Source organism: Numida meleagris, chromosome 2, assembly GCF_002078875.1.
Source record: "Numida meleagris isolate 19003 breed g44 Domestic line chromosome 2, NumMel1.0, whole genome shotgun sequence".
Classification (NCBI taxonomy): domain Eukaryota; kingdom Metazoa; phylum Chordata; class Aves; order Galliformes; family Numididae; genus Numida; species Numida meleagris.
The window spans coordinates 107,127,242-107,199,330 of record NC_034410.1 but is presented as its reverse complement, the minus strand read 5'-3'; the positions used below and the strand labels follow the sequence as shown (position 1 = coordinate 107,199,330).

At 36.5% G+C, this 72,089-nt stretch overlaps 3 long non-coding RNA genes across 5 annotated transcripts in view; all 3 read right to left on the bottom strand.

Annotated features, from left to right (window-relative positions):
- The window catches only part of LOC110394972, a 12,313-nt gene extending 9,758 nt beyond the window's left edge, over positions 1 to 2,555 (bottom strand). For both annotated transcript variants that reach the window (XR_002436072.1, XR_002436073.1), the window contains exon 1: positions 2,229 to 2,555. This is a non-coding gene — a long non-coding RNA (uncharacterized LOC110394972). The remainder of the gene's footprint in view (positions 1 to 2,228) is intronic.
- On the bottom strand, positions 37,389 to 60,627 carry LOC110394331. Of its 2 annotated transcripts, none has more exons than XR_002435555.1 (4): positions 57,177 to 57,333; positions 41,102 to 41,186; positions 40,332 to 40,387; positions 37,389 to 38,296 (listed from the first exon to the last, which is right to left on the bottom strand). It is a non-coding gene; the product is annotated as an uncharacterized LOC110394331 (long non-coding RNA). The 2 variants fall into 2 exon arrangements; XR_002435554.1 differs by lacking the exon at positions 57,177 to 57,333 and adding an exon at positions 60,561 to 60,627 and having other exon boundaries at positions 37,390 to 38,296.
- On the bottom strand, positions 66,521 to 68,228 carry LOC110394330. Its single transcript, XR_002435553.1, has 4 exons — positions 68,091 to 68,228; positions 67,943 to 67,999; positions 67,400 to 67,560; positions 66,521 to 66,796 (listed from the first exon to the last, which is right to left on the bottom strand). It is a non-coding gene; the product is annotated as an uncharacterized LOC110394330 (long non-coding RNA).

Sequence of the window (72,089 nt, the reverse complement as noted above, 5' to 3'; positions counted from 1 at the left end):
TCAAAGCTGAATTTTATGTTCACATTGCCACATTCTAAAGTATATTGCAAAAGAAATAACTATTTTTCTCAGGAGAAGATTTCAGCTAATGTAGGAATTCTTCCATCTAGTATAGGCTATGGGTCATTTTTTTCTCTTTAAATTCTGTGCTTATTTTTTTTTTAATCATAGGATCCTTAGAGTTGGAAGAGACCCTTAAGGGTCATCTAGTCCAATTCCTTTACAGTGAACAGGAACATTCACAGCCATATTAGGTTGCTCAGAGCCTGGTTCAGCCTCACCGTGAAAGCTTCCAGGGACAGGGTATTCACCACAACTCTGTGCAACCTGTTCCAGTACCTCACCACCCTCACTGTAATAGACTTTTTCTTTATATCCAACCTAAATCTCTCCTCCTTAAGTTTGAAAGCATTTCCCCTTCTCCCATCACTACAGATCCTGTTAAAGAGTTTGTCCTCTGTACATGTAAGATTGACTGTCTGTCTAGTCACAGTAAAGTTTTCTGTGAAGTATAAAAACCAAAATAAAACCTTATCCATAAGAAACTTGTGAAACACGTAAGCCTCTCAAGTGTGCAGAAATCATCTCTGTGATACTATTCATTTCTTTCTAATCCATTGCTGTCTGTGCAATAAAGTACCTTCCATTACGTCTTTGCGGGAGTTTTGCAATAAAATACCTTCTATTATGCCTTTGCAGGAGTTTTGTTTTGATAATGCAAAGGAAAAAAATCAACAAAAAGATTGTCACTGTTTAGGGATGTGTATCTCTGCCAACAGTTTGATGTTTTGAATTTCAAAACCTAAATTTGTTTCTTTACAGCAAGAGGGACTCCTGTAGTATAGGTTATCAAGCCTCAATAAGTAGGAGAATCTTAGCTTTCACCAAATCCTGCACACATAGTGAAAATGAGTGCTCAGGCTTTGTGCCCTCCACATAAACTTATTCTCTTTGTATTTGACATAATCAAATCTTTTGTTGTCAAAATAAGTCATCAGCATCTCTTTCAAGCATGGTAAGTTCCAGGCACAAAGAATAATTAAAAAAAAAAAAAGCATAGTCATTTGGAAAAAAACATGTCTAAAGAAAGAAAAAAAATGTTTACATTCTCAAAAAAATCTGATTATTTTAATCTGAGTGATAAGAAAAATATATTGAGCAAAACTGCATTTCCTTCCTCCTTCCTGGAATTCCTGGACTTAAATTACCAAGGAAATGTAAGAGACAGTTTAATAGTTGCAGGATCAGAAAATCCATTCCCATCTCATAGACTAGTTCTAGAGAAGTCAATCTTTAAATCTTGCTTTAAAATTTTAAAATTAGAAGACCATTGAAGAACTCTCCTTCTTTATCTCCAGCAAGGACAAACAATTTTCTGCCTTCCTTTGTATTTCTCATGTTTATGCTACCATGTGTTAATTGAATAAGATGGAAATGGCATCTTTAGATTATCTGTCAATTAGTTTGAGAAAATCATCTTTCAGTTTATTTCTTGACTACTCTTTTCAGCCAGCCTTTCCATTTCTCTTTCCATTGCCCCTCTGCAGTAGCTCCTAGAGAATTTGATCATAATGAGAGTTTCCATCTGCTGGTTGTTTGATTGAGATACAATTGATCTACAGAAACCATCAGAAGTTTTCACTGCTTTCTATTCTGACTAGGAGAAGCTGGGAGCCATTTCATTATTGATGGACACCAAGTTTTGTGTATGGTAGGATTCTCACAAAGTCCTTTAAATCCAATTAAAAAGGTTTCAGTAGAGACACAATGTACTCAAACACAAAACAAAATTCAATAGTGTAAGACACACACAAACAAAGCTATTTCTGACATATCACTGGCCTTATTTGGCTTACCACAGAGAGGAAATTTTAAATGTACAGTTCTTTCCACTAAGGTCTCAAAAATTATCACCAGGTTTTTGGAGTGTTAGAATAGCTTAGTTTAGAACAGCAAGTAATTGACCACAGGGCCATGCAACAAGGTAAGAAATCAGGTCATGTTGTACACCTTCTGATTTTTGTGGTATAGCAGAAGTACATGCCTGAGTCATAGATGTTCAAAAACATGTAGCACATCTCTCTGACCAGCTCACACAGAATTGATACACTGCACATTCTGAGACAAGATTAATTTAATAATCTCTCTGAGAAATTTATTTTGTAGCAAAAAAAGGATCAGCAAAACTACAGACTCATAGGTAAAGCAGATGTGTCTGAAGGACTCACCTCATTTGTTTCATATCTGCAGGACATTCTAAATGCTTGAAAAAGATGTTGAAAAGGTCTTCATGCCCACTTTGCTGAAAGAGAGAGTGGAATCCAGTCTAATACCTGGGTCAGGCTGCAGAACGCAGATTCAATTTCACTGATAATGTAGCAGCAGAGTCTATATCCCTGAGGATTTTTTTCTCTTTTCTTACAGCTTTATGACTCATCACCTTCCTTGATCCATTCCCTCTTTGAAAAGGTTTGCAGCTGCAGGGCTGTGACTGCAGCTGACCTTGGCTTACCCTCTGTCTGGACCACTGTCTTCCTAATCCTAACATTACTGTTATTTAATTTCACAGTCCAGTTAAGAACTACATTACATATAGCTACAGTCACTGAAAAAAAAAAAAACCCCAAAACATTAGCATCTATGTATCAGAGCTAATTTAAGACAAAAAGAGGATTATACAACTTTACATCAGCCAGCCAATTCACAGAACAGTTCACATGGCAAATGATTTAGCAGTTCCTCTGCTCAGAGCTTTGATCTCTCTAGTTGCACTTAAAATCGCACACTGTCAGGCGATAGGCATCTAACCCAAATGTGCGTTTCTCTTTGAAGTACTTCACAGTTGTATTTGTTTGACTGTTACTGCGTCAGTACCACTGACAAGTTTAATGAATCATCTAAGGAGAAGTACCTTGTTTGCTCACACTCTATCCACATGCAGCTTGGCTTGTATGTGATCACTGTATTAGCAAGTTTTACATCATACACTTGCCAGAGGTTTATTTTGTCACTATTCCAACCGATAATACTAATCTCTGTTTATCAAATAAAGAGGCTCACAAAGCTTCTCTTATTTCATAGAAACATACACCTCCCTAAAACACCCTTCAATTCTTAAATTGATAAATTATTTACTATTAATTGCACAACAGTAAGAAAGGAAAATAATACAAGCTTGATATCCACTCATACGAAGCTCTCTCTCTTTATGTAAAAACTTAATTTATCTAAAAAGTTAATTCTGCATCCATTAGTAATGGTAATGCCATAGCCCTACTTACCTGCAAGTTTCAGCTGTACAGTATGCCTTTGCAGAACAGTTAACTTATAACCAGGTGTGTAAATGGACTTCTGAACTTATCTCAAGAGGTCTTTAAGTCTCTATTAGCTAATCCAGTAAGAGGCATGAGTTATATATAGTTCACCCTTCACTTTAATGGGGTCTTAACCTTCCTTTTGCAGTGGGGATGCCAAGTATTTAATTTATAGCTTGATAGTTCTTTGGGGCTATGTTTATATGGTCATCTACACACACCCTTTTGCTGCACTGGCTGCTACAAATTACCATATATGCTAAGTTATTGGAAGGACAAACAAAACAATGAGAAATCATTGTATTTCTGGTGTGTCCACAGCACTTGAACTCTGCAATCGTGCAGGTTTGAATGTGGTAAGTGATGATGATTTCCACATTCTTAGGGTACCTCTTTTCATACCTTTTTTCCATACCGTTCTTTCACTTTTAGGAGTCAGGTCAAGAGCAGTAGCACAAATATGATGGCCACTAGTTAGTATTATTTTTAATTAATTACATTGTTACTGAGAATCTATAAAAATACTCAGTCTCATAAGCTCCTCAGGATAAACAGACTGTTGATGATTCCCGTGAATAAAGCTCATGAAGGCAAGATACTGATCATAAAAATGAGTTTTAAAAGTATTCTTAGAAAATTTAGAAAAACTGATGTACTCACAGAAAACTCCAATCCACTTCCCATTTTACAAATTTGGGCTGAAGTTTAAAAAAAAGAAGAAGAAGTGAATAAAAAAGAGAGTCCAATACGCAGCTGGAAGTTTTACCTCCCAAGAGGAAAAAACCTAAAACTTCATCAATAGCACTATATGCATTCTGTTTTAAGATTAATCAGATTAATTTGGCAACCTGTTATATATGGTCATTCATGCTGGGCAGAATTATAGTACTACTTAAGGTCTAAATACTGCAAGCAAAACCCTGCAAAGTTGTTCACGTTGAACAACTTTGTTCAGACAATCCATAACTTCTGGACAGGCATATCTGGAAGAAGAAATGTTGTTACATGGATCAGCTGAAACTGTCTTCACTGTAAGACAAAGGAATGGTGGAAGAAAGCTTTCCATGAATATTCTCTACTTTTCTAAACATTTTTTCTTCTTCCACCAATCATAATGCTCCATTTCATGACTGAATTTCAGACATCCTCACTGCATCCAAATAGTGGAGGCAATAAACTCATGAGGCCTCACTAGTATGTGTGAGGTCTGTTCTGATTTGATAAAAATGTATGAGATCTGTTCTACTTATTTAATGCCTAATTTTAAATGATGATTTAAAAAAATCTTCCTACAACAATTTAACATAACTTTTAAATGAATGAGAAAATCCGAATATATGAACTATGTAAAATAAATTATAGAAAGAGAAAAGCAATTTATTGTCTCTACTTGCTTCTTCCTATTTACCAAAATTCTTCCAAATACTCCTGCTTAATTTCAAAGGGAAAATAATAAAAGTTTGTAACTGAAATGAGATCATAACTGGTATAAAAGTTCTATACTTAGAATTATAAAAGTTCTACCTAGAATTTTACTAAGTTTTTGCAGAAAAAGCTTTAAAGATTGTAATGCAATCATATTCAGACTGCAAAGTAGCACTGCTCTCTGCTGGTTGTTATAAAATTAAATTGCTACTCTGTAGTTGCATAAAATTTCCTCAATTCATTTCCTCAATTCATCTTTGAATTATGCTTTTATTTAAATTAGGAGAGATAAATACATGTTTAGTTAGCTGTAAAGCTAAGATATAGCTGCTCATTTCCCTGGTCAATGGGCAATTCTCACTTAAGGCATTCTCAGCAAGACATCGTCTTTGTGGAATTTTATATCAAAAGATCCACCAGCCTTTGCCCTTTCTGACATAACTTGTACCTGTATTCTCATTTCTAATAACTTGCCTGATTCTTCTACATCTTTCTTTAACTTGGTCTTCACTTTTCTCAGAATTTAATTCCTTGCTGATGATGCAGCCTATTTTAATTGGGAAAGCCAAGATGGCAGGAGCTCCACTGAAGACTGCATTGACATACAGCTTTAATCAGCTGCATCTCCACACAAAGAAATTTCCTGAGCTCCCTCTGCTCCTTAGGAAAGAAAAAACACAGTGTCTCTTGCTGTGAGAAGCATGCATCAGGCTCCAACTTTTCAAATTACAGATCCTCCTGACAAATGAGGATCTCCTCTGTGCTCATGCAATAACAGGAGATGACGGTCCTCGTCAGTCATTTGCTTCCCCTTTCCCTGCCTCTTTCAGCAGACATCAGGGAGCTCTGAGATCAATAACCACTGCAGAAACATCAATGCTAGGCATTTGAGGGTGATGAGTTAGGCTCCTGAGATGTGAAATTTGAAGAAATAACAAGGGGAGGGTTTCCTGAATTTCAAATTTATGATTACACACTTTTAGGCTCTGTAAACACGACTGGTAACATAATTATTCACTGATTTGATTTTCTTCCATTGATTTTTTTTTTTCTAGAAATATATCAGATCTTATTTTATTAAAATATATGCAGTACCATGAATCATGAGAGTTGGCCAGGTTTGGACACTTTCTCAATCTAAACAAAGAGGACTTTGAAACTGCGATGTGTAGAAAGAGAAGAAGCTAACCTCCTCTAGTAAGTAACAATGATGGAAGCCTAAACTCCATTTGTTACCAGTTCTGAATGCAGTCTGCAGGTTAATATGACCATTGAGGTCATACTAACCTTACATCTCCCAGCTCTGGAAAACAAAATCTAATGCAGAATGCAATGTTATTTCTATATTAATACAGTACTATTTGCCACAGGACTGAAATAAAAATTGTATTTATCTACTCCAAGGAAAGGAACTTAGGATTTTAATCTCCGACAAGAGGGGAGAAGAATCCCCAAACTAACAGCCATTTCTTCCTTTCACAAATTTATTTCAATATCTCCAAACTAAACTGAGAAAAATTAATTGATATGCATAAAATTATGTACGGAGGTTGAGATTTTCAAAGGCACCAAGGACAGTCAGATGTGTCATTCCATTTAAGCCTTTATAAATAATTACCACCAACACTGAAAGTTAAGCTGTGATATGTTATGGACATAATTCCAAGTCTTTCTCTTCTTTCAAGCAAGTAAAACTCGGCCACCTTTCATGCATGAGAAGAATTCCCTAAGAAAGCAAAGCAAGCAAAGGACACAACACCTTTTCTTCCTCCCCTGACTCTGAGACCCCAGGAAATATAAGGAGTGGCTTTTTAAAAATCCTTTCTCAAACCTTATTTGTTGCCAAAATTAAAATCAGCAATTGACAATAGCTTTAAAACAGGTATGCTGAGACTCGTGATGCTTCCCATAACAAACCTGATAGCTTACTGCCCCTGCCAGGTTACCACATAATTCCATGTCTTTAGCTCTGCCTTCAGTTCTTTGGCTGAAATCTAGCTGTAGGCTCTTTGCTTTACTTTCAGAGATCAAAATAAGTTTAACGCTTTTTTTGTTTTTCTTTTTTTCCCCCAGGGTTCTTTTAATCAAAGAAACATCATGCTCATTAGGAACAACAACAACAACAACAACAAAAAATAATCCTATCTTGTGTATAGGTGTCCTATTCTCAGATTTATCTTCCTACATGATATTAGGCTACAAACAAACATTTAAAGGTGTTAAGCAGTCTCTGACAAACCAGAAAATTACTTGGACATCCATTCAATGTAAAATTTATTTTCTTTTCATTTTAATTAATTTGTAATCTTAAGGATAACCAATTAAAAGAACATTTTCTTACATCAAAAAGAAGAAAAAGTTTTGGCATGCCAAATTTTTATTCCAGTACTTGGGAAATCAACTACTTCTCTTCAGAGAATTTAGAACAATGGAGTCCTGAATCCTTTCTAGGTTTTTTTTTTTTTTAATAAAAGTAGGAAAAGGCTGATAGTGCAACCTGAATACAAGCAGAAGTTCAATTTTCATTGTAAGTTCCCACATTCCCTTCCTCTTCATTTTCTCACCCACCTGCTTTTCATTTCTCTTTTCCCTCCAGATCAGTTCAACTGTTAACCTGCCTCAGAGGAAAAAGTCTTGCATAAAAATATGCTTTACCTTAGGAGATCAAAGCTGTTTTAAAGCTTTTTTCAAATTATTTTTATTTTTTCATAAGCTTCTTTTAATCTTAGAGGCATCAAACTCATTAAGAACAAAAACAAACAAAAGAAAAGAAAAGACGTTTAAGGTAGGCTCAATAAATGAAAAAGTGGCTTTAATATCTAATAGCAATTAGCGCTACCAAAAATATTCAAGTTAAAAAATAGTATCTGCAGAGCTGATTATTTCTAGAAGAATAGAAAGCCAATTTTTAGTGCTTCACTTTATCAGAATGAAAAAGTTACAGGGTGGATTCTATCTCTTATAGGGAAACAGGGGGAGGGAACTCATAGTGTAAGAAGCAATTCAAATGGAGCAAGAATACAGCCCTAGTAAAGCAATTCTAATTAAACGTTTGTAGAAATGGAAAATACTTAACTACAGATTTGTCCACTTGTTATGTATGATAAAAAAGAGTACCACATAAATAGTACGCCATTAACTAGTGCAAAACAGCATGCCATAAATGTCACATTGCTCCTGAAAACAAAGCGTGAAGCATATAAACAAAAGCATAATCACCTTACTTCCCTTTTCTGTTCAATTTGTTTGACTAAAAGCTTCAGCACATTGAAATTAATAAACTGATTACAATCTTCATTTCACAAGAAGAATGGGTTAAGTTAATTTCCTTTCCCATTTCCATTAAAACCGTTGTCATGAGAACAAATCAATTCTGGACCATTTTCAGTTTGCTTCATTCTCTCTCGAAAGATTGGGTCTTCTGAATTTTAAAGCCCTAGAGTATCTCTGAAAGACAACTGTTTGCTGGACAGCCTTTAAAATAATCTCTATTTTTGCTACTTGTCCCTTCTAATCTTTGTCACTGGCTGTAGGAACTAGGTAACTGTCAGTCAGCTCTACAACTCTATTTCATTGGAAAAGACAGTGAACACTGCCAGCTCGCCAGCACCCAGCAAAGACCACAACAAACGTCACTGCCTAAGAGTGCCCCGAATGCCAGGGCTGAGAACTGGTACTGGTCAGAAAGGCACCAGAGGAGCCTGGCAACTGCCTCGAGAGTTGGATATCTCATCTAATGCTCTAACCCCAGATTGTTGCTTGCCTGTTTGTTTTTAGGAGTTCTTGTAAAGCTGCAAAGTGGGATACTGTTTCTGAATTAACTCAAAAGTTGAAGGGGCCAGTCTTTCATTTACACTGTAATTTTTTGAATTACGATTTCTCTCAGTATCCTTCAGTAAGGCATAATTTCTGTTTAGCAAAGAAGCCACAGTCGTTCTTTTCAGCACCAATTCCTTCTGCATTAATCTTTTTCCCCTTTCCAACACAAATTTGTAAGAACTGCTTACGGAGCCTGTAGCACTAGACTTCTGCCACCTGCTTTACCAGGTATGAAAAATGCCTGTCCATTTGCAGAGCAAGGAGAGCATTCCAGTATAGGGCCTACAGTTTTACTGCTGGTTGGTTTCTAGATGCCTTTCGAGTTGTTGTTTTTAGCCTGGAAAGTACCAAATGTGTAAGGCCTTTATTGCTGTTTCCCTTCCATGTAACACTGATCAGTTGTGACTATCTGAAGGCGGTGATGCAAAATGAAAACATTTCATTTCAAACCCATGACCTCCCTGCTCAAACACATGCAATTACATAAGAGCTTGAACAGGAGATGGCAGTCAACTAATCTTTCTCTATGTGAGGAATGCAATCTACAATTAACTTTTTTACTTCTATCATTAGTGTGTGGATATGTTGAATGTCAAAGAACGTAAAAGATTTTTAAGATCAGATCTTATTATTCTGATTATAAGAAGCCTACCCTGAAAGTAACACCTCCTATTTTATTATATGAGCCAATGACGTCAGAGGCAGATGTTAGTGGTATGGCAGTAGAGACTGAACCTTCCTGCCAATATCCCATTATATTTTGTTGCCATGTGACACATGGCAGCAGAGGGTCATTCTGACAAAATGGAGTCTGACGAAGGAGTGCATATGAAGCAAAGGTGTGTCACTGAATTCCTTCTTGCAGAAAAAAAAGGGCACCCATTAACATTAATTGACACTTGCTGAACATTTATGGAGAACAAACTGTGGATGTGAGCACTGTGTGTGTGTGTGGGGGGGGGGGGTGCTGCATTTCAGCTGAATGGTCACACATAGCTGTCACACCATGAAATGAAGAGTCTCGATCAGTTCACCTGCACAAATTGGCAGGTTATGACTAAGGAACTATGTATGGAGCTGAATATTGGCTTGAATGGATTGGAAATGGTGGTGGCAACTGTGGACTGTTGCAAAGTTTGAGCCAGGGGGTCCCACGAATGCTAGTACAGGAACAGAAGGAACACTATCTGCAAGTTTGTCAGGACCTATTGAACCAATACAAGGTTGAAGGTGACAGTTTTCTGAATTGCATTATTATTGGTGATGAGAAGTGGTGTCACCACTGTGAACTGGAGTCAAGATGGCACTCCAAGGAGTGACAATGTGAATTCTCCATCAAAGAAAAGTTCAAGATGCAGCCCTCTCTGGGTAAAGTGATGTGCACAGTCTTTTGGGATAGGAAAGGGGGTGATCCTTCTGGATTTCCTGGAACATGGACAGTCATTGCATCTGACTGCTAAATCGCGATGCTGACTAAGCTGATGGCTCAAACTTCCAAAGTCAGGCCAGAGAAGAAGACAATCTTTCTCTTGCAACACAGTAACACCAGGCCTGATACTAGTTTGAAGACTGTGGAGCATTTAGCGAACCCTGGCTGAACTGTCCTACAACAGCCACCATATAGTCCAAATGTGGCACCATCTGACTTCCATCTGTTCTGGCCAATGAAAGATGAACTGTGTGGGTAACCTTTTCCTAACAACACCATCATAGCAGCTGTGAATCAGAGGACCACCTCCACTGCTGCAGATTTTTACGAATGCAGCATTCAGGCTCTTGTTCATCACTGGTGAAAATTCATAGCTAATGATGGTAGCTATATTGAACAATATAGCTATATTATTATACAATAATATATTATACAACAATTGAGCTATATTATTATTATTATTATTATTATTATTAGTTGAGAATTTGCTCTTTTAAACAGAGCTATTTTGCTCTTTGTATCTGTTGTAGCTTCCACGGAAATAAATAGGAGGCATTACTTTTGGAGCAACCTATGGACACAGTATGACCTCCCTCACTGGGTAGAAAGATAAATTTGTTTATGTGGGCTAAATCCTTATTTTTCAGTCATTTACTATTATGAAATGATAGTTTATGCCAGTGGAGTAGCCCAAGCAACTCAAGATTCTGTGTTTTTCCTTTTTTGAGCTTATGACAGCTGAATTTAGAACTGCTGAATTTGCATTTAATGTATTCTGTAGCTATACACCCTACAGCAATCACTGATGTAAAGCCACTGCAAAGTAGTGATTCAGGCTGAGTCTCCAGTCTCAGAAAAAATAACCCCGAACAAAACCTCCTTAACAGTAATTTTGCTTGGATAAAGACTGGCTAAAGTTAGAATATGACTTTAAATGAAATGTTCTCACTGAGTCCTTTTTCCACCACGAAGGAATGAAAATTAGAAAACAACACACAAATTGTTGTGCATAGGGAATTCTTCCTAGGATAAATTTTTGAAATTTTCTCACTTGTAGATATATTTATCTTGATTTTTGATCCACATAGAGAGAAATCCTGATCATAAGCAAACAGCAAAATACCACTGCTTTTTAGATGTTTTCTGGGTGACTTTTCATTCAAACATAGAACCCTCCTACTTACTTCTTTCATTTCATTTAGTCCAGTCTCTGGGCACTTGCATCTTAATGAGATTTGCTTTAGTCTTGAAATAAATGTGCAACTTATTTTTATATTCTGAATGTCCTTCTGTTGCTGTAGAAACCAGATGTTTGGTAATTAAACTTGCACTGTCAGCGGTTGTGCACTGTCGTGAAAGACTACTCTTTACAAGTTGCTATCCAGCCAAAGAGCATGAGTTCTTGCCTATTGAGAAGTTAGAAGTTAACTGGGAAAAAAGGCTGCCTTGGAAGTTAACTTTAAAAAGTAATCACTTTCTAGAGCATTTTATATAATATTATTAAAATAATATTCTCAGATTTTGTGGAAATTCTGCATGCCAAAACCTACCGCTACCTGCCTTCTTCCCATTTTATTTGTCTATTATTTTTCACTCACAGAGAAATGAACAATAAACAATGAAACTTAAAAGTCTCATGTAGATAGCAAAATGTTTATCAGTTTCAACCTAACCAGTGTAGGCCTGATACAAAGTTCAAGACGTATTTTTTACTTAGGCTGGTATATGTGGAACAAAAATTCTGTGGTGACTATCCCTAGAGAATTTTTCTTTTTACTTCCATTGACTAATCTTTTGTGTATTTCAGGGCATGAGATTTCTAACGGCTCATAAGTCAGTCATTAAAATCAGTACAGGCTGCTGGGAGACTGGCAAAGGTGTGAGACCTGACGTGAAATGTGGAGAAGTGGAAAGAAAGACTGCAGCAGTGAGTGAACTAGTAGGTCTCCATGGAGGGAAAACAACCAGCACACTCGTCCTGAGGGGGGTGTGGAAAAATGCCTGAATAGGACATAGAAAAAGAACAGGTGGAGTATTGCTAGCCATACATTTTTTGTATCTAAAAAGAATAACTAATATAACAACATAAGGACTTGGAAGTTGGGTTTACTTCTAGTCTCAGCAAGGAAAAAAAACAGTTTAAGAAAGCCATCTATAAATAAGAATATTAATACAGACCTACGCCTCAAAATGATTTATTACTATGGATTGCCCAATGTAGTATGATATTAAAATAAGATTTGATTATATTGTTTTTCTATTGAAAACAAGCAAGATCAAATGCAGCTTCAGCTTTTCAGTGATCACTGAAATTCTAATCAATATTTCTTCTCTAACACTGTTCATAAAAATAGTTGTTTCCTAGAGTAATAGCCTTGCTTCAGCCATACAATCACAACTTTCATGGTCACCCAAAGGAGCTACCAACTTACTGATAGGAAAAATGTTTCTGGGTTTGGATTTTATGCCTTAAATCAATTCTGAAGGTACACAAAACAATGGAGTCACTGTCCAATAAAAATATCTTATTTCAGACTTTTACTGCTAGTTTAATTTGGTGCGGTGGGAAAGCAGCTCTTCTATTACCACACATGACATGAAACTTGTGCAGCAATAAAACTTCCTACTGAGGAGCTGAGATGTACATTGTCTTGTAAGCTGTAATTACAGAAAGTGTTTTACTTACACTATGACCTGTTTTTCTTTTCCAAATAGTAGAAGGGGCATTTCTTGAAGGAAAGCACTTCTTTGTAAATTTATATATAGTTTATGACTTGCTTTAGCCTTTCTCCAGTCTCACCTCCACTGCCTTACTTTCTTCTCTTTCCCTCAGAGATATTTATTATTTTTTGATTTAGAAACATTTTAAAGATAATGGACAATATGGACAGGAAAATGATAAATATTGTATGAAATCCCAGAAGTGCTAAAGTTTATCGATTGAATATAAAATCAGAATTTTGGGAAGATATGTTTGGAGATAAAATTTCTGCCTGTTTTCTGTTTGTTTTCCTTCTTTTCATATATGTTGCCTTTGACACAACAATACTTTTTTGAGAGAGTTCAATTATTGTTTCAGCAGGCAACTACTGTTACGTGGAACATTTGGCTGGGAATAGGAGGCATACAGCATAACTTGGACTTCAGCTTCATTATTAACTTCCTAAGTATTCCACCTTGAGGAGTTATTTATTATAAAAGTAATAGGACTGCATAGGGAATTATACCTTTTAACACATGGGTGTTAGATTTTGCAGCAGGCACCACACAGGGCATCAGAAAGTATGAATCAAAGCGTGTGCATTCAGACTGAAAAGACTGTTTGAATTTCTCCATAGGAATCCTGCATACACTATTTCACAAGCCTCTGAAGCCTACAGTTCCTTTATGCGTAGCCACAAGTTTACTAGTTAACAGTAGAGGTTTGTGGCATTCACTACACGAGGACATTTTTCTATGACACGAGTACATATTTTCTAACCTCAAAGCAAACTTGCTTTCTCCAGGATTGTCTCTAGGTTTAGCAAATGACTGTACTTTGTTCAGAATACTCACCTTTCAAGAGGACATTGTTTGGACAATATTCTGTTCAGGCACTGAATTGCCACAGTGTACAAGACAACAAATACAAGGCCATTTATACTTGTAACGCCCTGAAAGCATTATAAGTCTATATCACTAGACACTTTTGAAATTTGAAATAAATACAAGCCATTCCCCAGAGCTACTTTCAAAACAGCGTAAAGCCTGACAGTGGATACAAAGGAAAACTGAGAATTGTGCTTTTCCAGTGAATACAATAGAGGTCAGAACCTGACTAGTGACCTCACAGAAGTTTAGAAAACATAAAAAAGTAATTTCTGAACATAAAGCAAACTTGAACTCTTCACAAAGAAGCCAAATAGAAGGGGATGTAATATGAGAAAATGGCAAATCAGGACAAAAAGCAGATCAATGAATTTCATCTGCTCAATAAAGAAAGGAAAGCACTAGCTGCTGTTTAATGCTATGTCCAGTAAAGAACAGCAATTATAGCGTCCTCCTCTCCACTCAATCACACAGATCTTACTGTAGGAAAGTAATTTATTCCCCATCCTACTACCACCATACAGCCAACGAAGAAAAAAAGGCTCACCATTTTCAACAGAAACTATACATAATGTTTAACCAACTGAACAAAACAATCACTTTTACGCTAAGAACAAAAATGAAAAATGAGAGTTTCAGATAAAAAAAAATCACAGGCACCTGTAAAAGGTGCTGTAGAATAGCAATACGTTAATAACAATACATTAGAAAGTTTAATTTAGTTACTTTCCATTCGTAGTAAAGTATTAGTCTTTCATGCAAGGACTATCCATATAAATTGCACAAATATAATACTGGTTGCAGCTTGGCTTCAAGCCTAGTTACACACGAAAGGTGCCTAACTGGAAAACCAGGTGAGAAAACAGCAGTTCTCTCACAGGATGCAGCACCTTCCAGCACTAGGAGATTTCTGAATAATACCGTAGTTTTTTACCTCTGGCTCTTTGGCAGATTTGGCTTCTTGGATACCTCAGATCTCAGCATCTCTCTGGCAATGTCACAGAAGGCACCTATGGTTTTCATGTACCTTGTCAGTCCACGTCTCTTCTCTGTCCATGCGCTCTTTGAACTCCCACCTTCTCAGATTCTGTCATGCTATCCTAAAGGGTCAGCATACCATGCCTCCCCTGCCACAGTCTACCAGATGAATGTTTACAGTGAATGACTAGGTCTTGGGAGGAGCTTCAGAAATGTCTGAAAGCCACATCACTTGTGCCTACCATCTACACACAGGACTGACAACAACACTTGTTTATTACATTCAATATGAGCATGTTTCTGAGACAATGGTCCAAGCCTTGGACCGTCTTCAAAGGTAACTCCAGTAACAGTAAGACATGTGAAAGTACAGAAGTTCAAGAGTTGGAAATTGTTCCTGGCAACATCGATAAAGATATTCTCAAACCCTTTTGCAGTGCACCACAAGCTAGAGTGTATTTCATAAGATCAGTGGGAGGTACTGTTATTCAGCCAAGTAACGGAGGTCCCCAAACTATCCAGTTGGGAGAGTTGTCAGCAAATACAAAGAACCAAGAAAAAACACTGTATTTCTAATAAGAAACAAACCTCTTGCATTTAATATAGCTCAGCAATAATAAAGTATATACTGATACAATCTGAAGGTCATAACAAGTCAGAGGTGTCAGGGTGCAGCAGCTCCAAGAGTTCTGCCGGGAAGGCTGCCAAAGTCAAGGATGGTATGACCTCTCTGATATGGGTGCAGTCCCACAGTGCCCAAACACAAAGAGCTCACTGTTACCTGCTCCTGTGGTCATGCAGCCTCGGAGGTGGCCTGCAGAACTGGCAACTGAGTCCCTAGGGGCAAAAGAAAGGTACAAAGAAGGAAACAAAGCAATAAGGCTCCAGGCTCCCTATGGAAGCACAAGAGGGCTGATCAAATCTCATTTGACCATAGCTTTTCTTACTTCTTTGTGGAGCCATCGTGAGCCAGATCTGTTGTGGATATTCACTATGGGGACCCATGCCCTGTGTCTTCAGAGCAAGTGGGGAAGCAGGCTAACAGCTTTCCCTTGGACAGACCACTGGAGGGGAAGACAGCAGCCCTCAGTGGTTTTGCAAGGTTGGAAAGAAGAGTGACATGTCATGGGAATGGTTAAACCTTCGTGACTCTTATTTATTTGCTTCCTGAGAAGCAGTAAATCTGTCCTACCAGCAGAGGATTGATGTGCTGAGCAGCCCAAGGCAGAGGTTTTATAAGCACTCTAAAGGAGGGTTAGATGACAGTCTGCTTCTCATTTACTATCCTAGAATTCTCTAAGACTCATATTTTTAAGTTTCAGGAATTTTATTTATTTATTTTTTGAAGCTGTATATTAAGGTCTTTTTTTTCCATGCAGCCTCTAGATAAGAAAATTCCAGTTTTACCTCCTTCTTACCACACAAGGATTCTCCATCTCCATATCTCAATAAATAAGAGCCCTGGAAGCTCTCACACTGTCTCAGGCCTGAAATATCATCCTGTCTTTATGTCCTTCTTGTTGCAAATCATACCTTCTCTCTGGAAAACCTCTTCCATGGTTCCAATATTGCATCAGTTATTGACCACACACCAATCTCAGAATATCTCTTTTTAAATAAAGAAATATTTCAATATATAATATAAAAATAAATTAACATTAGAATTTGATCCTGTGTGGGTGGACATTATTTCTAACCAAAGTGCAATTTAAATTCTCTTTTAACGGTCATTAAATACACTGGTTTCTAACTCCTTCTGTAAGCCAGTAATGTTGTACCCTACTATGTCAGACCTGAACTTCAATAAGAACTGTGAGAAAGTAATTCCTGATACATGAAGGTACAGACTTCAAACTGGAAAAAATCCAGTGTCAGAGTAAAGAATAAAAAAGCCAGAATGAAAGCACCTATGTAAGTGCCATAATTCGTTCCTGAAATTTTAGAAGATTGGAGTGATGAAGACAAACACAAATGTTTGGATGACTCAAAGAAAATAAAAGAAAAGAAGAATCTATGTGGTAGAAAGTTTGCCTGAGGGACTTCACAGAATCATAGCATCACAGAATAGCAAGGGTTGGAAAAGACTTCTGGAGATCACCTAGTCAACCCCCTGCTAGAGCAGGTTCCCTAGAGTAGGTTGCACAGAAAAGCATTCAGATGGGTTTTGAGTAACTCCATAGAAGGAGACTTCACTGTCTCTCTGGGCAGCCTGTTCCAGAGACCCGTCATCCTCAAAATAAAGACTTTCCTCATGTTCACATGGACTTTGTTTGTTCCAGTTTGTGTTCATTGCTCCTTATTCTGTCACTGGACACTACTGAAAAGAGAGCAGCTCCATCCACTTCACTCCCATGCACTAGATATATATAAACATTAAGATCCCATCTCATTCTTCTCCAGGATGAACAGTTCCAAGTCTCTCAGCCTTTCTTCATAAGGAAGATGCTCCAGGCCCCTCATCATCTTTGTGGCCCTCCTCTGGACTCTTTCTAGAAGATCCCTGTCTTTTTTGACCCGAGGAGTCCAGAAAAAGGCACAGTATTCCAGATGTGGCCTCACCAGGGCAGAGTAAAGGGAGGGATTACCTCCCTCTATCTGCTGGCTGCATTCTTTTTTAATGTACCCAAAGATCCCATTGGCCTTCTTGGCCACAAGGGCACACCACTGTCTTGTGGTCCTGTTGGAGTTCTGCTCTTCTAGAGCAGACAGAAGACTAGAACAAGATGACTGTATACCAGTCAGAATTCTGTTCCTCAAAAATGTTATTTAGTGCCTGAAACTTTAAAGAAGAGATCAGCTCTGTATTACTGTTGTCTGGCTGTGTCCTTGAGATGTACCATCTAAATAACCTCCTATTTGTTATACTAAGCAGTGGTGAAGTATTAGGCATTTTATGCTGGAGAATTTTTCACATACATACTTTAAACTAACAAAATAAGTGGTATATGAACTGTTGATAATACCACACTTTTCACCCACCCTTTATCTAAACAAGGGTAAAATGTTTAAAGCCTGACATTCATCACTATAAATCAAAGCATTTCACAGTATTAATGGATTTTCCTCAAAAAAAAGTCACAGGAAAAAAAATAATCTGAAGACTGAATTCAGAGGTAAATAAAGAAAAAAAGATCAGAAGGCAGTTACTTTTCTAGTCCACACTGTCCAAATTCATGCAACTCACTTTGCACAGATGATAAAATCAGAAATCAAATTTCATTACTATTATAACTGAATGAGGAATATGCACAAAATAGCAGCCGTCATAACACCAAGTTCTGTGAGTTGCCAGGTTGTTCTAGAGTGTGCTAAATATTGCAGGTACTCTCAGAAATGAAAACAAATACACAAGATTAAGCAAGAAAACAAAATGATAATAAGAAGCCATCTGATTTGTAACCGTAATCTTTTATAAAATATGCTGGTTAACTTCAGTTCTAACATTTCAGAAAACACTGAATAATACTTTGAAAGAGAACATCAAATTACTTCAAATTTGGCTATTGAGTAGAGGTATTGTGCAATGCAAGCCGCTGCCTCCATAACTGCTGTACAAGTAACTGGTGAGAGAATATAAATCACACCAAGTAATTTGCTTGCATCTTTTCACATAAAAGTGCTGCTTTGATGATGAAAAACGTGTTTGTGAATACATACAGTCACCATCTGTATGTACAGTTCTTCAAGGCTGGCTGTTTTCCCTTGGATTACTTAATTTTAATAGTTTACTGCTCCGTATAGTTCTGTTTTTGTTTCTATTTTGAACATGAGAATCAACGTAGCATGCAAACAAACAGATTGTCATATGAAAATAATACCGTATATTTCTAAAAAATGCTATTCACCTTAATTCTTTAATTTTCTTTTTTCTTTTTTTCTTTTTTTTTTTTGTAAGTAGATATAAAATTTAATGAAAAATTCTGAGAGGTTATTTATTTATTTATTTACTGCCAACAACAGAAAGTTAATACACAATGTTTAGTACGCTCCTAGTTTTATATCCTCACCCATTATTTTATTACTGTTTTGCTAGGTAGTGACTTTTTATTATCATGCTACTTAGAGAACATAAATTTTCATCTATAATTGCAGAAGTGCATCAGCATGGTTTAGAATTGCAATTATTGTTGATATGACCTTCTGGAAGGAGGTCCTGAATTTTACTAACCAAGAGTGATAATGTCATACAAAACAAAGTTGTTCTTGGCAGTTACAGAACTTATTATTTTGATCTCTAGACAACTAGGTTATCACTTGATTTCATAAACAAATACTGCTGATATTGATAACACTTTGTATACGCTTCATGTTCTGACTGCGCCTTTCATATTTGTGGGAAAGAAAAGCAGAATGAGAGCAAACACATTCTTATCAATATGATCACACTTCCTGAAGTGCATGCCTTGCCACTCACACAATAGCTTCCATTTACATTTCTTTGTCTCCTCTCTTTGAGAATAAACCCCAAACTATGACTGCTTTTACAAATGCACAACAGCAAACTTTTTTTTTCAGGTGAATATTCATAACAAATTAAAAAAAAAAATGTTGTTTTACTAGAAGGCACTGAAAAACAGAAACAAAATACTAGTTATAGCAAGTCAGAAGATGCGGGAAGACAGAGCTGTGAAAAGTGAAGTCTGGAAATGGTCTCAGCATCCTAGTTGCAGCACTGGTCGAGAATGGACAGCGAGGGAAAAGCACAAGAACAACAAAGGAATGATGTGACACATCCCTTAAATGATCATTGAGCTATCAGCAACTGTCAGCTCAGAGACCTTTTTTCCTTAAGATGCATGTTACTGACTCCATTTTGATCCTTCCCTTCTGGAGTTAGAGGGAGTTTCCCTCTTAGAGAGAAAACACAGAGATACAAGATTCTTTTCTAAAGTAACTAGTTCTAATCACATAATAATTGTATAATAGCAAGTTGCCTAGCCCTTCTTAGCTAGATTTTGTCAACATCTACGGCTCAGTGATTCAAGTTATATATCATGTGACTATTCAGCTACTGAAATCTTAGAATTAATAAGTGATAATGTTGATGCAGTTTCACTAATTTTATGCATGTGCATCGTACATGTAAATACATGCCTAATTATTTAATTAAACATTAACAGCTTTGAACTGTCAATAATCCAACAAATTCACAATTCCCTAACTTACCATACTCCATACTATACTTAACAAAAGTACTGAGGAATATACCATTGGTGTTGTATTTTCCCTTATGTTTTCAAACAAGCTTTGCTAAATGCAATCATTGCACAATTGCCATTTATTTAACTACTGGGGACCCTACAAAACCGTTGAAACTGGAATGCATTTTCCTAGGTATTTGCAGTTGTTTTAGTTTTTTTGTTTTTACTATATGATGGCTTTGATGAGTAGATAATGTTAAAATAGAGAACATTACATGACAAGTAGTAACACTTTAAAAACATTTCTGTGAATTAGATAGCATATAGAGACAGAAGAAGATAATTTCTACACAAAAAAAAACCCTCTAATGCTTCTTATTTGTCTTTTTTTCTAAACCAAATGGTATGAAATCAAAGCATTTAATTATTAAAATGTTATATAATTAGCATTTAAGTTATAAATGGTTGCTTTTATTCCACAATAATAAATTTGCTATATATCATAAATATTTGTTAAGTGTCTTCTCAGAAGAATAAACATAATTAAAGAGCAGACTTTATTTTATCAAATGTAGCCATATTAAAAAAACAACAATTTGATAGATTTCTATTAGTTTTGTATCTTTTGAAAGATTTTCCAGTCTAATATCTTATTTAGAAAAATATAAAACTATATTTAAAGCTTTTCTGTTTAATATTTATATTATTCTTGTTGTACAAAATTTTTCAAATTAATATTCTTTTGATACGTGAGGTACTGGAGACATACTGGCTTATAAAAATCCTGCAGTGTATCTATGCAGTCTTACAGAAGCAGACCTATGCAAAATTTGCCTGCATTCTTAGTTAATCAGAAACCACATCATTAACAGTGCTTTAACTTTGATATTATACATTCAGTTCATTAGCAATGTTTGCTGTGATGATTTACCACCACAGTTATCTTGAACATATCAAAATTGAAAATACATATATTTATATATCCATATCTACCTGTAGTTATGTAAATATATACAGCTAGCTATGATAGTAGTGTTTAAAAGACTGACAAATTTGGCCAGTTTCAATCTTAGAAACACCACTAGATTAATTGGCAATACACATTGTACATGGTTAGTTCTTGCTTGTTACAGCTTCTTTCTTTATATATTCAAACAATTAGTCATAAACAAGTTTATTCTAAGTTAGTGTGAGTATAAAATATCATAGAGCTGATGCTGATGATGGCTTTTTAGCTTGATGGCCTCAGTTCTTAAGAGGTGGCCAGTGCTCATAGGAGGAAAGATGGAACTAAGGAAGATGACTTCTTTCTTTGCAACCTTCTCCTTAGTCATAACTACTATTTTATGTTTTCTGCTCCCCTAAAGAAAAAGGGGCATTTTCATATACTCGTAATATAGCTCTGCCATTTTTTTTTAATTGAAGACATGTCTTGTTTTTATCGGGGATGTTTTCACTTATTCTCCAAGACTGTTTTGATTCCATCAAACTGATTTTCTGCCTACTTCAGTATCTTATTTGTGCAATTATACTACATCTCCATTTGCCCTCCTGCCCTTATGACTATTATGATCTATACATTTACACCTAACTGCTGCATTATAACGATGTTATAATGTTACTTGCACACTTATTCTGATTATACTGCTTAAGAATGCTTAAGTCTGGGTATTCTGAAATAGGCAAGGCAAATATATATAATAATTACATCTTAGTCTGCTTCTGTTTTATGGATGCAACAGACATATGCTTTGACCACAAACACAAAGTCTTACAATTTGGGGTTATCTTATTACAAACTGTACATGAAAGTAGGATTTCCAATATTTTCTTTTACTGAAATAGGAAAAGAGAAAAGAAAGTAAAAAGAGAGAGGAGGGCTATGTCTCCTTTCTGAAGATCTGTACTAGGCAGATGAAAAAGATCAGGAAGTTATCTGGCAGAAAAAAAACAGTGAGATGGTTTGGGGGACTGTAACTAGAAAGAAGGTACTAACTACCCCTTCCTTTGTAGTTTATGGGTTTGCTGCTTCTTCTGTCTCCTTATACAGCATAGTTTCCTTTCCTAGATCACCATCTCTAGCCCTGAAGTGACATGAACTTAACCCACCTAATCTCTAGAAAGGAAGGTGTCTATTCATGTATGAAATGAGGTTCAGCTGGTTTTAAATTAAATTGACGTTCTCATCCATGTAGGTGAAATTCTATTGTACAGCATCTATTTAGGGACAGGAAAACCAACCAAACCAACAAAAAATCATCTGAAATAAAAACAGATTTATGATTATTACATACCTCCGTAGCACATATCATGAAAGTGAACCATATTATTTGACTGAACTACGAATAATATATATTAATTATACGCATATTTGGATATACAACATGAACTGTATGTAGCTTATGTGTACATACACACATACATAAAAATATAAGTGAAATCTCTAGCTAAGAAACACCTCGTATTATACTCCTATTTATAACACACCTGTTATACCAATTTGTCATGGTCAGCTACGATTTTCCTCAGAGGAAAAGGAAATGGCTGTAGAATTTGTGCATTCTTGGCACAAGAATGCCAAATGCCAATAGTTGCATTGTTAGAAGTTGCTTAGTTTGCTGTAGAAAACAGTTTTGATTCAGAGCTACTTGAAAATCACTCTCACAGAGCTTGCCATTTCATTCCCACAACAACAGGAAAACAAGGAGTAGATGGAAGGACCAGCAAGTGATGAATACACATATTCATCAGCATTAATTCCTTGTTTCAGCCATTTGCACAGCAGCCGGAGCAAGGGGACTTTGTAGACTTCTTACAGCGTAACAAAGCTCTAGCCTTGACTATCATATTTTTTGTAGCTTTAACTTAGCAGCTTTCAGTATTCTCAGTGGGAGTCCTCTGCTTGTTCTCCAGTTAAATTTCTTCCATACATTTTTTTTAATGTCATATAACAAAGTTGTTTTTTTTTTTTTCCGAAGAAATAAAAATAAAATAGAACAGACAGAGATTGGACAACTTCAGTAAAAAAAGAATACAGCCTGGGGAATGTCCATAAGTCTGCCACCTTGCTGTGTGTAAAATTGCTTTGGTAGCTCTGCATCTGGAAATACAGGAAGTTTGATCAGTATGTTTTGAAGGAGTGCCATAGGCTAAGTAAGATAATCCTGCACCTTAATTACCACGTCATACTTCCTTTCTCCAGGCAATCTCATTGTGACCTTTCTAAAATTATATAACATCACTAGTGAGTTTGCAAATAAGCAATCTGATAAAACGAAGTCTTATTTCTCCCTCAAGAAAATGTAGGAAACATAACAGTTTTGCAAACTTATCTAGTGAATCATCCCCATAGGCCTACACAGGCCACCTTCTGGTTCAGTAGGAATCTTAATGCCATAAATGTTTAATCCATATGCTTCCTTCATGACTCATCCCCAGGCAGCTCCCACCGGTCAGAAAAGCCTTTTGAAATGCACATGAGCAGAGCAAGTGACTATCAGACAAATGCCGTCAAGCCCACACATTGTTATTTTCTGTTTATAAACTGGACTACAGAACAGCTGGGGAGACTACTGCTGAAGAGATCATCAGTGACATTACACTGGGTAATTTAATCTGGAACTGTAGTTAAGTCCTGGTGCTTCTGTTGCAGGACTGGGTACAAGGTAGTCCTTTTCTTTCTGGAATTTTTTGGCTATGACTAACCCACAGGAAGAGTAGCTGGGTGGTGAATCCAGCCCTGCTTGCCTACCCTCAGTGTCTAACTAAGAAAAAATCAGGTCAAGAGTGATGATTAGCATGCTTTCCTTGAGTGGATGGTTAATAACCTGGGATTTTAAGGTTTTCTGGAGCATGTACCTCCATGCAACATATATATGCGCTATGATTCTGGTATTGGTAATCTCTTGTAGAGAAAAGCATCCAAGTACATGGAGCATCTGGCATAGTATAGTACTGCATGCACTCAGTTCTCTGAAAATCTTAGGAAGAGTAAGGTAGAAAATCATTACTTTCACTTTATAAGAGAATCAGTGAAACACACAGTTTCATGGTTCCTCCTGGTCTTATTAGTCAGGAATCACCTATTTTTATAGAAATTTGAATATTTTTGATCCTACTTTCTCCACAAACTCCATTTTTAAGTCTACGTTTGTGCACGAGTGAAATAAAACATTTAGTATAGTCACGCATGGTAGCATATACGTACAATACTTCAAAATAAAATTGAAACTTAATGTTATGATCAAAACAAGTGCCCTTGTCTTAACAGTCAGGTATAAACGCGTGAGCACAGGGTTCACAAAAATATATACACGCTTAACAGACATGAAGGAACCCAATACTGGTACGTGTGATGCTAAGCTAAACCTGGATCAAGTAGCAACTACAGTTATCTGACTAAAGGAAATCTAGGTCTTGATACTATTGCTGATGCACTGGGTCTTTTTCCAACCTAAGTAAATACCCATAGGACATGAAGATTCAGCTGGCTCTAACAAATACCCATTAACATCCATATACAATAGAAATCTGATCAAAAATGCACAGGGATTTTCCTGCCTGACCCCAAATTCCCTAAACATGAAATCTCAAATAACAGATTCGTGGGCGGGGAACAAATGTCTCCTCTTACATTATCTATAAAGCCACTGTGAATTTCTATTTATTGCACCAAGAATTCTTCAGTCCTTACTCCAAAACATATATATATAGCACTTTTCAACTTACAAAGAACTCTAATGAGTTACTGTCTGAAAACTTGGATGAACATTTACAGCATAGTTTTTACCAGTTACATTCGAGGAGCTCTGCGGAAAGGGACCTGGGGGTCCTGGTGGAAAACAGGTTGGCCATGAGCCAGCAGTGTGCCCTGGTGGCCAAGAAGGCCAATGGCATCTTGTGGTGCAGTAAAAAGAGCGTGGCCAGAAGACAGAGGGAGGTGATCCTCCCCCTCTACTCTGCCCTGGTCAGGCCTCACCTGGAGTACTGTGTCCAGTTCTGGGCTCCCCAGTACAAAAAAGACAAGGATCTCCTGGAGAGAGTCCAGCAGAGGGCCACAAAGATGATAAAGGGCCTGGAGCACCTCTCTTATGAGGAAAGGCTGAGGAACCTGCGTCTGTTCAGCCCTAAGAAAACAAGACTCAGAGGGGATCTGATTAATGTTTATAAATATCTAAAGTGCAGGAAGCAAAGGGATGGGGCCAGATGCTTTTCAGTGGTGCATGGCGATAGGACAAGGGGAAATGGCCACAAACTGAAGCATAGGAAGTTCTGCACAAATGTGTGTGAAAACTTCTTCACAGTAAGGGTGATGGAGCACTGGAACATGCTGCCCAGGGAGGTTGTGGAGTCTCCTTCTCTGGAGATGTTCAAGACCTGCCTGGACGCCTACCTGTGCTAACTCGTCTAGGGAGCCTGATTTGTCAGGGGGGTTGAACTCGATGATTTCTAGAGGTCCCTTCCAGCCCCTACAACTCTGTGATTCTGTGAAATGCAATTCTGCAGGTTGCCAGGTTTTAATTTGAGTTCTCCTTTAACAGAACCAATTATTCTCATTCAAATTGATTACATTTGAATAGATAAATATTAGTAATCAGAGCCACTTTGAGGTTATAAGCAACTGTTCAATTTTCAAGCACACATAAGCTTTTTTAAATGTATTGAAAACTCCTCTCAACTGCAGAACAATACACTTAAAATAGAAGACAAGACTTGCATGCTACTTACTATTAGGATAAACATACTTTACTGTTGATTAATTTGACAAATATTTTGTTGTTTGATTAATTTTATGGCTGGTTGAATACTATTCACCAAATTATTCAACATACAACAGTGAATTTTGTTCAATGACTCAATAATTCATTGTAAGTCAACATTCAATCAAATATTAAAAATAAGTAGAAAAAAAGAGAGGCACCTCATAAATAAGGTCTTGTCTGTTTCAAAGTTCTGTTGTCATTCTATTACTACAAAAGTAGCCACGGATCATCTTTTATAAGCAACAAGATAAAAAAAAGACAAGATTTTTACACCACATACAGTTATTTAGGAACACTTATGAATACTGATTATCAATTATATATACTAATTTTTTAAAACTGTCTTAGATTTCCTTTCCTCCCCCCCCCCATTTTTTAATGAAAACATTCAAGATCTACAATGAGTAAGGAAAAGAGTATTTCTAAGATTGACATCTTAGAAGTTATAGCTCCCAGCACTGCCTAAAGCAAAAGCAATTAAAGATCCTCAAGTGGGAGATATCTTTTCAGTTGCATCTAAACGAAACATTGCTGAGATTACTGGCAGATAGTAACACCTGTTGATACAAAGTACTCTTTTAATAATAATGAATAGTTTGCATAAACATCCATCCTCTGATCTCTTGCGTGTATGGAATGGGATATCTTCACACTCTAATTTGTAAGAGATGTGTAGAGGGAAGAAAATAAGAGTATGTTAAACAAAAACTCAGTCACTAATTTATAAAGACTTACACTAAGTATTTCTATATATGCTTATCTTTGCATGATCTGATTAATCCCTTTGATTTCACTATTACTGATTAAATTCTATACGGAAAATGCACATACTGCTGGGATGTACAGGGCTGGATGCTCTAAAATGAAATCACCTTAATATCATCTTCAACGAAGACCTCAGGATAAAGTTGTCATCTAAGATTGGTCAAACATATAATCATATATAGATATGAGTTAAGATGCTGACTTATTAAAAATGTCACAGAAGATGACAGATGGTCGAAGTACAAAACTGAAATTTTTGATACAAAGAAAGGATTTTTGATACAAATAATTTTTTCATAAACTGATTTCTTCTGTAAAAATCTATGCCAACTCAATACTAACTTTAAAATAATTTTGAGAAACATTACGTATACTTAAAAAATTGACTAGCACTACCTACCAAGTATACTAAAAGTAACTTTTTGGTGTTCTTAGGTCCTTTGTTGATATTTTATTCAAAAAGAAATGTGTCCCCTAAATTATATTAGATTGTCACACCACAGGAAATATTACCTAGCAGCTGGTTTTATAGAAGGCAATAGAATTGTTTTATGCTTGGGTCTAATGCAATTTGTGCATACTTTGCATTTTATCACTGTGACAAGGTAGATGTGGGATTCTATATTTGAAGATGAACCTAAAAGAGAACAGATTGCTGTTTAAAGGCAAAGGAATCACCATGAACTTACATTAAGTGCTTCAAAAAATCATTTCAAAGTCACTAAAACACACAGCAGAAGGATGTCCTAAATTTTCAAAATGTATACTTTTTATTTAGTAAGCTCTGATTGTTGTCTGAGGTCTTTATCTTTCCACAGCAATAAAAATAGATATAACATATATAGTGCTATTTAATATGCTTAAATGAAAAATTTAAAAAATAGAAGTTTGACCCTTCTGATTAACATGCAGTTAAGTTTCTTAAAGTAAATATTAGTCATCAATTCAGTGTAATTTCAGTGCTTTATCTCATTTAGACAGGCTTTCAAGCTAAGACACAGAACAACTATTTCTGCATTCTGCCATCATTTAATACAAGAGTCTAGTAAAGTTCTGATAAGGCACTGAGACTCCTGCTGGCAGGTGCTCTACTAGGATTCACCTTGTTCTCTTAGTCAGTAGAGTCTGAGTAGAGTGCAGTATTTTATTGCACAGGCTGTTTGTATAGTATCCTGCTCCAGTGAGCTGAAATCTTTTACTTCCCTTAGCACGTCCAGAAAGCATGGTTGTCCACCTTTTTTTCTTTGCAAAGAAGTAAAAATGTCTGGGCAAATAGATTTCAAAAAGTATTTTTGAATACAATGTTATTCTTTGTTTGGAAGACAAAAAGTGAGTAAATGGACCACTGTGGAAGCAAATGAATAAAGCATTTTTTCCTTAGCTCATGTTTAGGATTTGGCTCCATGCACTTTGGTAGGAAATTTTTCTCTAAGCTTCTGATGTATCTTCCCTTACGATGGGCAAAAAGATGCTCTGCTCAATAATTATAGTAAACTTCATTGTGCATTATAATATTATTTGTCAAATGAGGCTTAGATCAACTTATTCAGATGCATGTAGATGATCTGATTGCTAAGAACACTACCAGTAAGCTACGTTCTGTCCTGAATCCTTACATGTGAAAAAAAAAAAAAAAAATTTAATAATGCCCCAAGACATTCCTAAGATAACTCTCACTTTGAGAAAAAGTGTAATTTAAGTTGATAAAGGAAGGCATATTTCTAAGGGAGATGAAAACTGAAACTGGAAGATGAAGCATTCATGGTATCTCATTGAGAATTCCAAGTCTGTACAGACAAAATCACTACCGTCCACAACACATACACTGATTAAGGAAACAGCTCTCACGTCTTCCTGTTATTTGTGAAAAAGGATTGGATCTGAGACAAAGTAAAATCATTTTCTGAAGTTCATGGAGGGACTCATAAAAATATAGGATGTAGAGGCAAGCGTAGAATGAATAAAATAGGAGGGCTGCCCTGAACATAATACTTCTTGTTACATTATGTTGTCCCACTATGTCAGAGGTGGATGTTGGTGGTACGGCAGCAGAGGTTGAACCTTCCCACCAATATTCCATTACATTTTGTTGCCATGTGACAGATGGCAGCAGAGGGGCAGTCTGACAGAATGGCATCTGACACGGAAGCATATATGAAGCAAGGGTATGTAAACGAATTCCTCCACGAGAAAAAAATAGAACCCATTGATGTTAATCAATGCTTGTTAAATGTTTATTGAGACCAAACCATGGATGACAGCAGAGTGAGGCGCTGGGTAGTGCATTTCAGCAGTGGTAACAGCAACATGAAAGACAAGCCATGTGTCTGGATGGACGTGCGCAGCTGTCACACCACAAAATGAAGAGATCTCTATCAGCTCATCCATGCAAATCAGCAGATTATGACCAGAGAACTGTGTATGGAGCTGAATATTGGCTTCAGTGCATTGGAAACAATCGTAGTAACTGCGGAGTATTGCAAAGTTTGCTCCAGGTGGATCCCATGAATGCTCACACAGGATCAGAAAGAACACCATATGCAAGTTTGTCAGTACCTATTGAAACAATGCAAGGTTGAAGGTGACAGTTTCCTGGATCACTTCATTTCTGGTGATGAAAAGTATTGTCACCAATATGAGCTGGAGTCAAAACAGCACTCCATGGAGTGGTGACATGAGCTCTCCATCAAAGGAAAGTTCAAGATGCAGCCCTCACTGGGTTAAATGATGTGCACTGTCTTTTGGGTTAGGAAAGGGGGTGATCCTTCTGGATTTCCTGGAGACTGGACAAACCATTACCTCTGACCTCTATACTGAGAAACTAAGCTGAAAGCTTATAAGAGAATAATGAACTGGATTGACCTGATTCAGACAAAATGAATATAATATTTACAGAATGAAAATATATGTACTGGCAAATAGAGTTAACAATTGGTAAAATTAAAACAATAGCATAAGTAAAGAACATGCACAGTGTATAGGCTATTTGACACAAACTCTAAATGCAGTTCTGCAAGAAAACATGATAACATGATATGTGGTTGTATATAGAAGGAGATAATGGATAGATGTGTGCGATATTGGTCAAAAATATCAGAAGAATATATGACGTTCTGTCTTCCATATTTTTAAAATAGAGATTGAAAAACAAGGGAAAAGTAGAAGAGTGTCACAAATATTACTTGAGAGGTAGAGAAATGCATTTTTGCAGAAGACTGCTACAACTCAATCCACCTGAGTTATCAAAAAGGACATTAAGAAGTGGCGTGACTGCAATGTATAAATACTTCAGACATAAGGTACTAAAACCATCAGGTACTAAAAGGCTTTTTAACCTAGTAGAATAAGTCATGACAAGACTGAATGTTTAGAAGCTGATGGCAAATTCAAATGGCAAATGACACACATATTTGTGATAGGGAATATGGCCAGCAATCAAAACAAAGAACAAGTGATATCAGAATTCTGAATATTGATGCCTCTAGCCAACACAGGATATATTCACATAATAAATACCCCAGACAAACACATATTGTTTAACTTAGTATAGCAAAAAGAGTAGCTATGTAAATACAGAGAAAACCCTTTGAAAAATATGGGATACTCTCTGAAAGTCCTGGGGATATCATTCTCTGAGATTCTCTACAATAGGTAGCATTTTCAGAGCCCAAGTTTATTGTGAACTGGGACTGTAAGTCATCTTTCTCTCATTCTACAAATTTTAAGAGCACTATCAAATTTTTAGGAATAAAGATAACATTTTGAATAGTCTGTTATTTACATACAGAACTGGTTAGAAAAATATTCTCATGTTTCATGAAATTTCTGACAGCTTAAAGAAAAAACAGTGTGTAAAAACCATTGCAAATCATTGTATGTCAGTTCATTGATTTTGAAATAATCATTGCATAATGATTAATTCAAATAGTTCAATTTTGAATCAACAGATTGAAAAACTATTTTGTTTTGATAGCATAGATATAAAGCAAGGACAAGATACAACATAAAAGCATCCGATAGCACACAGTTTTAAATCTTATTCGTTAATGTCAAGCAGAAAAACAAACATTAAAAAAAGACAGTGAGCATTGATTTCTGAAATTTTGATGAAATCAGCATGTTCCCATAAGATGCTTCAATCTTAATGAAAATGTTTTGCAACAGTGATTTTTCACTAAATGAGTGCGCTCTTACCCTCCCCAGTGTAAAAGGACACTTCAGAAAAGTATTAAAAATGATTGACACTATAATTCTTAGAGCATTCATTGAACATGATTGTTTCTATTGTTCAAATAAGGTTATGACCATCCTAAATCTTCATTTCCAGATATTCACTGATGTAGAATCATAGAATTATTTGAGTTGAAAGGGACCTTTAAAGGTCTTCCAGTTCAAGTCCCCCGCCTGCAATGAACAGGGACATCCACAGCTAGATCAGGTTTCTCAAAGCCTCGTCCTACCTAGCCTTGAATGTCTCAAGAGATGGGGCATCCACTGCCTCTTCAGGCAACCTGTTCCAGTGCTTCACTACTCTACGTTCTACTTGCAAACAGAAAAGGTTTACAAGAAAAAGATAACATAAGGGTTTGGGTATTTGCCAAATTCAGCTAATTTATTACGTATATTTTAAGATAGCATTCAGAATCAAACTGTAATGTAACAGTCTAATCTGGTGCAGTCAATAGTGCCAAGTACTGCACTCAAACCCAGATGTATAAGTGCTAAAAAAAAAATTACAGAATATGAATCATCTGTCGTACAGAAATATAGTCCTGGTCCTGAGCCGTGATCCAAATTCTAACTGAAATTGTCATTATAAGCCCTGTTCCATACTTTTGCCTACAGGAAAAAAAAGTCAAACTAAGTATTTCTAAAAAAGAACTTTCAGATATTCTTTTGTCACACATCTTTTTAATAACTCCATATTTGAGCACTTGCCAGATTTCCAGAATCCCATATATTTTAAATTCCTTGTGTCTTACCATCCTACAGCACTTCTTCCCTTGACTACCCTGTTCTGTTTTACGTATACAATCCACGGCCTCTTAATGGAAATGGTACTTTACAGTCTGTCTGCCAGAGGTCTATACTACCAGTGCTATTTCACAATGACAGGCTAAACTCACTTGTTTCAAAGAAGATGTTGTGTAATGCACACACACACACCTCACACCTCCTTCACACATTTGTTCATGCATTTATTGAACAAAGTTTTACAGTACAACTTCAGTGCACTTAATACCTTTACCAGAATGAATTTTGGGCTGAGTTCATGTCCTTTGTTGCGATGAAAGGGGACTCCTCCTCATGCTCTTTGCCAGTTGCTCTGCTACTGTGTCTTTCTACCTTAGTTCTCCAACCTTACACAGTCCTTCACTGAGGCCTCAGTCTCTGCTTCCAGAGACTGCTTTTTCTATTTATTTCCCAAAGTTTCACAGGGTATTACTGACTCTTCCTTACTCCAAAGGTCCTTCCAGGTGTTCTTCATTCTACAGAGTTTTCTGAATTGCCTACTCAAATCATCAAATAAGTAAGTAAGCTCTATTTGTATTACTATGGTTATGACTACAGAATGCTTGTCAGAAAAAACCTGTACATAAATGCATCCCTCATAAGAATTTTTAGAGAAACAGTTTTGTAACTGAATCTGAAATTTTAATCTCTGTCCAAACAGATTTCCTAGGTCCATTTCCCTAATTAGGAACTCTAGATCAGGAGAAATTTCCTTCTTTAAAGCAATAAATACTTCTGAGATCAAGACCATTCAAGCATTTCTATTAGTTTCACTAACCTTTGGAATGAAACTACCCACACCAACTCTGTCCACAACAACACAATATGAAAACTGAACAGAGAATCAATGTTAGTACTTACATGTACTTCTAAATTTATATTTTTAGTAATTGTTTCCCATCCTATCCTCTCATATCCTGACATATCTCATAAATAAAATCTCTAGAAACTCACGAGACAACAACTATTCCTGTAAAAAATGCTAAGGTTCTAGCTAAGCAAAAATAAAAAATCTCACATCTTACACAATTTAAGGAAGTCTGTCTTATTATAGCTTTGACTGACAGCATTTGTTCAGAATTGTTAAAAATATTTTTTTAAGAAGTACCTGACCGCCTAAATACAATTCAGCCCCTGTGTGGATTAAAAATTGCTGAAAGTCAACATAAATTAGTAGCCTAATGTATTTTCAGTGTTTAAACTTTACATTAATTTATCTAATAAATAAAATGGAGTCATACAGGATTTTTGCAATTTCTGGACTGTTCAATACATTCATAAATCATCTGCAAAATCAGAAGCAGCAGCTGCAAGGAGACAAAGTATGCTGGTGATGCTCAGTTATTCAAAGTAATAAAAACAAGGGCAGTTGAACTGCAGAAGAAATGAAGTGATAATGAAATGGCAGATGAAGTCAGTGTAGGTAAATGTACAGTGATGCACACAATAAAAAACAATCCTAATGATGAGGTGACGAGCTCTGAGATTACTTTTGCCATGCAGGAATGAGATCTTTAAAATGAGCTTGTAATAAATAGTTCAATGAAAGTGTCAGCTCAATACTCATGAGCAGTAAAAGAAGAAAATAAAAGCCTTAAAATGGAAAAGGAAAACAATACTGGAAATATTATAATGTTATATGATAGCATATAAACCTATCCTGAGTGTTCTTTGCAGTTCCCACCATCCCTACCCTCCGTCTCAAAAAAGGAGCAGGCAAAAATTAGAAAGAATAATCAAGGATAGTAAAATGGTTATTCAGCATGAGAGAAGAAACAATAAACAACCCCCTCCCCAAATAAAAATGGGGTAAATAATAAAGACTACAGTCCTGCAAAGTCATGCATAATATTGAAAAGATAAAAAAGGAAAGATTAGTCAAAGCAACACTTGTGGCATCAAGGGAATCTACTTGTTGGTAATGTGGAAAACAAACAAAAAAACAACCAAATAGAACAGAAATAATTCATAGCTCATAGCTTATCTGTAGAAATCTCGTATCAGGTAATGCAGAAAGTAAACCTCTACATGACTTTAGAAAGCACTGGGAGAAGTTTATAGAGGAAAAATCTATTAAGGACTAGTAATCAAAGACAATCTCAAGTGCAAGAAGTCCTTTAGATGCAATTAGGAGAATAACCGAGCATGTAAGACCGTTTTAACAGCTCCTGGGATCGTCTGAAATGATGACAGATTTGAAAAACTACAAAAAAAGAAAAGAGCTACTTCAGACACAAATATAGTTTTCAAGCCCTCCAAGGCTATATAATTTTTCCAGCTATTTCAGTCTAGTTTAGAGTCCAATAGAAAAGAGCATATTGTGCTGTTTGTTGAGGTTTAATCCCAACAGGCAGTCAGCTCAGCACCACACAGCTGCTTACTCAATTCCATGAGTTACATCAATTCTTCCATGAGAGAGAGAACTGGAAGTGTAAAAACTCGTGGGCTCAGATAAAGGTGTTCATAGAATCACAGAATGGTTTAGGTTGGAAGGGACCTTAAAGATCATCCAGTTCCAACACCCCTGCCATGGCCAGAGTTGCCACTCACTAGATCAGGTTGCCCAATGGCAAAAGTAAAGTTGTTGTTTTTAACCAATGTTAAAGTAAAGCTGCATACACAAGCAAAACATTCAATGCTTCACATCAGCAGGCAGATGCTCAGCCATTTCCAGGAAAGCAGAGCCCTTCATGCCTAACCATTGCTCGGAAGACAAACACCATCAGTCTGAATGTCCTCTCCTCCCCTCCGTTTATGCCCCAGGCTTTTGCTGAGCATGACGCCGTATAGTATGGAATTCCTTTGGATAGTTTAGTTCAGCTATCCTGGTGGTGTCCCCTCACAGCTCCTTGTGCACCCGCAGTTCCTCACTAACAGCACAGCACAAGAAGCTCAAAAGTCCTTGGCTCAGTGTAAACACTGCTCGGTATCAACTAAAGCATCGGTGTGTTATGAACACTGTTTTGGTCACAAATCCAAAATATAGCATCATATAAAAATTAATTCATCCTGGACGAAACTGTATATGGTCTCTCTCATTTTCATCCTTCATATATGACATAATTTTGGCATGTACGTGTGGTTTTCCATAATAGGAATGCTTTTCTGGCTTAAGGTTTGGAGGTGATTGAGTTCCTGATTCAGCTGTGGCATTAATTATGCAACACTTCAGCTTAAATAACATATTCTGTAGTACTTGCTGTATTTATTAGATACATTCTCTCATTATTTAAGTGTTCACTTTTAATAATAAGTGTATCAGAAATTAAGTTCTGAAAAAATGCTCAGAACTATTTTCTTCCCCTACAGCAATCATAGCAAACTAAAGTATTAGGATTTTCCAGCATCATCTTATGAAAAGCCCTGTGATATATCCCCATATTAGATACCATATCTTTTTGCAGACTTTTTCTGTGTCAGTTTTGATGATCAACCCAGAGTACTTTCATGCTATGAGGCTGTTCCAGCTTCACGGAGGGAAAATAAAAGTGTGAGTTTGGAGGATGGTAGTGAACTGGTACCAGTGACCTGGTGAGAATGATGCTGAAACTTAGCTAGACATTACACTATTAAACAAACAACAATAGAACTTTTAGTCAGGGTCAGTCAGAATTACAGGGTCCAAAATCTTAACAGTAGCAGATTGCATGGGAAGTTGCACAAAGGAAATAGAGAACAAGCTACCAGACTTCAGCTATTGGTAGAAAAGAGAATGCATAAGAATATTCTAAGGAGTAAGGAAAAATAAGAAGGCAGATAAACCAATTATCTAAGTGACTACTTCAGATTTTTCCTATTTATCTGAGGAAAACAGTACATCTCCATTCCAAAGATGTTTCTAAATGAAATATTGGGTGTAACAGAAATTATCCTTGCTCTTCAAAACTCTAATCATATCAGATGTTCCGGACTCTGACCTTTTGTCAGTGAGTGATGACAAATGAGTGGTAGAATCTCTGCTTTGACTTTTAAAATCATGAGGGCCTACAACCAGCCTGTTTTTTCAGGGTCCCTGGGATTCTAACTCTTTCTTGGTTTCAGCTAGGATAGAATTCATTTTCTTCCTAATAGCTGTCATGGTGCTGTGTTTTGAATTTAGGATAAGAATGCTGATACCGCACCATTGTTTTAGTTGTTGCACAGTAGTGCAAATGCCAAGTTAAGAACATTTCAGCTTCTCTCGCTGCCCTGCCAGTGAGAAGCTAGGTGTGCACATGAAGATGGGAGGGGACAGAACCATGACAGCTGACCCAGACTGGCCAAAAGGATATCCCATACCATATGGCATCACTTCAAACAGTAAAACTGGGAGAGTTCACTGCTGGGACTACTGCTGCTTGGAGATTAGGTGGGCATCAGTCAGCAGGTGGTGAGCAACTGCATCATGCATCACTGTCTGTACATTCTTTTTGTTGTTATTTTTGCCTTTCCTCTTCCCTTTCCTTGCTTACTAGACTGTCTTTATCTCAGCCAATGAAACCTTGCACTTTTCAGTTTTCTCTCCTTCGCCCTTCCTCCTGCAGTGGGGGGAAGGACTGAGCAACTTGGTTGTATGGTATTTAGCTGTCTGCCAAGTTAAACCACAATAACCTCCTAATTTAGGTGAAGTGCTAAGCATATCTAAATCTTATCCAAATGTAGATTCAGGAAATACTTCTGACCATTGGGATTTCCAAATCCACTGACATACATAGAGCTACTTTATTACCTGTATTGCATCTAATTCCCACAGGAATTAAGTTTGAAACATCAGCGTGTGTACCTTTTATTTACCCGACCTACATCACATGGTTCTGTGGTAGCCTGTCATTATCAAGAAAGTTGTTTCCTCTGTGGTCTGCTATGCACATTTGTTTGCTCTGTTCTTCAGGATTCAAATTCTTCTGAATAAGCAATGTCTTCCTATACTTGTACTGTTCCTAAATTTGACTAGAAGCATGGTTCAGCAAAAGTGCAAATACAGTCTTAAGTCTTCTAGTACTAGGTCAGAAATGCTGAATCCTGGAACAAAAGGGACTTGTTTTGTGTTGTCTCAGCTGCTTTAAACACCAAAAATGTTTGAAAGAGCAACTTTTCTTCTGTCATTCTGCATGCTGGATTAGATATTGCATTTGCAACTCTAGCTTCATGTCAGATTAGATACTGTTTGCTCTCTCATCCCTGATGTTACGTGTTCATGAACATCTAATGATTTTGTTGATTTAATGGATGCTGGATGCTTGTTCCCTTTGGAAGCTCAGAATGTTATATGCACACACACATCAGCATTAAGGAAGCTGTGGCTACACAGAGGTGTGCATACAGCATTCCGTTTTATGACAAGTCAAAAGAGAATTAGATATCCAGCTCATTAAGTTTCAGCTGATTTTCTTTCTTTTGCCACTGATAGAAGTACACATTTAAAAACAGAAAAAAGAAAAATAATGATGACATCATCTGCACATCTGTAGAATAAATATCTATCAACTGTATACCAAACAAGCAAAACTTTGAAATACCCCATGAGCTGGAAGTTGTCTGTACAGACAACTGAGAAAATACTAACAAAATGCACAGAGGTTGTAGTCCCTTACCAGCAATTTTGATAGCAGAAACAAATATTTGCTGTTTACTGAATTTACATACTGAGCATAAGACCCATAAGACCACAATGCATAAAATCAGAATCTTGAAGATTGTTCAGTATGACAGTTAGTATTTCGTAGTGATATTGCATTAAACAGATTTGTGACAAGGCTAGTACCCAGTGCAAAGTGTTCCGCTTCTGAAGATCTATTTGTTGCTTTCGCATTGCTCAGTTTCCATGACAGAGTATAAAGCTGATATTTTCTGTTATGATCGGTACCAATCAATCATATTTATTTAACATCATTTGCTGTGTTGTCTGATGCAAGCCTGAAGGCAGCAAGAAAATGAAATCTATCTAGGATAAGTGTAGGATTTAATATAGTAGGGGAAATATCTATGTAGTTCATCAATAAAGATGAGGAAAAAGTAAACTCTATGTGGATGACACTGAAGCCCAAAGAAAGATTAATGGATAAATAATAGCATGTGACTAGTATTTCTTTTAGCCTAGACTATAAGACTGAGAGTCAGAAAATTTTACCTAGAGCTAATGTATCTGGTTTTCTAGTGTAATAATTCTAGAGAAGGCAGACACATAAATCAGACCAGCAATTCCTTTTGCAGACAGACCTAACTGCCTGTCTCTATTCCGCTTGAACCCTTTTCCACCTACCCATCCTACAGCCCTCAGGGACTCTGGCTAAGTGCTCTTCCAGACTGCTGAAGGAAGGAGCTGCCAAGCTGCCACAATTTCCCAAAGGACCCCTGGGCAGGTGCCATCAGTCCTGCCTTCTCCTCAGAGCCCCAACTCTGGGACTGTTATGGCTGCCTTGCTGTGACAACACCAGCTCTCCACAGTCTGGAAGAATAAACGAATGAACCACCAAAACACAAACAGCTCCACTTCTTAGCTCACATGCATTGTCTGAGACAAACATTGAGTTATGTCTAGTCAGAATGCAAGACCTAAATAAGGTAGAAATTAATCATAACTCTGAAGAGTATTTTTATAGTTGTTGTTTTCTATTGTTTATCTTCATTACAGTTTTTAACAGCTTTACAAAAATTAGATGGCAAGAAATTTTATATGCTAGTCCAAGCACTTCATAGCAAAATCAAATGATTCCATTAAGTTGCTTTTCATCAACTTGATTACAGAGAAGAGTGAAACTAGTGAAGTAAGCCCAGTGAGGTCTTTCAGGTGAGAACTTGAGCCAATTGCCATTGTTCTTACATTGTCCTGGCTCCCACACTACAGCATAGAGAAGGGCCCAGAATTTGTCAAGATCACACATGAGGTAACCTAGCACACAGAACTGGTCATATGAATTTGTTGGCAGTGATAACCCATGCTCACTTGTACTCAAAGGTGTAACAGAGGCAAGGATGCCAGGAATCCCACAGTGATCTTTTGGATCATATTTGGCAGTGGTGCTGTGGACATCCTGTAAAAGGCGATACTTCCAGTGCCAACTGAAGTTAAACGATGTCTACCTAAATGTCCAGAGAAGAAAAAAAAAACATACATAGATTTCTTCAGAGTCAAAACTAAACATTTTGCATTTTCTAATTCTAAATGCCATCGCTAGCTCTATACATTTTGTTTTCATAAAACCAAAACTATAATCCTATAATCCTTGCAAATAACTTCGTAAATAATAGCAAACAAAATTTATGAAATTTTTTATTTTGATAACACCGTAAACAAATGTTAAAAACAGAAGTAAAAAAAAAAAAATTAAAAAATGAGAGTGAAGCCTGTCTGAGGATTGAGATGGGAATCATGCAAGTCAAAGTAACAAAGGAATAAACCGAAGCTTTCTGAGCAGGTTTCATGAAAAGGTAACTGTGTATGGATAGTTAATAAGAAAAGCAAAATTAAAATTCCTTTAAAGTAACTAAGTTTCTCTAATGGTAAGAATTGGTTTGCAATGAGTATTTTGAAGGATGTTCAAAAGGAACTAGCTGCTGAACCTTTAGTGACATTCAGTCTTCTTTGAAAATCCAGATGATAGTGTGTACTGGGAGACTTAAAAGGAGAATTAGTGATAGAATCTGTAGAGCTTAAAACAAAAAGTATCTTTCAAAACTCTGAATGCTCACTTGAGACCAAAACTGAGCAATAGGTATTCTAGAACCACTCATTCCTTTAATGAAAAGACTTGCCCATAGTCTCAGAAACTAAAGAAAAATAAGTAAATAACAAAACAATGACAACAGCAAAACCAACAGGCAACAGTGTGACTGTGGGTGATTTTCTGAGTGATTTGAGCTAATGACTCAGAATTTGATTTGGTGAAAAAATATGAAGGGTAAAAAGAGTCTACAATTGGAAAAAGGCGCTTCCTGTTCTGAAGCTACTCTACCACTAAACATGTCTGAAGAGTGAAATAACAACAGCAAAATCCTCTAATATATTTTTGTAAATTGTAGAAGTAATTTTATAATGATTATTTCAACTGATATTTTTCTGAAAAATGTATTTTACAGCTTTTGAAGATGAAAAATAAATCTAGAATACTTAAAATCATAAGAAGCAGTTCTAATAACCTCATGGAAAGCCCTACATTCTCAAAATATCAGTGAATTACTTTCAATTTTTTTTATTCCTATCTTGTGCACAACAGTTCACGTCGCTTAAAATAAAATAGCATCTGAATCTTGCTTGGTATATCATTGGTCTTTTTATCTTAGTCATTCTTTATTTTCCATGCTGTCCTCCTTCCTAAAAAGTCTCAAAAACTTAATCAAACACATAGCACTACCGAATGCAATAACACTCAACAGAAGCAGTGCTTGTATATATGAAGGACTAGATAAGTTGTTCATTTTGCAGTGTAAATCACTGAAAATCATGCACATTCTTCAGTTTGTTTTTTTTTTTTTTACAGTGATTCAATTTTCCTGTTGCAAATGATGTAATACAACCCTTTCGCAAGATAAGATAAAGACAAACAATATTTTTGAAATGTTTAGATACCAGAATAATGATCCACATAGACAGTTTATTATTATTTTTCAGAATATTTTTTCCCAGTACTATATCAAAAGAAAAAAAAAATCAGGAATCACTTAGAAGAAGTAGAGAAAAAGAAACAATTATTAACATTAACAGTGTTCTATCTACTTTTCTATCTCTTTTAGATTGTAAACTGCCTTTCTAGGGAAGAAAAATGAGAGAAAAATATTGTCAGTTGCAGGACTACATGGTATGTCATAACACAGCTACTGCAAGCAGTGGAAGGTGCAGAAGACTACATAAATCACTTGTTTTATAAGTAATTTTAATTCCAATATTCTGTCTCCTCTTCTATATACTGAACACAAACCAAACTTTTTGCATACTATGTACTCAGAGAATGGCACAACCTCTTACCTCTTGCTTTATATTTATGCCTATATAATGGATTCTTTACCGGGGGGATCTGGGCTTGTGCTATCAGGTAAAGTCAAATATTGTAGCTACACTGACCAGGAAAACAGCATGACCTTGTAAGAGGTACCAGCATTTATTTCTCTGAAGACTTACCACTCCACTTTTTCTTCTTTTTGTGCTCTGGAGGGATCTTGTCTGTGCCTTTTCCCCTAAACATTTTAAACAAACTAAATCAATTCTACTCTTGTGCGGTTTTTTTTAAAATTTTTTTTTAGAAAAAAGAACTTTGAATAAATTTCATGCACATGAATATTGAAGTAATAGAGGTTTAACAACATTCTCTGAAAATACTCTGAACAGAAGAAGACTTGCTAATATTTCTTGGCAATAGAGCAAATTATCAATACACTGACAGAAACATTACTATACTGACTGGTATGCTGGCCTGGTTTTGCTGTAGAGCATTCAGTAGTGTTTCATTTTCTTGGCTCGGTTCTCTCAGCACTTCAGGTGGTTTACAGGGATCACTTTAACAATTTCTTTTTCAACTGATATTTGCATAGGTGATTTTGAAATTTATCTTTACTTTTCTACTTATGCAGCATTTTCAGAAACAACTCTGTTGTAAAGAAGAAAACAAAAGAATGGAAACAGAAGAAAAAGGTTTTCTCATCTATTTTCACCTTTTTATTTTTAAATAGCTATTTAACTAAGGAAAGATTCTTGCAAGCTGTACAAGAAATATAAATACAATGGAACACAAAATAAACAATAATTAATATTAAGAGATATTGCTGCTTTTTCTTTTTTTTTTTTTTTGCTTATTTTTTTCCTTCTTATAAGCGCTGCTAAGATACCAGTGCAGTATGACAGCTATTGGTATTTGCATAAGACAAAATGGGACCATCATAAGACAGTCAAACCTTGCCTTCTTTGGGTCCACCTCTCTTCTCCACTTCATTTTCTGCATTCTGCTCTCCTGCTACTCACTCTCAAGTCTAGTAACATCTACATGAATTTAAGATAAGGAACATAGTCAATATCAATTGGTTTAAAAATCAGTCTCATCTGTGGACGTGAACAGGACTTGTTAAATATTGACTCCAAAAATACAAAGGTGCAAAAGAGAATTATAATCTAAATAGAGGAACAACAGGGTTAGGATTTTTTTTGCTGCACAGGCAAGAACATTCCACAATATGGAAACCAGGACAAAAGAGTGTTTTTCCAGCATGTTTTGAAGCCTTGCATTTCAGTGACACAATGTAATAAAGTTCAGACTACTCAACAAGCAAGAACACACTTTGTTCTCTGAAGAAGGTGTGATTCAACAGAGAAAAGTTATCTAAATGTACCTCAGCAGTAGACACAGTTAAGAGTTTTTCTTTTAAAAGCACTTCTGATATTTTTCATTCATATGTTAGATGCCTAAATACAGGAGCAGCAGTACTCCATACAAGCTAAGTAAGGCTTAAATGCATATACATAGCTCAATTTTTTCATACATGCAATCTATGTATTTCTAACACTGGTCCAAGTGTACTGTTGTGTTCATAGCTGGCTATGGATTCTCCAGATTGAAAAAAAGTAGAGCTTAGGTCTAACTGTCCAATTGCTCCAGTATCCCACTGGACTATGAGCAGAAAGAGAACAGCCCTGTGGAGAAGGATCTGGAGGGTACTAGTGGATGAAAAACCAAAGATGAGTTGGCAGCATGCATTTGCAGTCCAGAATGACAGTCATATGCTGGGCTGCATCAAAAGAGGGGCTGGGAGCACAAGTAGAGTTCCTCTCTACTCCCCTCTTGTAAGACCCTCTTCAGTACTGCATTCAGCCCTGAATAAGAGCAGAAGAAGAACATAGAGCTGCTAGAGTGGGACCAGAGGGGGGCCTTGAATGTGATCAAAGGGCTGAAGCACCTCTCCAATGAAGGCAGGCTGAAAGAGTAGAGCTTGCTCAGCCTGAAGAAGAAAAGGCTACAGAATTTATAGCAGCCTTCCAGGACCTATAGGAGGCATATGGGAAAGCTGAGGTTGGACACTTTATCAGAGACTGTACCGTTAGGACCAGGGCTAACAGCTTTAAACTAAAAGTGAGTAGATTTGGGCTAGACGTTGGGAAGAAATTCTTTGCCAAGAGTGTGGTGAGGTACTGGAAATGGTTTCCCAGAGAAGCTGTGGATGGAGGGGAAAAATGCCCATCACTGGAGGTATTCAAGGACAGGTTGGGTGGGGCTTTGGGCTGCCTGAGCCACTGGGAGTTGTCCCTCTCCATGGCAGAAGGGTTGGAGCTAAGTTGTCTTTAGGTCCCTTCCAATCCAAACAAGTCTAAGATTCTATGCAATTAATTCTGAGAAATGAAGATGTAGATCTATTAAAAAAATAAGAATTCAGATTGTGAAGTGTTGCTGCAGAGCGAAAGAAAATGAAAAATATTATAAAGGAAAGAAGAATGAATGTGAATTAGTAATAAAGAAATGAATTTTTTTTTAAAGAGCTAAACAAAGATCTTCCCAAAGGAATGTGTAGAATAAACACCTCAAAACTCTAAATTCAAGAAAATTTGCATAATCATACACATGTCGAATAATTTTCAGTCATTGAACAAACAAAATGCCAAATCAGGCACAGAGTTGCATACAAAAATGTTTTTCTTCCACTTCAAGTTATTTCTTAACTGAAATAAGGACTTCTATTAACTGAAGGAAAAGGAACAGTAAGCTGAGCTTCTGACACTGCCAGCGTTGCTGGAAATGCAAGATAGAGGGTGCTGGTAAACAAGTTCACCAGGTACATCAGTAGAAACAAGCCAAAAACAGAAGTACCTGGTATTGGAGCGATCCTCTTTAAGTCACTGCTGTGCTGTGATAATGGTGGTTTTTTTCTTAAAGAGTTTTATTTTTTTTTTCTTTTGAGAGAAGGGAAATCAAACTGCAAGGCTGAATCCTTCCTTCACACATGGAATATTTCTAACTTTCCTAAGATGACTGGCAATGCAAGGATGGAGCTGGGTCCTCTCTTTTCTTCTCCCAATTCCTTTGTAAGGGATGATGAAAAGCAAAACTTTCTATGAAATCTTAACACTGAGAAATATGGACAACAAATACTTATTCATAGGTATAATGACATATTGCATGCTTATTGTGAATCAAAGCAACAACAAAAACACACTTGTCAGAATGAGCAGCATAATGAGGTAAGAACGAAAGAATTCCAGTAGCTGCTAAATTAGTTTCCAAAAGGTATTGTTTCTATCTCTCAACAAAATGAGAAGTGCTGTGAAGGTAATTCAAAGATATATTCAGACTCATGTTATGCATTAAAAAACATATATAATTATATATAATTACAAAATATTTCTTACATTTGTTCCGGTAGCTCCAAGCAAATGGTTACCTTCTGTACTATACAAGCACAGGGTAGTTTAACATAGAACACATACAAAGTGTATTTGTGGGGGGAAAAGAAACATAATTCACAGAATTGGCCAGTTTTAACAACTAAATAAATAACTTTATTTTAAAAAACAAAGTCTTTATCTGTAACTGTTCTACGCTTGAACCAAATTCCTGACCTGGAGTCTCAAACCTGCAAGACATTTTTGAACTCAGGTTTTCTAACAGAAGGTGTATGTTTCTTAAACTTGTAAACTTTTTTTTTTTACATATGATGTATAAATGCACTTATATGCCTGAATGTGTGCATAAATCTGTGTATTTATGTACATACACAAATAAATACATATGCATATACGTTGTGCTGATAGAAGATTTTGTAGAGCAGGAACTGAAACAAAGCTTTTTTAAAAAAAAAACAATTCACATATTTCTCTACTGAAGATGCCCTATTTTAACTCTGTATATTGTATTTGCACCTTGCAGCACACAACATGTCTTTTTTAAACACAACAGTAAACATATCTACAACTGTTTTTTTGTCAGTATTTCTATAAGTGCTAAGTGCATGAATTTTCTGAAAACAGAAGAATAATGTTTTATTTGGGGAATCTTATACACTCATATGTACTCAGCAGAGAACAGTGAGTACAGAAATTTAGAAAGATAGCATTATATAAAAAGGCCTTTCAAGGTAAAATTGTTCAGAACAAATGATGTTGTAATCACAATACAAAAAATTAGAGGTCTGGGTTCTAGCTATTTGCTTTCTCCACTTGCCACCACCAATAAACTCCTTCCTGAAACTGCATGCTTCAAAACCTGTTCAACATATTTGTAGTGCAGAGAGCTATCCAGCTTTTTTCATAATACAGAAAAATTAAAATTAAGTATATTAAAATCATGTTTCAAACATAATATTTATACCTTACATTTGCTAAAAATGAACAACTCCACCTTTGTTCTTCTTAGGCACTGCAGTTCCTGCTGATTATACAGACACAAATCAAACTATATAGACACAAATCTAATGGATAACTGGGATCACAAAGCAGGTCCATCCCTCCATGAGGAATAGAGCACACTTGCTCAAATCATTTTTTCCCTTAGTTTTATAGGGGCCTGTAGCTGCACTTCACATACTAAATCTGACCGATTTAATATAACATTAAGATTGGCTTTTTATTTTGATCGTGAATCCTATTCTCCATTGGATGTTCACAAGTTCCCAGGAACCTGCTAGCGTTACTCTTTTTCTGCAGCCCCCCCACCCCTCCAAATAAAGCTCCAGAAAGCATGAAGGTAAACAGCACTAATCTTGGAAGAGTTAAAAGGCACGAAAATTCTTTATCTATATTCCCTGTCATTAAAAATAAGTTTTATTTCAAACACTGAATAATTTCCAAGCAAACAAGTACCTCTGCAAACAAAAGAAATAACAATGACTGGTTTATTATAGAGGGAAACATGATTTAGGTTGTAAATGTCTGCTGTTAAGTAGGTGCCAAAATAAAGTTTTATCGTTGCTAGGACATTCATTGTGTCCAGCTCATGTAAAGTTTAGCGTTTAAGGAAGGAAAGGTTTCAGTGTGAGCTCAATCTTGTTAATTACTCTTCTCTCCCGGGATGATTACATTTATACAACTTGTAGTAATTGGGGATCTCTCGTCCTTCTTGCTAATTTCAACCAACATAGTCAACGGATTCAAAAACGCAAGGAACATGATACTCAGAGAAACATACAGAAGCAGAAAGCATGACTGGGTAAGCCCTATTTCCTTCTCCTTCGGGAATCGTATCAAAAACAATTTCTTCACTACGGGAATTCTAAGCAGAGGGATTTTTCTGACAAATTACTAGTTGCTTTTGTTTTTATTTTCCCACTGCTAAGAGAAAGTTTGTTGATTACCACAGGAATACTCCAGAGAGAAAATGTTACTGAGTCTAAAATCTGAGTCTAAAAGTGCGCATACTCCTTTGGGTACACCCTTATCAACATTAGCAGAGTTTATTTGCTGCTTAACATCCCTGAATGTGTTGTGCAACAGATGAGCATGTGATTCTGCCCAGGTGTTCAACATCACTCAGCTGGATCTGCCAGTATTCACAGACCTGACCTACTTGAATATTACATAATAAACAAGCTAGAATCAGTGACCTAATTGGTCAATGGCAGTAAGTGCATGGCCATGAAATTACTTGACTGATAGAGTTTTGTACACATCCATATGAAAACGTTTATACAAAATGGTGAAATTCTAAGTGAAGCGTGACAGTACGGAGATCAGCTTCTCTTTATATCAACTTTGCTTTTGTTAAGTATACAGAAAAGAGCAGTGGACTAAGAAGCTGTAGAGCAGCTATTGTGACTTGCTTTAAAATATAATGTCAGCACTTAGCAAAATTCATTGTATGATACCAATAAATTTAACATAGATACTTTATATTAATTCCTTCAGAGTAACAGAATGTAGTAAAACACTAAAGCATTATGTAGGAAAGTTAACTAGCCTGTAATGGGATAATTTGATGTTGAGTTATTACAAAGAGTAGTTAAGCTTAAATTATGAAGCTGAAACTGGAGTTAAGGTTTCCAAAGCTACATTTTGTTGTTTTTAATTTTACCATATTGGGGTCCTTCACTTCTGAATGGAACACCAAAACGTTAGTGTAGAAATACACACTTCTGATGAATTTTAGTACTTCAATAATCCCCGATATTCTTGGAGGATCCCATTCTGCTGCTGTGCTCAAATTCTTTTCCTGTCATTCTAAGGTCGATGTTGACATGAATATCTGAAGTATTTTTGAGAGTTTATATAGTCTCTCTGTATCAGAATGAGGGTATCATTATATCACTTTCAGCAGGGCATGCAGCAGATAAAAGTTTTATCAACTACTGAAGCCTTAAAACCCAATTCAATGTTAAAGTACGATGAGAACAGCAGGTGTTTAAGATTGTAACACTATTACAATATGAAAACGAGCCAATTAAAGTAAAAAATTGAAAATTTTTGAAAATTAAGTGTTCAGTAAAGAGTTCTTGAGCATCCCAGCAATGAAATAGTGAATTGAGGAATCACACTAACAATACCTTGCAATGAAAAGATGGAGAATAGTTATTAGGGCATAGCCCAGCACCACCTGTGCTGAATACATACATGATCAAAAATTCTATCAGACTACCTGTTGATAAAGCCCTCCAGAATTAACGGAAAGTCAGAAAGTTACTGAGTTCTTCAAAAGACAGATGCAGTACAGTAGGCTAAATAGATCTTGTTCTGACCTAGAGATTGTAGGGTTGTTTCTGGTTTTTTTTTTCCTGTTTTTTTTTTTTAATTATTATTTTCACTGTTTCAAGAAGTTTTACTGTCTTAATAATTTTAGTCACTGAGTATTAACTGCAGACTGTTATATTAAGGTATTCCATATAAAACCTACCTTATGTCTACTTCTGTGCAATAAACTGTAGCCAAATCACCTCTGAAATGAGTGATCATAACAATGGAATGAATAAGGAAAAAAGCATCATACTGCAGTGTTCTTCCTAACTCTGTATCAAGTAGCCCACAAAACTATTCATTTAACCTACACTGTCATAAGACATATTTATTTCTAATGTTAAGAATCTGGTAATTTTCAGCTAAACTGCTAATAAATTGTTGAACCGTTCCCAGATGTTCAAAGACATTTGAAAAATTTATTTTCAAAAAATTCAAGTAATTGGAGACGATTTAATTAGAGAGTCAAAGATGTTCTGTAATAGAAGCCTGCAGTACAATCTGCCTTACAAGAGAGAAATATGCCCACTCACAAAAAAAGGAGCTTACTTTGCTCTTTTCTTGATGGAGTTGAAGCAGTGTAAAGAGCTAAAACCAGCTTCAGCAGTATAGGCTTAGAGGCAGTTATTCCTTACCCAGAACAAAGAATTGCATTTGAAATGCAATTTACTTTCACATTTGTGCAGGCTTGGGACAGCTTACTGATGCAGCTTTCTCTGAGTGTTTAGTACTGATTCAGGATAAACTGTAATAACTCACATTCAATATATAGAATGAAGACTGGAGTGCTAATAACACATCTCTGGACATTCATTTGTAAATGTCTTTGCAGTTCCAAATTGGAACTTACAATATATAATTTGAAGTCAAACCCAGGGAAAAGGAGGTGAGGGGCAAGAAAGCCTGAGCTTCCTTGGCATCCATTCCTAAATCTTCACTTTAAAGTTGTGAAATAGATCAGATAAGGGATGCTCAGAATTTTTTCTCTCTTAATTCTTTTTCTAAGCATTAAGTCAAATTTATATAAACTTTTTTTGTATGAGCACATATTAAAATTTTTGGATGTGGAAAAAAAAAAAAAGAGAAAAGGAGAACAGATTTAACTTATCCACACAGATTTTTGTGACTTTGCACTATTCACAAATCCACTTTGTTATTTATCACACAAGTTTTTATACTTCTTATTCTCATTTTGTTTTTGTAAAGCCATGAGGAGAGCTACCTGGTATTTTCTGGATCTCAAGCAGTTTTACAAAACTTAGTCAGAGTCTTGTTAATACACAAGTTAGAGAATGCCAAACAGACACGCATATTACACGTCTCAATTCAGCTGCATCATGATTTCCCACTTATTCCATGAAATCTGCTCCTTCTTAAATAACACCTGGAGCTGGTTCAAATTGCAGCGCAACTGAAAATTAGCATAACTAACAGAAGAAAAAAAGAGAAAGAGAGAGATGCAGCACATAGTTATTCAAAGTTTTTTAAAACCTCAAATTTGTCTTGGAAAGGAAGCACTAGATAAGAGATTGAGAAAAATTAAATTCACAGCACCTAAAGATTTTCAGGTGAATGATGAAGACTTGGGTATTGTGAGGTATATTTCTTATCTACTGCAGAGGTAGAGTTCTGTAAATAAAAAACAATACTATTGTCACCTCCTCCTTTCAAATAAAGTTGAAAACCCCAAATGAAAAGATTTCAGCACATTCATCCAAAAGTTTAGCCTGATTTTGAAAAACAAAGTGAAGAGAGGGTATGTAATCAGAGCAGGATCTGAAAAGGATATGAATTTGAAGTGAACAAAACAGGGAAAGGGGGAAAAAATGACTAGGAAAAGAATCTAAGTTTTATCAAGAACTAATCTGATTGTAAAAATCTGCATCTGACTCTGCTCAGTAGAATGACATGGAAAGATGAAAGCACCATATGCAGAAAAAAAAAGGAGAAGATAAAACAAAACATAATGAAAAACACCTTTACAAACAGGAAAGGAACTGTCTCCCACAAATTCAGAAGAAAAAGAATTATCAGAGAAAGTGCATTTATGAAGGAAATGAGAAAAATAATGGAAAGATCTTTAATGTCTTATCCATTAGCAGGTATGCTAATTGGTATGGGAATAGGTTGAGATTTCAGGTAGACAATGATAGTATTAATGATAAAGTATCATCAATGGTGATGTTGCAGAAGGGCAAACTTCAATGCCCCTATGCAAAACAGAAGACTAGATCTGTAAGTCTGAGTTGCAAATCAAGAATAAATTTAGAAGATAAGTGGAATCTCACTAATGGAAGACAGTTGGAGAGGAAGATATTAGAGTTAGATCTGTAATTGCTGGTGGATTGCTGGACACAAGCAGCATTTCATAACTTTTTACCAAACTTTGACCTTGGACTTTTCGGCATCTGTACTTGTCAGAAACTTAACCACTGAAAATAGCTTCTCTGATTGTTATTTCAGCAAAGCAGGACAACAGCCTGTCAGCTATCTCATATAACCTTCGGCTTCTTAGGATTCTGATCCATCAAGCTAGGTTCAAGAATACTTTCAAATTATTTTTCCCTGAGGTAGCATTAGGTTGACATTTACAACAAAAGCTCTGCGTTCTCAAATCCTTTCCCTCCCTTGTCATGAACAGATGGTACAATAAAAGGGGAACCATTTCCTTACTCTCAAAATTAGGTTAAGTGAAATTTGTTAGGAAAAACAAAAATAAAATTCACACTAGAAACATCTCTGAAGCTGCTTATAGATTATTCCTCTAAAATTACAAACAGCAGCAATATTCTTCTAGGCTTCTGACACTATTGTCATCAATGCATGACTAAGAATTAAAAGAACACAGAATATTAGAAATAAAGTCCTTTCTGCTCCCAACTTGAAGTCTACAAATTCCTTCTCTTACCTCACCAACAGTCCTTAAAATCCCAGAGAGCCTTAGCACACCCTACAGTTGAAAAGCAGGTGGCTCATGAGCCCTGCTGTGTCACACTCCCATCAGTATCAATACACTCATCCTTGCTGCCTAGGTTAGAGGTTTTTAGAAGCTAAGACATTATAAATTCCTTATAAGATGAGCTTTAAGCTGTTTTTGCCTCCACACACTGTACCCTCCACGAGGCAGAGCAAAGCAGCAGCTCTGCTTTCAAATTCTCACACTTCTCATTATTTCAACAAGGAGATACTACCACACAAGGCATTGACATGCTTCAGTGACATCTCCTCTCCCTCAGTAATGAAATCACAGCACAATGTAGCACATTGCTCATAGACAACCTGTTCCTCATGGACCCTCTTCAGAGATGGGCAGAGGAACCACCACAGCCTATCAAGGCTACAGACTCCGTGGAAGCTCCAAGATAAAATCTGTTAGCTTTCTGTGTTTCTATGGTACTGTGGGACTCTTCATAACAAGAATTTTTCCAGTAGGCAAATAAGAAATTTTGTCTTTCCAAATGCAAGACTAATTAAGAAACCCACTCAGAAGTCAGGGAGCGCAAAAAAAAAAAAAAAAACCTAATCATTTGAGGGAATAAAGTTTCTCTCTGCTCTTCTCATTCAGAGGGTGGTGACACACAGGAACAGGTTGCCCAGAGAGCCTGCAGATGCCGCATCCCTGGGGGCATTCAAGGCCAGGCTGGAAGTGGCTCTGGGCAGCCTGGTCTAGTGGTTGGTGACCCTGCCCAAGGCAGGAAGGTTGAAACTAGATGATCATTATGGTCCTTTTCAACACAGGCCATTCTACGATTCTTTCCTTCTCCCACTTAAATTGACAGACATACGAGACATGGAGCCCCTCACTCCTCAAACTCGGACATGGTACCTATATGTACCTTTTTTTTTTTTCCCCAGAAGTGAGTAAAGGAATAAATATACAGACAAATATAATTACAGAGCTCAACACATTCCTGGGAAGAAGTGAGAGAATACAGTAGCAACAGGAATATGATATCCAAAAAGACTTTCTCTCCACCTAGTAACTGAAACACTTCAGTACCCAAATTTAGGTGAGATGGAAACTCTTAAGAAAAAAAAAATCACACAGAAAATGTTTTTTATTTTCTTGTTATTTGACAGGAGTATGAACGTACAACTGTCAGTGGTTAAATACAGGAAAAAGCTAACAAGAAGAGCTGAGCTGACTAAAGAAAACATCTTAACAATCAATCTGCGTGCAAAAATCCTCTGGCTTATGCAATTCAAAAAAATCAAAATAATAATAACCATAACACTGTATGACCTGCACAGTACTTTTGTTTTATTCCCCCTTCAGTAGTTTTTCAGGGAAAAAAAGTATAAACAATGAGAAACAACAGAAAAAGCATTGCTGCCACACAAAAAACTATAGTAACTAGATGAGAGGAAACTCTTCATTTTATTTGTCATTATCAATTAAAAGATTCTCCAAGAAAACAACTGAAGTACAAACATCATCATAGCTGATATTTCCAAAGCAAGATGAAAACTAAAATTATATTTTAAAAGCTAGCCATTTTGATTATGTAAAACAGTATTAAAGAAACTCAGTCATGTTTTCTAGGAGGAAAAACCAACCATGTTAATTAAGGATATTTTCTTACTTTGCATTTGAAAGAAAGATTACAACATATTTTACATTGATGTTCTTACATAGAATATTCTTCCATAGAGAATTACTCCTATATTACTATTTATGATATGTATATTGGCTTTTTTAGTTGGCTACAGTTTGCTCTCTTACAAAATACTTTAGAAATGCTACATATCTGCAATTGCCCTGCAATTCCACCAATGATATTAAAACACCTTTAGGGGTTAGTTCAAATCTTGGTGGCTTGAGGGCACTCTTTGATTTTAATAAAGAAGCCTATGCAAAGAGCAAGCTGTCAATTCAATTACAAGTAGGTCAGAGCTAAACTAGGCCATTTGTAGCTTGGGACAAACCATAAGGCAGAGGAACAAGGCTGGGCTAAAAGGGTTTTGCTACAAATGCCACTCAGTAGTTATAAAAGCAAGAAAATGAATCAGTCAGTGGCTCTTAAATAGCAAGGCAAAGGATGTAGATGAGTATTTAAGATTGCTCACCAGAGCAAAGCCACCGCAGGTATTCGCTGGGGGAAAGGAATGCATGGGTGGAATAGAAAGATTTGCTGCTCCTGTTGATAACACTATGCAATGGAGAAGAAAGGAACAAGGTGCCAAATAGGAAGACTGCCACACTAAAATATACCATTTATTTATTTAATGTTGTGTCATCCATCTCTGAAAATGACTGTTGCATAAAAGAAAGTATTGAATGCTGTACCATATATTTACCAACACATATTTTGTCATTTTCAGCTATCAGAGATCAACCCCCCCATTGCCAATGATCATTCTACAGCATAGTTTGAACCAAGACCCTGAAGACAACACGTTCAGGAAGGTGCCGCTATCACATCAACATAATTCTGATCGTTTGTTGGCTTTTTTTTTTTGGTGACAAATAGTCATTTTTATGACTCAAGCCACCATCCTTTGGTCTATCCTCCACGCTGCATTACTTGACATCCAATTGAGTGTCTTAAAACTTCCCTCAAAATCAGAATCTTAATAGAATCAGAATCTTTAGTAATAGATAATACATGTGCAAATATCAGGGAGAGATCTGTTCAGAAAAGCATATATTGTAACAAGACAAAATAAAGAGTGATGAGATACACAAAAACTCATCAGATTTTCTCAGACAAAGCGAATCAGAAGTAAATAAAAGCAAGATCACTTTTCTGCTGTCTGAAGGGAATTTTTTATTAAAATCAAATAAACTCTTCAACAATATTTCTAAGTCTAGTGGTCAGATGTTTGCTTTAGGGACAAGAGCTTTCATAAAGCTCTATACCTGATAAGGGATTCTTAACATCCTCATTGCCCTGATTCCCACAGAGCTAGAAGACCAGTAGTATGGTGGAGATCCATGCTCTTATCTGATGCCATGTGCTTCTCACATGCACTGTGATTTGCTGATGCAGTCTCACCTTATTTCTCAATGCCATTTAATTTTATCACCATTACCAGCCTCTGATATCAGCCTAAAAATAGTTTCGTAAGAGAGCAAATAACCTTATGAAATTATTTTCTCCAAGGCAAATACAGTGGAAAATACTAAAAGTTGGCCTAAATCAGTAAATTAATTTTGCAGAAAACACTTCCAGGCACTGGCAGTCAATCACTTCTACTGTTAAGTTAAACCCTCTAATAAGTGTACCCTATGACTGGGCTCCAGTTTCACTAACTGAACAAGGTTTTGCTGTGAGAATGCTGTGTGCACTCTGGATTAGTTTAATTTGAACAGAAGCTAGATTATTCCTCTGTGCAAACCAGAGTGTGGCATCAGAGAATCCTGGAGGGTTTTTTCTTCAAAAGCACACTCCTGAATTGACCTAAAATATAACATAGGTGGTATAATGTGCACACTTACACCATTAGAAAGTGGAGGAAGAGGAAAAAAAGCACATTTCCTACATACGAAGAATACATTTATGATTTATGTACTTCTAGGTATGATATTAATCGAGAAGTGATTTAGAATATCAGATTATCTCAGTTCCTTCAGCAGACATAACAGCAAAAGTAAAGAGTGTAGCCCTAACTCAAAATGGCTTTGTGTTGGATGCTCAAAAAATCAAAAACCTCAAGCTATGTTTATAACAATAATGATAGTAACAATCTAGCCTACAGTCAGTGAGAAAAAAAAAAAAACAAAACTAGTAAACCTTAACTTGACAGCATAATGCTATCACAAATCTCTGCTTTGCTAGATTTACAGATGGAACAGATTGAAATACTATTGTGGACATACTATGAAATAAAAGACTGAAGTATGTGGCATCAAAAAAGAACAAGTCCATTACAGGACAAGACATTTTGCCAAAATCATCAGGACAAATTACTTTGTATACACAAATAAAGGACAATCAGAAAAGTTTACATCAGGGAACTCTTCAGGTCCCCAAGACTTTTGTTATTAAACTAAGTAGTAGAAAGTTGATACCAAGTTATTGTAGACCTGGTTGGTTTTTAAATGCTAGTGCAGACAATCCTAAGAACCTGCATGTAATTTAAGATAATAAGATACAATATGCAACTTCATAGAATTTGTTCAGATGAAGTCATCACTGCTATCAAAATTTTTAAAGTCTTACCAAACTTACATGTTAAACTTGAAAGCTTTGAAGGCTCTTATTTAATACCTCTTGAAACAGTCTTTGAGGGTATTTGTTCTTTCACTAAAGATAAAGGCAAAGCTAATAGTCTGAACATTTATTAGCCTCTCCTCTGTCTTCTCCCATTTCAGCTAAATTAATAGTATTCTTATGAGGTAATATGCAGAATTTCTAATTCCTGCCTTCTTCCAAACCTTACAAAGTTTTATAATCCATTTTCTTTTCATTTGAAATCTTTCCAAAGCTCTGTGAACAATTACTAGAAATATGCATTAGCATACTCCAGTCATTCCATGCCTTGGATGAGATCCCTTTCTACTGTATATAGGAAAAACAGAAAGATTGCCTTTCTGATGATAAGCATGTAATTCCTCTTCAAGTTCTTTCTGCAGTAGAAAAGAACGCTGCACTTTGAATATCTTGGTGTTTTGTTTTTTTTTTTTTTTACTTGAATAATTGTTTTTAGGTTTTACTTTTAGTTTATACCCTTCTTCCCTCCAGTTACCAGACTAAATCCATGTTACAATTTTTCCTCCAATGTTTTTATTTCTTTCTGATTGGAAAACCTAGAAGGTTAGACATGGGGCTATGCTATGTTTTATGGATTAGATACAATGTATAAAGGATGACTGAATGGCTTTTTCCTACCAAATTATCAGATAGACTAAAATAGAAAGTCCTCTATGCATTACTACCAAATGTAACCTGTAATCTCTCATTCTATCAAATCTGAACTCATTTTCCAAATTACATACACTGTAGATTAAGGTTAAATTTGCTGGATCATTTCAAAGGCTTTTATTCCCCCTACATCTTCGGTTATTCAAGCAGTGTTTTCATGGGTGCTTTTTGAAATTACAGCAAATAAAAAAAAATACAATTTCTTGTACATAAAATTGAAATACATTTTGGTTATTCATAGTGTTATTCTAGCATAACTGTTATCTGATTCTTCCATATACCCTTTCACTTTCATAAAAAATTATCATAGGAAGAAGCCTGAAGGAGAAAAGTTCCTTCTGCGTTGGTAATTCTCTAGGATGCCTCAGATGGTCACAGCTACCACGCTGAGTTGTATGCACCTACTAAAATTTGCATTAGACAGTTATTTGTAGTATCTACTTCTCACCAGCCTTCCTCAGTTCTTTTTCTACTCATGTGGCTGTTTATGTGGTTTAAGAACTATTTCCTCTTATCAGGCATAACAACAGAGATCTCACTTCCAAATTCATATTGTGATATGCACAAATATAGCAGGAGATCAACTGAAGATGCTTAGCGTGTTTTTTTTGTTTTGCTTTTTTAAGCTCTTCCCCTTTTGTCATCTCTTCCTCTCAACATTTACTTTGGCAGTGAAATATTAATTGCTTTAATTTTTCTGTCAAAAATTCCCTCACAAATTACCTGGATATTTTAGATGACAAGTTTCAGGCTTTAAACTGAAGATGTACAAGGGGTTGAGATAATAAATTGCTGACAAGAAATGTTAACATTTTAAGTGGTCACAAACTTAGCTCTTGCTCTTAGCACTGCAGTAGAAGCTCTGCTGGAGAAGGCTAACAACACAGCCTCCAAACAGGTCTGTGAGCAGGAGCTTGGAACAAAACAGACTTGACAAAGTGTCACGGTATTATCTAAGGGTCTGCGTCCGTGACAAGAGGGACAGGCCCGAAAGAAAAAAAAAAAAAAAAAAACGAGAAAAAAGGAAGGAAAAAAATTGCCGGCAAGTAGGGGCCGGCCCCCGGGGGGTCCGGCGGCTAAAGCGGCAGAGAAGCCGCGGAACCACAACCTGGGAAAACAAAGGGAAGAGGGGAACGCAGGGGACTCATAGGCGGATCTAACACAAAAACAGCGGCACCAATCTGAGGAGGAACAACTAATTTTACTAAATATATCAAAATGAGGCTAGTAGAATTATAATAGAGGGTTTACAGGCTGAAAATCTTACACAGTAAACTGCAGGAGGACCACGTGCTTTCTCCGCCGGGCAGGAAGGAACAGACCCCAAGTCTCCCACGCGGCTTCACCACCCCCTCCAACGCCAAGACCCCTGGGGAGTGCACCTCCTCCCCTCCCCCTCAGAGGGCCACACCAAAAAAGGTAGTTTGCAGTAACCAGGGAATTAACTCTTTAACTGCCCGTACCTTACATGATGTAATGATATGGAATACCGACAACAAAAATCACAAAACCATAACACAAAGCTAAACCAGCTTCACAGCATTTCTAGGAACATATCTTTATGCTTCACAAACTTACCACTGGGCTACACCTCTCAGAGACAGCTATGCTGCGCAGCAAACTATCCCAGTATTTGCTTCCTGTTTGAACTCTGACTACAAAAATATCCCAAGATTAAGATATAGTGAACCCTTACATGTTTAGACATGCATGCTGCACTGATACTTCCATTCACATCTTACTTCACGCTCCACTTCAATACAATAGCTATTTTCATAATACAGGGCAATGGAATCAGTGTTTTAAGATAGAAAAATTCCTTGAAGTCTTGTATTTCTGGGGCATGCACATATATAAATTAGAGTGAAACAGATTTTGAATTAGTTCCTTCTTCCTGTTCCATTCCAGTAAATTCTGGTCTGACAACTTGTCATGGTTTTATGATTTTTGGTTATTGGTATTCTACATCATAACATCATGTAGTGTATGTACCTGGTTCTCAGAAGAGCAAGACTACTACATTCCCCCGGGTACTTTGCTCCTCTGTTACCATTTCCGGCTAGAGGGAAAAGATAAAAACTTGTAGATCATGAGACCTCATCCCTTTTTCGCCTGTCTCTCGTCCTGGTAGCACCTCGCTCTCCAGCTGTCTTATTGTCGGTAGTAGAGTAAGGCCTACCTTGATTTTGGGACATTCTCTCTCTCTGTATTGGATTTATCAGCTTAAATTGTAATTATATTGTATTATAGTGTGTTGTTTTGCATTCCGATATCTTATTTAGTAAATTAGTTTGCTTCTCCTCAGATTGTTGCCACTGTTCTTTGCTCTCAAGGCCATCTCCTGACCCTTTTTCCCTTTTCCCAGGGCGTGGGCCCATGGGTCCCCTGTCCCATTCGTCACGGAACTGGGCTGAATGCCCGTAAACTGTTGACACAACTAGACAATCCATTCACCTACCACAAAACTAATCTAACTCTTGTAATTCTTCACTGTAGCTGATTTCCTTTATCTTTAACGCAGGTCTGGGCACAGAAGCCTCTTTGGGCACCCACAGGGTCCTCATAGTTCCTCTCAGCATGCAGCAGCTGCTGCTCTGGGCAGGGCCCTTCCAGCCTTAGCCCTGCTGTGAAAATATCCATAGAAGGATCTAATAGAAATTTTAACTCTGTAAGTTACTGACTTAAGCACTAAGGCTTAAGAGTGTTTTAGAGGGATAGAAGGGTTTATCTGTGGAAAAAATATCTTGTGAGCATTCACCTGGCTTCTGTTTCTGTCTGATTTCCTCTAACTTTCTGCAGTAATCTTGACCTGGACACTATTACACATGAAGGTGGTAACAACCCCACAGCCAGCTTTTAACCTGCATACCCCAGGGCTGGGCTGCACTGCCTGTGCTGTGATGGGCCTTCAGGCAAGTGCTGTGCACAGCCCCTGTCTGCAGGATAACCTCCTGCTCAGTTTAAGAGGAGGCTACATGCAGCACCCGCTTAGCACAGGCAATTACACAACCTGCATGTCTTTGCCTTTATCTAAAAGTGGAGCAAGAAGTTCCCATGTGAACATGTTTTCTGTTTGACAATAGAAAAGATAGATAGAAATGTTTTCTGTAAGAAAATCCTATAATAATCTGAATGACCAAAATGGAGTAATTCTTTCTATGAACTGGGTCTGCATAGCACGCTGAGCACTGATCAGGAGACTATTTGATGAAGTGTGACTTGAGATTCCCAGCATCAGAAGACATGCCAAATGATCTATACTACTCTCCCTTTATAGTGTTAACTAGAGGAACTAGAATTCTAAATGATTCCTTACCAAGTCTGAGTGCTTTTCCTACTGGGAGTGTAACAAACCAGCACCTCCTGGTGCAAAACAGGCATCCACAAGAGCCACAAGATGCAGACAGCTTAAAAGGCCTCTTAGCAGCTACTTACATAGAAAAAGTTTGAGTGGTAATTCCTTTTTAACAAATTCCCCAGTAGAACAAAAGACATGTTTTTCCTCCCACCTGCTGATTTGCCTGGTTCATAGTTGTCTACATAAGCCCAACTATGTGGGTTACAAGCATTCCTGATAATTTATCAAGAAAGTAATGTTGGGTTCAGAAAGAGATAAGGAAAAAGAACATGCATGCTCAGTCTAACCTAAATGAGATGGAAATTTCACATATTATTTCAATTAAAGATAAGCATTATTTCCCTGCAGAATGGGAAAGTGAAATTCCTTATTTAAAAACAAACAAACAAACAAAAAAAGCATTCACACTTCACATTTACAGTCAGATTCCTTAGAAGATTCCATTCCTTTTCAATTCTTAAAAGCTGCATCAGTAATCCTGACCATACTCTGGAACTCCGTTTTCCAGGATAACCTCCTCCTTTTCTTTCAAAGCTCTTTTACTTCCTCTTCAGTAGAAGTAATGCAGGCAGGAAGAGCAGAGTTCAACTATAAAAGCAACACTGAACCAGTGGACTAAGAGGGACGTCCTTTCCCATTATATAAACCTCCTGCTATTACAAGAAAGTGAAATATTTTTCAAGATTTTATACCCAAGAACAAGGTCAGGAGACAGCTGGGTGACTGGTTTATCTCTCTCTCTCTAGAAAAACATTACAACAATACCTGCAATGCACAGAATATCTAACAGTCTTAGAAAAAAAATGTTACTGTCCTATTTTCAGATCAATAATTTCAAAAGACAAAGCCTGTGAAGTCTGTGCATACCATGTTACATATACATACAAGAGAGTTTGCAGAAGGAGATCATAATTCCCTAGTCAGTTTGCAGATTTCCTATCACCATCATTTCCACATTATCGGTTATAAAAGTTATTAGAATAACAATTAAAAATCTAAATAGACAATAGCTTGCACTGAAAAAGAATTTGCTTTTAATGTTTCAGCTAAAAACACGTGCCTGAATTAGTTCAATAGTTTCTTCTTCAAATCCAAAAGTAATTTTCACTCCCTTTCATACGGTGATTAAAACAAACACAAAAGTTATTAAAGTAAAAGTTGTTAGCCATCTTCTATGCCAGCAGAGGTTGTATAATTAATTATCTCCCATTCGTCAAGGCATATATTTTTCCCCACTGTTAAATTTTTGACTGTGCTTTTGAATATAGTCTTCAAATGTGTTAGACAGTACAGAATCTCCATTCATAGCCTTGGCATTTCTTCTCACTGAAAACACACCATTTTTCTTCAGACAGTATATTCGACACCTTCTCAACACATGCCTCTCTACCATCCCAACAGGACAAATCAGACTGGGTTTAGCTTTCTTTGCTACAGACTTCACTGAAACTCTTATCCTAAAACCACAAAACTAAATAAAGTTAATAATCACTTAGTCCCTCAAAGTGCTCAAGTGTATATTTAGAGATGGTGAAATGTAAACACTAACTGAGGAATGCTGTGAAGAAAAGACACGTTATTCTTCCAGTCAAGCACTCCCCAGGTCTACATGGACATTTAATGCACAGGCTTTGCCTGGGTAAAGCAGAAATACCTGAACTCATGCGGCCATACAGGCTTTGAAACAGCACATCCTTTTTTGTAAGTACTACATGGCTTTATCGGATGGATGCAACTAAGGAAATTCTGAGCACATTATTCGTTTTTCATCTTTTCACATGTTAATATGAACAGATGTGAGGCTATATTTTGGATAAACCATGATTTTAGATTAACTGTGTTTTTACACAGCTAGTAGAGGGTTGTAAGGTTCCTTCCGTCCAGGATATCAGTAGTTTAACAGGTATATCTAGTAACTTCTTAAAATGTTATATGTACCGCTGCTGAAAATAAGAGCTATGTTATAAACTGGTCATGGTCACTGCAAACCAATAAAATCTTATTTCATGCTAGATGAGAGTTGAAGGCAAAATGCATCTCCAGAAAAACGATTCTCAAAGAGATACATAGTTGGGTATTCCATATAATTGAGACCCTTAGTCAACTAAGTAATGGCATGGATAGAATTACTTGTTGTTTACATATGAGAAATTTCTGCCTATAAAGCAACCAAGCTTTTAAAGAGTACCACCATGAAAGTCTCTTAATTCCAGAACACAGTTAAAGTAATATAGCTGCAAGCCTAGACATAACTATTGAATTAAAAACAGCATACACTGACTGCAACATGACCAATTTTAAGTAAAAAAAAAATCAAGAAATTGTAGTACAGGAACATGAAATAGATAATTTTCTTCTCTGATATCAGGATTAATTTTCAGCATAATTCTTCCCCACAGCTTAAGAGCTAGAACAAAAACTACAAATTTTTATATACTGAATTACCAATAAAGATAAAGATAATAAAAAGAGACAGTGGATCACCTCTCATTCTTGCATTGCTCTACAGCTAATAGGACAGCACAGCTGCAAACTCAACCATTCAGATCAGGGCTGGGTTCTGTACTTACACCAATTTATGTGACAAAGGATAATGGGAATTAATTAATGGGAATTACTGGAAAATAGAAATGGTATTGTTCATGACCGACACCTTGTGGCCTTATTTTATCTCTGATTGACCAACAATTGGCCAGCATTCAACAAGAGAAAGAGGTGTAAAGTGAGGTCTATGAAATACCATTCCCAGCTACAGTTAATGATCTAAAGACGTCTTTCCAAAACACATGTAAATTGTACCCTTATTTACGTTCAAACACTTGTCATGACAACCTAAGATTTTTTTCAATCCAGTTTCATAAGTCATTAGCTATCAGCTGAAATCTCATTTTCCCTAGCTGAAATTTAAACCATTAAATCAGCTGAGTTAATAGTACGCCAATATGTTGGTTGTTGTTGAGCAATGGGAGCACACCTGGGCTGGGTAGGGCTGCTGGGTGGCAGAGCCACCACTATGATGGCACAAGCCAGGAGTGGGGTAGGGCCAGCACAGGCGCCTGGATAAGGCCGAGATCATTCTGTACCATGGCACTGCATGGAGAGGTATAAAGCTGTAGGGGAGAATGGCTTCTGCTTGGTGGTGTTGCAGGTCATTTGGTGGGGGTGAGGTCTTACATGGTGGATTTTGCTTCCAGTTCCCCCCCTCATCTCACATAGGAGCAGTGAGCAAATAGCCGCATGTGGTGCTGACCTGCTGCAGTGTTACAACACAATAAAAATCACATCACTGTCAAAAAAAAATAATAATAACGAAGAAAGCAGGTTGTCTTTCTACTTGTCTGTGTAAGTACAAAGGACAGGAGGAACTGCTGCTTGGTTTTTTATTAGTGCTGGTGAGGCAGAAATTGGTAGCTCATCAATTAATCAAATTAGGAAACACCCAGACGGATGCAGAACTGCTTGGATCAAGCTATAGGGCTCGCTAAGGGTGAGCCATTGGGAAAGTGCAGGCAAATTGGAAAATAAAAAAGCAGAGTCCAGCAGGTCACAAAAAAAAATGCGCTGAGGACTTTAAACTCTGAAATCATAAATGCTTGAGAGAGTCTAAGATAATATTTAGAGACAGCAGAACGTAAAAAGCTGATATGTTTTTATATAAACTTCTTATAGAAGGTCACAATGGAGGAATTCAAATTAGAGGTGGGAGAGCACTTTAGTACTGTAATGAGGAAGGAGGAAAAGAGGAAAAAAAAAAAAGAGGGCTTAAAAATATTGTATGGGGGGGCTGGGGGAGGAGTAGCAATACTACTTTCCAGAGCTTTGTTTCTAGCTACTCAAGCAGAGGACAGTAAGGGAATGGGAAACAGACCAGAGATGGCTTTTAGGCATAGGGCACCAGATGGGCATCATTCTTCAAGTTAGGAAGGTTGAGGGTAAGTATTCCATGTTTTAATGTCCACTCTGACCCAAATCTTCTATGACTGCTGTTTTCCTTTTTGCTAGAAGTGACTAATGTCCTGCTGGATCTTTGGAGGAAGAGAAGAATTTACTATGTGAGGACCTGCAAATATTTCCTGTATAATTACTGACATATAAGAGTACATTTTTCTACTCCTTGGAGGCTTAAAAATTCTTCAAAAACCAGTGGAGATCTTCAAATTAGTGAAAATAGAAGGATAAAAATGAATGCTAGAAAGATGCATGTGAAAGAAATTATAAACCATCAAAACATTTGACCTCCTGGAAAGCCTGGAATTATCTTGAGAAGTCTCACTACATACTATTTCTGTGCTAGTCTTAAATTCAATTTTTAAAAATCTTTCAGAAGTATTAGATCAGATATTGAAATACGTAGCTCAAGACTATGGTCATTACTTGAATTAATCAACAAGTGAACACAAAGTTATTATTTGGACAGCATAGTATAATAGTGTTCCTTGTGCTCCTCTTCAAGATTTTTTTTCTAAATCCCCACATTAACTATTCTAATATTTAGATCCTGCAGAGTTTAAAATTCTAGATCATTTCTAATAAAAAAATTAGTCCAATATAAACTTTAGTAATTTTATTTTGCCTTGTGGTGTAAAAGTGACAGTGCATTCACAGAGCAGAGAAGCGTGGTGGAAGAAATTAGGAGAAAATGAGTTAAAAATAAATTGCGTAATTCCAACTCTCACCTACTACTTTTCATTTTTGAAAGCATTCCACCTCACAGAAGATAAAATTTAGCAATGAGTCATTTCATATAAATTCGTTCCAAAATAACTTACTTCTTAAAAATGGAAGTAGTGATTTTGATCTTAGGAACTAAGAATTACTTTGTAGAAGATACGGTATTTTATTTGCTATAAATAACTTGGATTGTCAACTATTGAAGATTATATTCATCTCGAACAAGAAAAGTACAATAGATGAACGGCGCAACTGTAAACTGGCCTGTTATTCCTTGGGAAGGCTATGGAATAATTTCCATTACTAACAAATAGTTTAGATGTTCTTCTTATTTTATATTAAACAGCTGTTCTGGAAAAATATCTAGATCTGATGGAGAACCACAGGTACACTTCCTGTAGTTATTAAGATATAGGATCAAAGGTATTTATGACTGCTGTCATAATGTGATTAATTTTGTTTACACCAAGAAACGCACACAAACTTGGATGCTAGCAGCAGACTTATGATGAAGCAAGGAGAAAATATGGAGACAACCGTAACAGTCCAGCCATCAAATATTATGTACTCTCATTGGAAGTTAGTCTCATCATAGTGGTATTTGACTATAAATTTTATTAGTTAATGTATTTATGGAATATAAAGAGGGAGGCATTTGGTCATTATCTTCATTTGAAATTTATGGACTCAAGAAATCCAATTTGCAGTATCTCATTCTTTAACCCTTGGAGAACTACTCTGATCACTACTATCACAGCTGCTGGTTGCATTGGCTAGCTCAACTGGCTAGTAAAAAAGATTTTTGGAGTGGCCTTTGAAACTTGCGTACGTAGGTGACAGCTGACAAAACTGCTTTTTTAATTCTTCATCATTATAGCATATGACATCGCTGAGTGAATAAACAATTAGCTATAACATTACTTGTTTTATCAACTTTGATTCTTTATTTCTACCACATAATGTAATGGACATATGTCCTCATCTGCAAATAACAGCAAATTATTGAAACAGATAATGTTATGATATTACTGTTGTATCTATTGGCTTCTCTTGAATTGCAAGGCAGTACTAGCATCCTCACTTCAGAAATGAAATGGCACGTGTACTTTCACAGGGCCTAATGGTTTGTGTAGGATCACAGGATATTTTTGTGAAATAGCAGCTAATGGCACATCCTAAGTAATTGATCACTAGTCATTCTTATCTAGGATAGGCAGTTGAAATGTCTACACAGACCTCATTCAATTTTCAATATCTACAAATTATCAGTAATAATGCATTATAAATGCCAACATACTAAATATCCCGTGTAATTTATGAAAACCTGGGAATCTATTTTTACAAAATATTAGTATCTTGTAATAAACAGAAAAATAAAACTTTCTTAGGCTTCACATAAGTCCAAACTTCCTTTGCTTTTTTACTAGCAAGACACATTTCACTAAAAGTCAGTAGCTCATCTAAGGATAGTGCTACACAAAAACAGTTTGTTAAATCTATACATAAGGGTACATTCTGCTTGAAATATTCATTGAACCTCAGTTATCTGCCACCTTGAAAGCAGGACTTCAGCGGAAACCTTCTGCAATCTCAGGCAGAATCACCATAGTTTGGAGATTTCTGTGACAGACCTCCTTGGCATGTGGGCTAGGAATCCCAGTGACCTTGCCTTAAAAATAGCCAGCTGTCCTTGTCTTTCTAGAGTGTCTGAACCCTTCTTTTCCTTTGGCTCAAAGCTTGCTTTCTGAGGTATGTTTTGTGATAAGATTTAACTGACTTACCAAGGAGGCAAATGGTGGGTGTCGCCATGTGGCAATCAACATCACCGTGTGAACATTCGAAAGCATTTCCTTCAGAGCTGTTTGCCTCAGGAAGAGAGTGCTCAGGAGTGTTTACTGGAGGAAGATCTGGCCTGTGACCAAATAGCACCAGCTTGCTATGTGAGCCTGTGAAAAACAGGATGTGGGTGGGCACCTCCCTGCTCCCTCTTATCTGCTGGCAAGGCCCGGAAGATGGGTTTTCTGCTGAGATTCCCAAAGCCAGAAGCTCCCACTCCAGAGAGAGCTGACTCAGCCACTAACTGTCACTCCAAAGAGAGCTGACTCGACCAATCTGGACTTATTTATAAGTTCGTACTGCTGCTGGAGGGTGTCGTCAACCAAAGCGGTTGGCAACCGAACAACAAGCCCTGATGACCCATCACTGGACCCCTGGTGGTGACTATCTCTCTCTTGCTTTCTACAAAGACTCCTTGCCTTTTTTTTTTTTTTTTTTTTAAATCTCTTTTCTATCACCCACCTTCCCTTCCCCATCTCCCTAAGCTACTAGGATTTGTAATAAACTGGTCGGGTTAACATTTGATCTGTTGTGTCTTAATCTCGCCGTCGGGTATACATATATTAAAAGAACCCCTTCTCCCTCCTGTAAATTGGAGCAAGACATAGAGTAATCCTAAAAGAACTTCCCAATCAAACAAAAAACCACCTTGATTTCACAGATAAATAACACAATCTATTTTGTAACAGAAACATTGGGTGTTTATGCTTTTTAAAATAATTTTTGCTTAAGAATTTTTTATATAGGAAGTTTAGAAAACGTAGAAACCACTCAAAAGTTTCCATGAACAGAGATCTGAAATAGATTGCTCACAAATTTGCAGCTTAATGGAAGCAATGCATAAACACTCCCATTTACATCAACTAATATACACACAAGTGATAGTGTACAGTTTGCTCATAAGCAACATTAGAATCCATGGTTTAACCTAGAAATATCCTTATGAAAGCTCTGACAGTTTAGCACAGATGTTCATTGCTGATTGTATGTTAGATGAGCAGTTCAAGCTTTGTATGTATCATTATCATATGCCTATCTAATTGGCAAAAATCTGCTTAATTTTCTAGTTGTGTGTTGCTTTTACATAATGTTTAATTACTGTTACAATATGCCATTCAAATGTGTTTAGAAGGACATTATAATAAAAATTCTTGAATAGCTTACTAAAATCTTAATGTTTATTGGTTTAGGCTTAAACATTAAGTAATATTTATTACATCTAACATCACTGTTTTACACATATTCTGTAATGCATGTTTTGGATAACAATCGTACTGTTTAAAGTCTACGTCTATTTATGGACATAGTGATCAAAGTTTTCTTTGGGTAGTACAGTTCTACTTACATGACTTAGTATTACTGGTATTATTTTAGAGGTAAGTAATAGTTTTGTTGAAAAATATTGCTTTAGTAATTGCAAGACTGAATTTGGTTAATGTTTACCATATAGTTTATAACAGAATTTTCACAAGACTGGAACATTGCCTTCATCTGCAAGGTTAGTTTAAAGGATTGCCTGTACTGAAGATACAAAATGTGTACTCAATTTTTTCTTCTTTACATGAGTACATGGTTTACACTTCTCATGAGTGTAATAGTCTTTACTGGATAATCTGGAACTTTACAGAAGCTCACAATCTCTTCTCTTAACCATGTTACATGCTGTATAAATAGTTAGATATTCACTTAAACAAGAGCTATAAGCTATTTTTATCCATTTTCATTTCCAGCAACCAGACTACAGGATCATTCTTTCTCCCACTCATTGTTGCCTTAGATTCAATTCATGGCAAAATAATTCTCAGAAGAATTAAATTATGCCGTGCCTTTCTCTTGTTAATGTTCAACTGCTAACTTTACTGACTTCTCAGAATGATGAAAGTCCACACAGGAAGAACTAGATTTATCTTATAAAAAGTTTATTTGACTTCACAGTTTTACCTTAAGTCATTCAAAATAACTTTAAAGGTTGTATTATTTAGAAGTCAATTCATTACTGACTCTTTAAATCACTAATTTCATTCTGCTTTAAAGTTTAAGATCTGTTTTATATTTATAGAAAACTTTTTTTTTCCCTAATTCATTTGGAAGAATACAGAACATTCAGGACCTCAGTACTGGGACAGTGCAGACTGATGTGAAGCCCTTCCATCCAGAGTCATAACGCTACAGAGGCAGCATGGAGAGACGTGACCCCTGAGATGCTGTACCTACTGATGAGAAAGAGGCATATCAGTCACATCAAGAAAATTAATAGAAACTTGGAGGAAAAGATTCTGTCATTCTAAGAGTAGAACTGATAGCTCAAATAGGAGTAAATGGCTCCTAGCCTTATTCTGTGTTCATAATTCCTTTCGCCTGAGTCATTACATGTAGGGTACACACTTGAGTACTAGTTTAAGTATACTGAGCCACCTCTTGTAGAACAGATACTGGCTTTCTTCTGGAGAAGGCATTCAGCTTTCACATATAGTCAAGGTTTTTTTTTTTTTTAATACTTCTGAAAAGAGTAGTTTTCAGCTTCGTTACATTATCCAGTTATTTACAAAGGACAGTCAGAATAAGCTATGGACACATGAAACTTCAGCTCTCAAGGCGTTGCTGAAAAATAAGGAATTTCATATCTCTGAAGCATAAACATTAATATATTTCTTTTTCTGGTACTTTGCATACTCTTAACCATAACTTGCACAGCCATCATTTGTTTCTGAGTACCGTGTGCACTCTACATAGCATGGAGTTTTCACACACATGTGGCCAGGCAGAAAGGTGACCAATGCCTTCAAAAAACAAAGTCTCATCATTGAGAGATTTACCTTCTAATTTTATGGCCCCTAATTCCCAGTTGATTTCTTGTATTTTAAGAATGCATACAGCATTTGTTGTGGTGTCTTGATGTTTTACTCTTGGAATCACTTCCGCCTGACTCAGTAGTACATAATACAAGCATCAGAGTTTTCATCAGTTTTGCTCCTCTCTGCTTGCACAAAAAACACACACAGATATTTCTTTCAAGCAAACAGAAGGGTAAAAAAATGAAGAAAAAAAGTCAACAAATTTCTAGAAAGGAGCTCTACATCCATTCTTGCATACTTTATAGATGTTATTTCTTACGCAATATATTTATGACTGTTCTTTCTAAATAGAGCTGTCTTTTCACTTTTTCTGGTTCAATGAAATGCTGTATTTGGAAGAAACTAAGTTTTAAACAGTGACAAGGATTATTGAACTTCCTGTAGACTGTGAAAGAAAGTCAATAAGGTGTAATAAGAGGACAGCAGTTCTGATAACATAACAAATCCTTTAATACAAACAGAAGAGTGAAGTAATGTAGACACAAGATAAAAAATTCAATATACCTCTGTACAACAGTCATCTCTAGTGAATCTGTTGCTAGTGAGCAGGGGGAAATGCAACTGAAACAAAATTACAGAGAAAATGTACACTTGGTAGAGAGATATACATGCTTGCTAATTATATATATGAATGTAAGGGTTATGTACTTACCAGTATTTTAGCAAGATAGTTATTAACCCATTCAGGATACTGGGGGTAGAAGATGCTAAGAGTAAATCTGCAGTTTCAGGGATCTTTAATGGTCCAGACCAGGTGGAAACTGGTATTAATAATGAGCTTCAGACGAGCTTATTTGTCATTGGTATCAAGCTCAAAGGAGTTAATGAGTTAAGTTTCATGCAGCTGCATTAGAAAAGAAGTGTAAGTAGAAGAGTTCTTGCCTTTTTCTTTGATCAATTTGAATTAGGACAGAGAAGGAGAGAATATGAGAAATGTCATAAAGCTTTTATTCAGAATAGTAACTGCAAGGAAAGGTAGTCGTTTTGGCTGTAAGTAGAAAGCAAAATTGCAAAAAAATTCATACTCAAAAGAAGGAACTGATCTAACTTGTAAGTCTTTCAACAGCTTGACCTTGTTATCAGCAGGCTATGCTGTACGGAGAACAGTCAAAATTCAGTGAAATGTAGTTTACTCAGGTAGTTATAAGTCACAATAAAAATATGTAAATATAGACTTCTTAACATATACCTTTACATGGACAAAGACTGCTAGTTTATACATTCTTTGAATACCTATCTATTCCTTGCACAAACAGGTTTTATAATTTTTGCTTTCCAATATGTTTGCAGCACAAACTTTGTCTTTTCACAATCCTGCCTGTGTTTTATCTTATTTTAGAGTTTCTGTTGCTTTAGATAAGTAATAGGTTTAGTTGTAACTGTAATTAACATTGATTTGTGGAAGTGAGCCCATGTATCCCTTGAAAAATAGGGTGTACTGAAGAAAACAGGAAAACAATTTTAAAAAGTAAAATGACAGATCTTAACTTTCAAGTGTTTTTTCAGACATGTAGCAGTCCTTCAGCAGTAGATACACAGGGAGAATCTTGATTACCAGGGTTAGATGTCCTACTGTTATTTTATTTTATTGCTAAAATTAAGTGTCTTAAAATATCTCTTTACTCATGCTAGCATGCGTCTACAGCTAAAACACAGCAGTTTAAATGCACAGAACATTACCCATTATTACAGGAAGGAAGTCTCTATTTAATGTTGCACCCAAATGAGCGCACAGGAAAGATTTTAAGTAAAAGAACCATCTTCTCAGATTAAAATTTTAGAGAAAATAGTGGATCAAAATGAAGGCAAAAAAGAGAGATGTGGTTAAGGAAGACAGAAATGTGCATCTGTCACAGGGTAGATCTGACCTAAAGGGAATGAATTCATGAAAACTGCAAAAGTGTAGTAAGTAATTCCTTGGTTTAACATTTTCCAGGCACCTAGGTTCACTACCTAACACAGCATCCAGAACCTGTCCTGTACATCTCCTTTCTCCAGGGTAAAGATATAGTTATTTCCAACTGCAGAAATGTATTAATGTTCCATAGTTGTGGTTAGAAACTGTTTCAAATAGATACTTGATGTAGAAGATTTATACTGCACTGTACAGGTTATTCTGATTTCCAGGTTAAGAGTCAAGTTAAATAAATTAATCAGATTATGGGCAACATCTGTAAACCAAATGGACTCAGAATGGCTTAATAAATGAAGTATGTGACTGATTAGATACCAGCCTTTACACTGACAGTAGGTGACCGTTTAGCAACATTTCCATCATTGCATAGGATTTATTATGTCACTATCTTTAAATTCTCAGAATTGTTTTTTCCAATAATAAACTCCAAATTAGATCGTCTTTTGATGTCTGCTATCATGACAATAATTCATTTATGAAAGCAGCTACCTCCTCATAGTGAAATTACTTTCACAATAGTAACTTTCTTTGTGAGACCATGTTTTCATCCCACCTGACCTCCATATAGTAAAAATAGCTCTACTGCTTTCATGCTTTATCATTCTGACTGAAGGACTGTGAGATTCCCAACAGCCCTCCATGCTCCTGTAGCCTCACTGCTTCTTGGAAGATTAAGTGAGATACTGCAATTACATACCCCTGTCCTCCTCCGTCCCCTGGCTTGGAAAGAACAGATTCAGCCATGAAAGAGTGGTGCAACATCGCAACATCCAGTATGTTTCAAAAGTCAACATTAAAATACCATTGCATCACAAGAATGAAGCTACTCTTTCCTGATTGTCGCTTGCCTGTAAGAATCCCCAAATCAACACATCATGCTGTTGTCAAAAAGATAAGTGCCATACTATGCTGTGTAACCTGCAAACGATGCTGTGCTTACCTCTGGGAAAAGTTTCAGTCAGAGGAGAATATATAAAGTGGGGCACTTCATTTCCAGAAAAAAATTGGCCTATTTCATGAATATCTAGAGGGAACCAGAAGAACAGCCAACAGGGAAATACTAAATGTGGGGAAATACTGAAATCGCTATCTCCTTCAGAGGACAGAGCAGAATATGGTAACAGTGTTCAAATGAATGAAGGACTGCTTTATCAGAGAAAACCTGTTCCTCATGTTCATGTTGGATAGGATAAAAACACAAAGAATTTAAACTGCTATAGGGAAGACAACTATTAGATATTATGAGAGATTATCAAACAGTCAGGACTGCAAAACACTGGGATGTATTTTCTGTGACATCTCCATCAAGGGAGGGCTAGGAAAGCAGTTTAAACAAAGATCCACCCACAGCAAGACAACTACTGTGTCTTGCTTTGGGGTAGGAAAATGCACTATGTGACCTCTTGAGATCTCTCCCAGAGCTACAAATTTGTATTATAGCTCTACTATAAGCCACTGCTCGTGGGTGGCCTCCACCTGGACATTGAGCAATTGACCACAACCCTCTGGCTACAACCATCCAGCCAATTCTTTATCCACAAAACAGTTCACACTTCATATCTGTCCAATTTAGAGATAAGGATATGGTGTGGGACCATGTCAAAGGCTTTGCATGAGTACAGGTAGACAACATCAGTTGCCCTTCCTTGATCCACCAATGCCACCACTCCATTATAGAAGGCCACCAGATTAGTGAGGCATGATCTACCCTTGGTGAAACTGTGTTGGCTGTCTTGGATCACCTCCTCATCTTGCTTGTGCCTTAGCGGCTCTTCCAGGAGAATCTGTTCCATGATCTTCCCAGGCACAGGCATGAGGCTCACTGTCCTGCAGTTCCCCAGATCTCCCTTTCTCCCTTGTCAAAAAGCATGGAGCAGCCTCACCTAGAAAAAGGACTTTCTTTTCCCTGGAGTAGGGAGCCTAAAATTCTAAACAACAGTGACCTGGCATCCAGCCATGCAACAGGAAACCCAGAGATGCAGGAAGTTCACTTCAATGCTTTAGCTTTAACCTTCTGGGCTCCATATGGCATTCTCCAAGACAGTGCAGGCACACAGGAAATTCTATCACGTGTAGTCTGTGTATTAGGTTGCTCTGGAGTTATAGATTCTTACTGCCTCAGTAGCTACATGAATTTAGCAGTAACAAACAAGTGAGGTGGTAGTTTCACATCAGTCTTTTTTACCCCTGTCCTGCAATACTCCTTTCTCCACATGTAGAACTCTTGGTGAACACTTCCTTATACTGATAAGGAACACAAATTATATGGTATTTTATAAATAGACACATTCACAAAGATTTGTTAACACATACATTTATTTATGTGGTATAATTATTTTAATATTTTTGTCATGTCAATTAATAATCCAGTATATCTTATTTTTTAATCTTAATCAATAACTATATTAAAATAAGAACAGCTTAATTTAAAAATGTATAAATTTATTTCTAATTTTAAAAGGAAGCTACTGATTAAACTGGGAAATGAAGCCAAATAATCTCAACCATTAGAGCAGTAAATGGCCTAAAAGTGCTGTAAGATAAATAATACTGATAATTCTTCCTAAATGTTAAATGCTGTAAATCATTAAGATATTTTTTCCCTAATGGAGATACTGAATTTATAATGGTATTTTCAGCTGGGTGATGATTTTTCTGTAGTATTTATTATAAATCTGTGAAAAAGAGAAATTACAAAAAAATGAATATTTTCAACTGCAGAGGCTTATGCAATAA